A 72,089-nucleotide genomic window follows, 5' to 3' on the forward strand; every position below is an offset into this window, starting at 1 on the left:
TAACAATCGTCATCGCGAATGGCGTAAACGAAAAGAGGGGGAAAAATGCCAGGATTGCCGATTTTTTGTTACATTATATATATATATATATATATATATATATATATATATATATATATATATATAAAAAAAGTGATCAAAACGTCCGAGTAAAAACTAGAGATCATGGCGCAAAAAATGACACCCCATAGAGCCCCATAGGTGAAAAAATAAAACCGTTATAGGCGTCACAATAGGCCCATTTTATAATTAATTAACTGCAAAATAAAAAAAAAAAATAATATATATATATATATATATATATATATATATATATATCTCATAAGAGAATCTGTGTAAACCTGCATATGGTTGTGTTAGGACTGACCTATAGAATAATGGTGTCATGTCACTTTTACCGTATAGTGCATTACGTAGACACAGGAATCCCCAAAAGTTACCATATTGCATTGGCCCTGTAGATAGAAAAATGAAAGTGCTAGAGCTCTTAGAAGGGGAGGAGGGAAAAACGAAAACGCAAAAATGAAAATGTGTGCAGTTCACTGGTTCATTTTGGGCCTGGTCCTCAAAGGTTTAAAACAGCCAAACTATATTAGCTACGGTACTGGGACTATTAGAGAAGGACAAATTTGTTACAGCATGTTGTTGTAAAAGTGTCAAAAATCGGAAAATCACAATTAAATTAAAATGTTAATCAGCCAATCATCCAATTTCCGCTATTCCTCTCCTCTCTGTCCCTATATCGCTCTGTTAGTCTCTCCTCTCTTCTCCTCTCCTTTCCTCTCCTCTCTGGGTTATCTCTTCTTATAACTCTGCAATGTAATGTTACCTGTAATGCCGACAGATGTTGCTGTACAACCAGGAGGGAATGGGAAGACAAGGACAGTGGGTCCTAATGCTCAACCCACCCAGCTGTCCCTACCTATTTGCTGCAAGTAGTGGAAAACCGGGTGACGTGCCTGTCCTCTGCCAAAGGTGTAACTACCGAACACAGACAAGACAAACAAACTAATGCGGATGTTTAACAAGCCAAGGGTCAGAACCGGGCAACAAAGTACAAAATCAGAACCGGGAGAATAGTCAAAAGCAGTAGCAGAAGGTCAGATATACAAGGAAGGAGAAAACGCCAGCACGCCCAAACACTGCAATCTTGGATAACGAACTGTATAGGATGTCAGGAACCTGTCCCAGGTGTGATTGGACCGGTCCCTTACATCCCAGCCACACACAGAAAGGAACAGGAGAAGATAAGTGGCGAGGAATAATGTCAATCACTTATTAACTGCACATGTGTGGCAGCTGGGCTTCGGATGAGTATACAGCTCTATACCCAATGGGTACTAATAGCAGTAAACAAGTGGTGTTCTGCGGATGGTCTGTCAGCCAATCCGCTTCCAGTTGACAAAACCCCTCCCCCTCTGTGATGTTGCTCCATCGATTCTAATGGAGCTGCGTCTCAGATGGGAGGGCAAAACGTCACACTGGGGCCTGCCTCCTGTTCTTCCAGATGGGCCAGTGCCCGGCAACAGACTGGCACCTTGAGTGGGAACCGGGCCGCGGTTAGAAAAAAGAAGACTGAGGCACCGGCAGCATCCCCGCATGGGCGCAGGTCTATTGATGTAAAAATCTTAAAGTGATGCACCTGGTGGTACATCTGCTTGAAGTAATGCCTGCGTTAGTTCGCATCACCTTTTGGGGAACCTCTATCTATTTTTTAGATCAGATTTATTTTGTGAGTGAATGTTTATATTTTCCATTATGCCAAGACCCGTTCCCCTTTCAATATAAAAAGTCACAGACTTCCACTCATGACGTAAATCGTAGCCTAAATCACCCCCAGTGTTACAAAATACTGACACGGGAAAGTCTTTTTTTTAAAGGCATTTATAGGAAGTGTCTAAGAGATTGCTCAATTGGTTATAATATAAGATTACTAAGAACTTTGACCTATGCAATAATATACATGGCACATGAATTCCCCACCAATAAATGGGTCATGTGCTTATATTTTGTCACTTCCTTGGACAACCTAGAACCAAGGGGAGATCCAGGGAATATGGGCACGGTAGAGTACAAAATATTTTGTCTGAAGGGTGTCCATGCCAGAAAATAGGTCTGGAAAATAAAGGACATATCTATATTTGTCTGGAACTCTGGCATGGTTGCCACATAGAATCCTATGGAAACATCTAGAATTCCAGATGCACTATGATCTCATACTTCTACCCAATGTGGTGGATAGGGGGCAAGTACATTTATTTCAGAAAACCCCTTAAAGTGGTAGCTGTATTTTATTTTATTTTTTTAGTACAAGTGATTTTAGGAAACTGAAGTATTTTTTTTTTTTTCTTTAGAAAAAAAAAGGCTCTTTCTTTACTCAAAAAGCTGTTTCCCAGCCTCCTCCTTTCATTTATTATCTGTACATTATCAGACAAAGTCATCTTCAGAAGCAACCTATGGAAGGGGGAGCAGGTGGAGCATGGGAAGCAGAGAAGCAGATGTTGTGCTGTGCAGGGCTGCTTTTCTCCTCTCAGTGCTCACTCATTCCCCTTGACCCCTCCCCTCTCCATACAGCATAATGGACACAGAAATCCTCCTTCTTCTGAAGTGAGGGGGGGTGGGGGGAGGTAGGAAAACAGCTTTTTAAACACGGAATGAAACTCTTTTGCTTAATAAAACCTTTTGCAGAGTTTCTTAAAATTGCTTGTACTATTGATAGTTATTGATTTCCAAAATACGACATTTAAAGGACAGTTACACTTTAAATTCAAGTTCTGTAACATGAATCAAATACTTCTAACAGTACATATGCCTCCCATTGTTAATGTACTCTGGTCAGAAGTGGGCGTTAGAAACAGAAGGGAAGAAGTGGAATTTATTAATTAAGATTGTGAATAATTATATGTTTTGTTTACAATAAGAAACATTCTTTTCCCTTCAGATACTGTGCCCTTTAATTACATGGCTAATTAGTACACGGAGATCCAGGGAAGACAGAAGGCAGAGTTACCATGGATATGCTGCTCTTTCTCTGCCCAAATTGGAGGCATTTATAATCACTGAACACTTGTGCTGAACAGAATTTAGTTTTTTCAAACAATATGGGAATATTCTGTGACTATTCGTCAAGCGTTTCTTCCAAAATTTGAAGGGAGACAACTGAGCTGGCTGGAGTGTTACGCCAGTATGTTCAGAAGTATTTCCTATACAAGTGTGAATAAACATGACTTTAAAAAGAATCTTATAATCAATAAAATATCAATGAGAAGCATATGTTCTTAGCCATGTAGTTACGAAACAACACACATCTACCGGCAACACAAAGGCTCCGCCACTTAAGTGAAGAATTACATTTATTAAATTATTCTACCGCAAGCCTATTCCCTGGTGGATGATCATCTCCCCTCCTATGTATAGTAATGAGGATGTGCAGAGAAGTAGATTTTAATCAGATAAGCGGATTCATATTTGCAAAATAACCATGTAAAATTCATGGCAGAATTTCTAAAGATAATGATATAATAAATGCAGTGGAGGTTTTTTTTTTTTGCCATTCTGATTCTTTTAACAGTAAGAATGAGACTATATTGCAGGGTCATTAAACCATGTCCTAAATGCCTAATAGCCAAACTGAGATGTCATCATGTGATCAGACTGTATACAGAGCCTGGTTATATATAACATTGGCAGTTTTATATACAGAGCCTGGTTATATACAACAATGGCAGTGTTATATACAGCCTGGTTATGTACAACATTGGTAGTGTTATGCTGAGCCTGGTTATAAACAACATTGGTAGTGTTATGCTGAGCCTGGTTATGTGCAACATTGGCAGTGTTATATACAGCATGGTTATATACAACATTAGCAGTGTTATATACAGCCTGGTTATGTACAACATTGGTAGTGTTATGTTGAGCCTGGTTATATACATTGACAGTGTTAGTGGAGGTCCTGTATACCTGTAGTATATAGTTGGTGGAGGTCCTGTATACCTTTAGTGTGTAGTTAGGGGGTCCTTCTCTCCACACGCCCCCCCCCCCCCCCCGCCGACTGCAGACCATAAGTAAGGTGTGTGTGTGCAGAAAACCTGCAGCTTATAATAATATGTGCATACACAATCCTGCATCAACATAATCTGGCCCTCTTAGGCACTACCTTTCATCCTTCACTCTCCCCACTTGCAGGTAGCCCCCATACTCTATAACCCCCTCCCCCTTTGCAGGTAGTCCCTATACTGTATACACTCCACCCCCGCAGATAGTCCCCATACACTGCCCCCCTTCTTGCAGGTTGCCCCCATACTGTATAAACTCCCCCAGCAGGTAGCCCCTATACTGTATACACCCCCAACTACTGCGGGTAGCCCTCATACTCTATACACTCCCCCCACTTGCAGGTAGCCCCCATACTCTATACACCCCCCCTTTGCAGGTAGTCCCTATACTGTATACACTCCACCCCCGCAGGTAGCCCCCATACTGTATACACTCCTCCCCTTCTTGCAGGTTGCCCCCATACTGTATACACTCCCCCCCTGCAGCTAGCCCACATACTGTATACACTCCCCCCTGCAGGTATCCCCTATACTGTATACACTGCCCCCCTTGCAGATAGCCCCCATACTGTATACACTCCCCCCTTCAGGAAGCCCCCATGCTGTATACACTCCCCCCTGCAGGTAGCCCCCATGCTGTATACATTCCCTAACACCCCCTTACTGTATACATTTCCCAACACCACCAACCGGCAGGTAAGCCCCTTACTGTATACACTGTATATACAGTACACTTTACACTGTTAGGGTGCCTTCACACCTACCAGATCCGCAGCGAATTTCACGCTGTGAATTTGCAGTGAAATCCGCTGCGGATCCAGTGTCATTCAACCCTATGATACTACATACTCGCAGCGGGATTGACATCCCACTGCAAGTATGTAAAATAACCCCCTCGGTGGCCAGAGCGTAACTTACACTGACAGAGGCCCCCGTCATCCTGCCCGCACAGACCGCTGTTAGATCGTGCAGGCTCCCCTCCAGTGTGTTCAGCGCTGTGCTGCTGCTGCCGGGCACAGCTGTCTTTGCGGCTCTTGACGTCCCCCCGAAGCAAGCTGGAGCGGTGTGTGCAGCGTTCAGAGCCGTGAGGAGAGATCTGTGCCCGGCAGCAGCAGCACAGCGCTGAACACACTGGAGGGAGCCTGCACCATTTAACAGCGGTCTGTGCAGGCGGTATGATGGCTGCCTCTGTCAGTGTAGGTTACACTCAGGACGCCAAGGGGGTTAATTTACATACTTGCAGCGGGATGTCAATTCCGCTGCGAGTATGTAGTGTCATAGGGTTGAATGACACTGGATCCACAGCGGATTTGGTAGGTGTGAAGGCACCCTCACTGTATTTATTTCTGTGGATCCGTTGTGAGGCAGCTTCCCTAGCAACCAATCAGATTCTAGCTCCCTGTGAAAATGAAAGCAGTAATCCTATTGGTTGCTGAGGCTTCAAACTGCAGTTTCTGCTGGAGACCTGCAGCACTAATTATATCACCTGTGTGTGCAGTGTGGAGATTCCCCCATTCATCTCTATGGGGCGCTCTTTCCCATCCCCCTCCCCTCCTGTACATCTTGCGGGGACGGGACCTTCGCTATAACCTTCCCGGGCACCCAATGTATCTGTGTGCCAAATTTGGGGTCAAACGGTTCAGGCGTTTGGAAGTCTATGCGGGACAGACAGACAGACTTTCATTTTTATGATATACGAGCGCTCATAGCTACAGTACAGAGCGCAGCAGCAGGCAGGGGGCCTGCAGGGGGCGCCATGGATGGGTAACTTACCCATCCCGATGGCGCCCCCTGGCAGGCTGGTGGCCGGAGCCCTGTGCGACCGCAATGGTCGCACAGAGCAAAGGCCGGCCCTGCTCAGGGTGGGCCCCTTTAACCAGTGGGCCCGGTGCACGTGCACCATGGGCCCTCTGGTTAAAGTGGCCCTGTTAGTCAGGTGTGTTATGACAGTGTAATCCCGTCACAGTATGGTGGTATTGGTCAGGTCTGGTGTGGCGGTGTTATCCAGTCACAGTATGGCGGTATTGGTCAGGTCTGGTATGACAGTGTTATCCAGCACAGTATGGCGGTATTGGTCAGGTCTGGTATGACAGTGTTATCCAGTCACAGTATGGCGGTATTGGTCAGGTCTGGTATGGCAGTGTTATCCAGTCATAGTATGGCGGTATTGGTCAGGTCTGGTATGACAGTGTTATCCAGTCACAGTATGATAGTATTGGTCAGGTCTGGTGTGGCAGTGTTATCTAGTCACAGTATGGCGCTATTGGTCAGGTCTGGTATGACAGTGTTATCCAGCACAGTGTGGCGGTATTGGTCAGGTCTGGTGTGTCAGTGTTACCCAGTCACAGTATGGTGGTATTGGTCAGGTCTGGTATGACAGTGTTATCCAGCACAGTATGGCGGTATTGGTCAGGTCTGGTGTGGCAGTGTTACCCAGTCACAGTTTGCTATACCTGTAGTGCCCTGTATATACATCTACTGTATAGATGGAGTAGGGGGTCCTGTATACATGTACTGTATAGATGGAGTAGGGGGCCCTGTATACATGTACTGTATAGATGGAGTAGGGGGTCCTGTATACATGTACTTTATAGATGGAGTAGGGGGTTCTGTATATATGTACTGTATAGATGGAGTAGGGGGTCCTGTATATACATGTACTGTATAGATGGAGTAGGGGGTCCTGTATACATGTACTGTATAGATGGAGTAGGGGGTCCTGTATATACATGTACTGTATAGATGGACTAGGGGCTCCTGTATATACATGTACTGTATAGATGGAGTAGGGGGTCCTGTATACATGTACTGTATAGATGGAGTAGGGGGTCCTGTATACATGTACTGTATAGATGGAGTATGGGGTCCTGTATACATGTACTGTATAGATGGAGTAGGGGGTCCTGTAAACATGTACTGTATAGATGGAGTAGGGGGCCCTGTATATATGTACTGTATAGGTGGAGTAGGGGGTCCTGTATACATGTACTTTATAGATGGAGTAGGGGGTCCTGTATATATGTACTGTATAGATGGAGTAGGGGGTCCTGTATATACATGTACTGTATAGATGGAGTAGGGGGTCCTGTATACATGTACTGTATAGATGGAGTAGGGGGTCCTGTATATACATGTACTGTATAGATGGAGTAGGGGGTCCTGTATATACATGTACTGTATAGATGGAGTAGGGGGTCCTGTATATACATGTACTGTATAGATGGAGTAGGGGGTCCTGTATACATGTACTGTATAGATGGAGTAGGGGGTCCTGTATACATGTACTGTATAGATGGAGTAGGGGGTCCTGTATACATGTACTGTATAGATGGAGTAGGGGGCCCTGTATACATGTACTGTATAGATGGAGTAGGGGGTCTACCAGTTATTACTGTGGATGTTGTGAGGCAGCTTCCCTAGCAACCATTGCTCCCTGTGAAAATGAAAGCAGTAATCCTATTGGTTGCTAAGGCCCCAACTGCCGTGTCTGCTGCAGCTAATTATATCTCCTGTGTGTGCAGTGAGGAGATTTTCCCATTCATCTCTATGGGGCGCCGCTCTTACCCCCCCCCCTCCTCTCCTGTACATCTGGCGGGGACGGGACCTTCGCTAAAACCTTCCCGGGCACCCAATGTATCTGTGTGCCAAATTTGGGGTCAAACGGTTCAGGCGTTTGGAAGTCTATAGAGGACAGACAGACAGACAGACAGACAGAAGGACAGACAGACAGACAGACAGAAGGACAGACAGACAGACAGACTTTGATTTTTATTATATAGACTAGAAAATGAACCCGGCGTTGCCCGGGTATAAAGTGTCAGTGTCCTGTATACCTGCAGGGTCGTATTTACCATTAGACACCCATGGTCTGGTGTGTAGGGTAGCACCTTGCAGAGGGGCAGTACCCTCCTGTTCAGACTTGCCAGAAAATCTGGTGTCTTTTCGAGGGGGGTATGGCGGTATTGGTCTGGTATAGCGGTGTTTTCCAGTCACAGTATGGCGGTATTGGTCAGGTCTGGTATGGCAGTGTTATTCAGTCACAGTGTGTCAGTATTGGTCATGACTGGTATGACAGTGTTATCCAGCACAGTATGGCGGTATTGGTCAGGTTTGGTGTGGCTGTGTTATCCAGTCACAGTATGGCGGTATTGGTCAGGTCTGGTATGGCAGTGTTATTCAGTAAAGTGTGTCGGTATTGGTCATGTCTGGTATGGCGGTGTTATCCAGTCACAGTACGGCGGTATTGGTCAGGTCTGGTGTGGCGGTGTTCTCCAGTCACAGTATGGCGGTATTGGTCAGGTCTGGTATAGTGGTGTTATCCAGTCACAGTATGGCGGTATTGGTCAGGTGTGGTATGGCAGTGTTATCCAGTCACAGTTTGGCGGTATTGGTCAGGTGTGGTATGACAGTGTTATCCAGTGACAGTATGGCGGTATTGGTCAGGTCTGGTGTGGCAGTGTTACCTAGTCACAGTATGGCGGTATTGGTCAGGTCTGGTATGACAGTGTTATCCAGCACAGTATGGCGGTATTGGTCAGGTCTGGTGTGGCAGTGTTATCCAGTCACAGTGTGGCGGTATTGGTCAGGTCTGGTATGGAGGTGTTACCCAGTCACAGTGTGGCAATATTGGTCAGGTGTGTTATGACAATGTTATCCAGCACAGTATGGCGGTATTGGTCAGGTCTGGTATGGCAGTGTTATCCAGTCACAGTATGGTTGTATTGGTCAGGTCTGGTATGGCAGTGTTATCCAGTCACAGTGTGGCGGTATTAGTCAGGTCTGGTATGGAGGTGTTACCCAGTCACAGTGTGGCGGTATTGGTCAGGTCTGGTATGGCAGTGTTATCCAGTCACAGTATGGCGGTATTGGTCAGGTCTGGTGTGGCGGTGTTACCCAGTCACAGTTTGGTATACCTGTCCTGTAGTGCCCTGTATATACATGTACTGTATAGATGGAGTAGGGGTTCCTGTATACATGTACAGTATTTATGGAATAGGAGGTCCTGTATATACATGTACTGTATAGATGGAGTAGGGGGTCCTGTATACATGTACAGTATAGATGGAGTAGGGGGTTCTGTATATATATATGTACTGTATAGATGGAGTAGGGGTTTCTGTATATACATGTACTGTATACATGGAGTAGGGGGTCCTGTATATATATGTACTGTATAGATGGAGTAGGGGGCCCTGTATATACATGTACTGTATAGATGGAGTAGGGGGCCCTGTATATACATGTAGGGGGTCCTGTATATACATGTACTGTATAGATGGAGTAGGGGGCCCTGTATATACATGTAGGGGGTCCTGTATATACATGTACTGTATAGATGGAGTAGGGGGTCCAGTATATACATGTACTGTATAGATGGAGTAGGGGGTCCTGTATATACATGTACTGTATAGATGGAGTAGGGGGTCCTGTATATACATGTACTGTATAGATGGAGTAGGGGGTCCTGTATATACATGTACTGTATGAATGGAGTAGGGGGTCCTGTATATATATATGTACAGTATAGATGGAGTAGGGGCTCCTGTATATACATGTACAGTATAGATGGAGTAGGGGGTCCTGTATATACATGTACTGTATAGATGGAGTAGGGGGCCCTGTATATACATGTACTGTATAGATGGAGTAGGGGGCCCTGTATATACATGTACTGTATAGATGGAGTAGGGGGTCCTGTATATACATGTACTGTATAGATGGAGTAGGGGGTCCTGTATATACATGTACTGTATAGATGGAGTAGGGGGTCCTGTATATACATGTACTGTATAGATGGAGTAGGGGGCCCTGTATATACATGTACTGTATAGATGGAGTAGGGGGCCCTGTATATACATGTACTGTATAGATGGAGTAGGGGGCCCTGTATATACATGTACTGTATAGATGGAGTAGGGGGTCCTGTATATACATGTACTGTATAGATGGAGTAGGGGGTCCTGTATATACATGTACTGTATACAGGGGCGGTCTTGGCATTTCTGGGGCCCCAAGCGAAGTTATGTCTGCCCTCCCCCCCTCGACACGCGTTCCAAAACAATAGATCGCTGTGTGTTGCCCCCAGTAGTATATACCCCTTGTGCGCTACCGCCAGTAATATATACTCCTTGTGTGCTGCCCCCAATAGTATATACCCCTTGAGTCCTGCCCCCAGTAGTATATACCCCTTGTTTGCTTCCCCCAGTAGTATATAGCCCCCCCCGTGTGTTCCCCCAGAAGTATATAGACCTCCTGTGTGCTGCCCCAGTTGTATATAGACCCCCTGTGTGCTGCCCCCAGTTGTATATACCCCCTGTGTGCTCCCCACTGTATATATGCCACCTGTGTGCTCCCTCAGAGGTATTTAGCCCCCCCTGTGTGCTCCCCCACTTGGATATAGACCTCCTGTGTGCTCCTCCAGTAGTATATAAACCCCCTGTGTGGTTCCCCCAGTAGTATATAGACCCCTTGTGTGCCCCACCAGTATTATATAGACCCCTTGTGTGCTGCCCCAGTTGTATACAGACCCCTGTGTGCTCCCCCAGTTATATATAGACCACCTGTGTGCCTCACAAGTAGTATATAGACCCACTGTATGTTCCCCCAGTAGCATATATAGACCCCGTGTGTGCCCCACCTGTAGTATATAGACCCCTGTGTGCTCCCCCAGTAGTATATAGCCCCCCTGTGTGCTCTCCCACTTGGATATAGACCTCCTGTGTGCTCTGCAAATAGTATATAGACCCCATTCTGCTGCCCCAAGTAGTATATAGACCCCCTGTGTGCTGCCCCCAGTAGTATATAGACCCCTCTGTGAAGCCCCAGTAGTCTAAAACAAACACTTATACTCACCTGGGTCCGGGCGTCTCCTCTTCTCTTCACTCTTGTGGCCGCAGGAAGGGTTTTCCCTGCGATCACAAGAGCCTGCACTCCCCTTGTCCTGGCGCCGATTCTCCAGTGATGTCACTGGAGCGCCGGCACCACAAGGACAAAGCTGCCATTTGTGACCACAGGGAAAACCCTTCCTGTGGCCACAAGAGTGACTGACAGGAAGGGGGCCAATGTCTCCCGCCCTGTCAGTGCTGCTGCATGTAACTATGAGCGCTCATTACGAGTGTTCATAGTTACAGTTCAGATGGCAGCAGCGAGCGGGGCAGCGGCCCTGTCCAGTGGTCTTGAGCACAAGAGCGGGGCGTGGGGGCCCCCCTGGATGTTGGGGGCCCCAAGCTTGGGGTGCTTGGTGCCAAAGACCGCCACTGACTGTATAGATGGAGTAGGGGGTCCTGTATATACATGTACTGTATAGATGGAGTAGGGGGTCCTGTATATACATGTACTGTATAGATGGAGTAGGGGGTCCTGTATATACATATACTGTATAGATGGAGTAGGGGCTCCTGTATATACATGTACTGTATAGATGGAGTAGGGGGTCCTGTATACATGTACTGTATAGATGGAGTAGGGGGTCCTGTATATACATGTACTGTATAGATGGAGTAGGGGGTCCGTGTATATACATGTACTGTATAGATAGAGTAGGGGGTCCTGTATATACATGTACTGTATAGATGGAGTAGGGGGCCCTGTATACCTGTACTGTATAGTTGGAGTAGGGGGTCTACCAGTTATTACTGTGGATGTTGTGAGGCAGCTTCCCTAGCAACCATTGCTCCCTGTGAAAATGAAAGCAGTAATCCTATTGGTTGCTAAGGCTCCAACTGCCGTGTCTGCTGCAGCTAATTATATCACCTGTGTTTGCAGTGAGGAGATTTTCCCATTCATCTCTATGGGGCGCCTCTCTTTCCCCTCCCCCTCCCTTCCTGTACATCTGGCGGGGACGGGACCTTCGCAATAACGTTCCCGGGCACCCAATGTATCTGTGTGCCAAATTTGGGGTCAAACGGTTCAGGCGTTTGGAAGTCTATAGAGGACAGACAGACAGACAGACAGACAGACAGACTTTGATTTTTATTATATAGATAGATCAGTGAGGGGTATTGTGAGTTCGTTGAGATTCTTAGGGAATTGAAGGGGTTTCACCCGTCCTATCCTGTAAAACTCTCTGCTTCCCACTGGGCTAGAGGCTCTCTCCCTGTGATAAATCCTGGTCTCTCTCTCTCTCTCCCTGTGATAAATCCTGGTCTCTCTCTCTCCCTGTGATAAATCCTGGTCTCTCTCTCTCTCTCTCTCTCTCTCTCTCCCTGTGATAAATCCTGGTGTCTCTCTCTCTCCCTGTGGTAAATCCTGGTGTCTCTCTCCCTGAGGTAAATCCTGGTGTCTCTCTCTCCCTGTGATAAATCCTGGTCTCTCTCTCTCTCTCTCTCCCTGTGATAAATCCTGGTCTCTCTCTCTCCCTGTGATAAATCCTGGTCTCTCTCTCTCTCTCTCTCCCTGTGATAAATCCTGGTCTCTCTCTCTCCCTGTGGTAAATCCTGGTCTCTCTCTCTCTCTCTCTCCCTGTGATAAATCCTGGTCTCTCTCTCTCCCTGTGATAAATCCTGGTCTCTCTCTCTCTCTCTCTCTCTCTCCCTGTGATAAATCCTGGTCTCTCTCTCTCCCTGTGATAAATCCTGGTCTCTCTCTCTCTCTCTCTCTCTCTCCCTGTGATAAATCCTGGTCTCTCTCTCTCCCTGTGATAAATCCTGGTCTCTCTCTCTCTCTCTCTCCCTGTGATAAATCCTGGTCTCTCTCTCTCTCCCTGTGGTAAATCCTGGTCTCTCTCTCTCCCTGTGGTAAATCCTGGTGTCTCTCTCCCTGAGGTAAATCCTGGTGTCTCTCTCTCCCTGTGGTAAATCCTGGTCTGTACGGTTATTTATGGCTTTTCATATAAATCTGACTTTATCTGTGTGTTTTTACCTCACAACACAACAGGACATTGTTCCTTTCTGCCTTTCTAACAAAACAGAATCCTGCTTCCTGTTACCTCACAGCACACACTGACTAGGCTCTCCACACTAGATCCTTCTGTGCCCCTCCTCTCTTTCCCAGCATACATCTGCCTGTTAACTCCTTCACTGCTGGACAACCACCAATGTTGTGTGCTGGCACCACTTGCACTCTCCAACTGCCAGACAGAGGTAATTAATCAACCCTTCACGGTAACAGTCACACTTAGGGCCCTATTCCACCGGACGATTATCGTTTGCATAATCGTTAACGATTAACGATCTCAAACGACCGCTATTGCGAAAGACCTGAAAACGTTCACTCATTTCCATGGAACGATAATCGTTACTTATGATCGTAATTGCGATCGTTTTTCTTCGCTATTTATTCGCTATTGCATTCGTATCTATTGCGAACGACCGAACGATGTCTTATTCAATGCGAACGATTTGCGAACGAGCAGCGATAAAAATAGGTCCAGGTCTTATAAAGCGATCAACGATTTCTCGTTCGGTCGTTAATCGTTAACTGCATTTCAACTGAACGATTATCGTTTAGATTTGAACGATTTAACGATAATCTGAACGATAATCATCCGGTGGAATAGGGCCCTTACCCTGGACCATAATAAAATAATCTGGGAAATACCCAAGCAAAGTTTCCAGCCTTTGCTCTCGTTAGCCAGAATCATCCTCCACACTGATGAGGGGCAAATACCCTGAAACAGTCTGTAAATGGAATCCTTGCTTAGGTATTTCCCAGGTCATGTGATGTTTGACTATGACTAGTTGATGGTTTACTTGACTGGAGACCCCGCCCCTTGGCTTGGTTGTTCCTTCCCGGTAGAAAGTCTGGCTAGCTCAATGACGTTGTGAAACGTGATGGTGTCTCCACAGTATTTTTGCATTTTTCTGTTCCTAGATTCAGTGAAACGTGTGATGGTGTCTCCGCTGTGTGTTGGTTGATCTCCATAAGGTCAACCATCATTCCATTGAATACATTTACTTCAATGGCCTGAATGTTGTTAGCTAGTGGTATGTATATGTTTAAGTGGTTTGATGTGCTTTTTTGTTGAAATAAAAATATAGTATGTGTATGTACGGGAATAGACCCTATAAGCCATATTAGATACCCTGAACCACGCTGCAAGGGAGCACTGATCTGCTGGATTGGCGCTCGCTTACCTAGACTATCACATGGCTGGATATAGCACAGCCAGGGCAGCATGAACATCGCTAGTGATATTTGTGCTGCCCTTCGCTTTCATCAGCCATTGGCCGCACATCATTTATCACATGAAGAGATGTGCGGCCGGCAGAAGAAAACCTTAATGCAAAATAAAACTTTCTGTACAGCTCTCGTCCCTTGATGTAGGTGCTCAGTCATAAGGGATTTCTTACGCCTGTAGAAGTGTATTCCAAGAGTCAATAGGACATATTCCAAACAGACATATAGTAATATCAAACGCAATGGAGAATACAGTGATTAGCTACTTACGGTGAATGAAGGAGCCACTTAGGGCTGTATATACGCACCCCCAGATACGGCACTGTACCCGGTTGGTCCGATCAAAACGTTGGAATATTGGAATATGACTCATTGACTCTTGGAATAAAAATCTTCAGATTATTCTTTCAACATGTTGAAAGACAATGATCAGCTAACGTGTGATGATCGCTGGCTCACTGGAGAGATATCTGATTCGGCAGGTAATCTGGGCCCTTAGTCACTAGCTGACTACATTCAAGCCATTGAAGTAAATGGGGCATATCTATGGCAGCTCTAAGGTGTTTTTTATTTCAGTGCTAGTGCTCCAGTATACAGCTATTGCTCCAGTATACAGCTAGTGTTCTAGTATACAGCTAGTGTTCCAGTATACAGCTAGTGTTCTAGTATACAGCTAGTGTTCCAGGATACAGCTAGCGCTCCAGTATACAGCTAGTGCTCCAGCATACAGCTAATGGTCTTGTATACAGCTAATGGTCCAGTATACAGCTATTGATCCAGTATACAGCTAATGGTCTAGTATACAGCTAGTGTTCCAGTATACAGCTATTGCTCCAGTATACAGCTAGTGCTCCAGTGTACAGCTAGTGGTCCAGTATACAGATATTGCTCCAGCATACAGCTAGTGCTCCAGTATACAGCTAGTGCTCCAGTATACAGCTAATGGTCCAGTATACAGCTACTATAGCTAATACAGCAGCCTGGGAGTCTTAGATGCAGCCATGCTCGCCCTGCGGTGCCTGCTCCATTCCTGTGCGGTTTCCATCACTTTGTGAGGTTTTCAGCCGGACCAGACACCCTCCCCTCTGCCACGTAGGGGGTCCTGAAAAAATAATCCAAACCACAATTGACTTTTATGAGGATCATTACTTAATGGAGCATTTGAGTATTTTAGTGACTATATTTTCTCTATTTCTAATATTGCCATACAGCTCTGTATATTTCTATAGTATAGAGTATAGTGTATGGCTATAGTATGGAGTATAGTGTATGGCTATAGTATGGAGTATAGTGTACGGCTATAGTATGGAGTATACTGTATGGCTGTAGTATGGAGTATAGTGTATGGCTGTAGTATGGAGTATAGTGTATGGCTATAGTATGGAGTATAGTGTATGGCTATAGTATGGAGTATAGTGTATGGCTATAGTATGGAGTATAGTGTACAGCTGTAGTATGGAGTATAGTGTATGGCTATAGTATGGAGTATAGTGTATGGCTATAGTATGGAGTATAGTGTACGGCTATAGTATGGAGTACACTGTACAGCTGTAGTATGGAGTATAGTGTATGGCTATAGTATGGAGTATAGTGTATGGCTATAGTATGGAGTATAGTGTACAGCTGTAGTATGGAGTATAGTGTATGGCTATAGTATGGAGTATAGTGTACAGCTGTAGTATGGAGTATAGTGTATGGCTATAGTATGGAGTATAGTGTGCGGCTATAGTATGGAGTATAGTGTACAGCTGTAGTATGGAGTATAGTGTACAGCTGTAGTATGGAGTATAGTGTACGGCTGTAGTATAGAGTATAGTGTACGGCTATAGTAAGGAGTATAGTGTATGGCTATAGTATGGAGTATAGTGTATGGCTATAGTATGGAGTATAGTGTATGGCTGTAGTATGGAGTATAGTGTACGGCTGTAGTATAGAGTATACTGTACGGCTATAGTATGGAGTATACTGTACGGCTATAGTATGGAGTATAGTGTATGGCTATAGTATAGAGTATACTGTACGGCTATAGTAAGGAGTATACTGTACAGCTATAGTATGGAGTATAGTGTATGGCTATAGTATGGAGTATAGTGTGCGGCTATAGTATGGAGTATAGTGTATGGCTATAGTATGGAGTATAGTGTACGGCTGTAGTATGGAGTATAGTGTATGGCTATAGTATGGAGTATAGTGTACGGCTGTAGTATGGAGTATAGTGTATGGCTATAGTATGGAATATAGTGTACAGCTATAGTATGGAATATAGTGTATGGCTATAGTATGGAGTATAGTGTACGGCTATAGTATGGAGTATAGTGTATGGCTGTAGTATGGAGTATAGTGTACGGCTGTAGTATGGAGTATAGTGTACGGCTATAGTATGGAGTACACAGTACAGCTATAGTATGGAGTATAGTGTATGGCTATAGTATGGTGTATAGTGTATGGCTATAGTATGGAGTATAGTGTACGGCTATAGTATAGAGTATAGTGTATGGCTGTAGTATGGAGTATAGTGTATGGCTGTAGTATGGAGTATAGTGTATGGCTATAGTATGGAGTATAGTGTATGGCTATAGTATGGAGTATAGTGTATGGCTATAGTATGGAGTATAGTGTATGGCTATAGTATGGAGTATAGTGTATGGCTATAGTATGGAGTATATTGTACAGCTGTAGTATGGAGTATAGTGTATGGCTGTAGTATGGAGTACACTGTACGGCTATAGTATGGAGTATAGTGTGCGGCTATAGTATGGAGTATAGTGTACGGCTATAGTATGGAGTACACTGTACAGCTGTAGTATGGAGTATAGTGTACGGCTATAGTATGGAGTATAGTGTGCGGCTATAGTATGGAGTATAGTGTATGGCTATAGTATGGAGTATAGTGTGCGGCTATAGTATGGAGTATAGTGTATGGCTATAGTATAGAGTATAGTGTATGGCTGTAGTAAGGAGTATAGTGTATGGCTATAGTATGGAGTATAGTGTATGGCTATAGTATGGAGTATAGTGTACGGCTATAGTATGGAGTATAGTGTATGGCTGTAGTATGGAGTATAGTGTATGGCTATAGTATGGAGTATAGTGTGCGGCTGTAGTATGGAGTATACTGTATGGCTATAGTATGGAGTACACTGTACAGCTGTAGTATGGAGTATACTGTACGGCTGTAGTATGGAGTACACTGTACGGCTGTAGTATGGAGTATAGTGTACAGCTGTAGTATGGAGTATAGTGTATGGCTGTAGTATGGAGTATAGTGTATGGCTATAGTATGGAGTATAGTGTACGGCTGTAGTATGGAGTATAGTGTATGGCTGTAGTATGGAGTATAGTGTATGGCTGTAGTATGGAGTATAGTGTATGGCTGTAGTATGGAGTATAGTGTACGGCTATGGTATGGAGTATAGTGTATGGCTATAGTATGGAGTATAGTGTACGGCTATAGTATGGAGTATAGTGTACGGCTATAGTATGGAGTATAGTGTACGGCTGTAGTATGGAGTATAGTGTACGGCTGTAGTATGGAGTATAGTGTACGGCTATAGTATGGAGTACACTGTACAGCTGTAGTATGGAGTATACTGTACGGCTATAGTATGGAGTATAGTGTATGGCTATAGTATGGAGTATAGTGTATGGCTATAGTATGGAGTATAGTGTACGGCTATAGTATAGAGTATAGTGTATGGCTGTAGTATGGAGTATAGTGTATGGCTATAGTATGGAGTATAGTGTATGGCTATAGTATGGAGTATAGTGTATGGCTATAGTATGGAGTATAGTGTATGGCTGTAGTATGGAGTATAGTGTACGGCTATAGTATGGAGTACACTGTACAGCTGTAGTATGGAGTATAGTGTATGGCTATAGTATGGAGTATAGTGTGCGGCTATAGTATGGAGTATAGTGTATGGCTATAGTATGGAGTATAGTGTATGGCTGTAGTATGGAGTACACTGTACAGCTGTAGTATGGAGTATATTGTACAGCTGTAGTATGGAGTATAGTGTATGGCTGTAGTATGGAGTACACTGTACGGCTATAGTATGGAGTATAGTGTGCGGCTATAGTATGGAGTACACTGTACAGCTGTAGTATGGAGTATAGTGTACGGCTGTAGTATGGAGTATAGTGTACGGCTATAGTATGGAGTATAGTGTACGGCTATAGTATGGAGTATAGTGTGCGGCTATAGTATGGAGTATAGTGTATGGCTATAGTATGGAGTATAGTGTGTGGCTATAGTATGGAGTATAGTGTATGGCTGTAGTATGGAGTACACTGTACGGCTGTAGTATGGAGTATAGTGTATGGCTATAGTATAGAGTATAGTGTATGGCTGTAGTAAGGAGTATAGTGTATGGCTGTAGTATGGAGTATAGTGTGCGGCTGTAGTATGGAGTATACTGTATGGCTATAGTATGGAGTATAGTGTACAGCTGTAGTATGGAGTATACTGTACGGCTGTAGTATGGAGTACACTGTACGGCTGTAGTATGGAGTATAGTGTACAGCTGTAGTATGGAGTATAGTGTATGGCTGTAGTATGGAGTATAGTGTATGGCTATAGTATGGAGTACACTGTACAGCTATAGTATGGAGTACACAGTACAGCTGTAGTATGGAGTATAGTGTATGGCTATAGTATGGAGTATACTGTACGGCTGTAGTATGGAGTATAGTGTATGGCTGTAGTATGGAGTATAGTGTATGGCTGTAGTATGGAGTATAGTGTATGGCTGTAGTATGGAGTATAGTGTATGGCTGTAGTATGGAGTATAGTGTATGGCTGTAGTATGGAGTACACTGTACGGCTGTAGTATGGAGTATGGAGTATAGTGTATGGCTGTAGTATGGAGTATAGTGTACGGCTGTAGTATGGAGTATAGTGTGCGGCTATAGTATGGAGTATAGTGTACAGCTGTAGTATGGAGTATACTGTACAGCTGTAGTATGGAGTATAGTGTACAGCTATAGTATGGAGTATATTGTACAGCTGTAGTATGGAGTATAGTGTGCGGCTATAGTATGGAGTACACTGTATGGCTATAGTATGGAGTATAGTGTATGGCTATAGTATGGAGTATACTGTATGGCTATAGTATGGAGTATAGTGTATGGCTATAGTATGGAGTATAGTGTATGGCTATAGTATGGAGTATACTGTACAGCTGTAGTATGGAGTATAGTGTACGGCTATAGTATGGAGTATACTGTACAGCTGTAGTATGGAGTATAGTGTGCGGCTATAGTATGGAGTATACTGTACAGCTGTAGTATGGAGTATACTGTACGGCTATAGTATGGAGTATACTGTACAGCTGTAGTATGGAGTATAGTGTACGGCTATAGTATGGAGTATAGTGTATAGCATGACATGTTCTTTTACACCTCATTACATGACTCATATGAAGTTGTCTGTTACACAGGAAAATGACCTGTACTTATATAGTAAAACCTATGTGAGTTGCGCGGCAGCTTCCTCCTCAGTAATACTATATAGAAGACACTTATGTATCTTGTTTTTTGGCTCCTCGCAGCTGATCCTGGGAGCTTCTGAGTTTATTCGGTGAATCCCTTACACTCTCACAGAGGACAGTGTGTGGCTCGTCTGGACACCTGGGGAATCGGGCGCTGTACACACACATCTGTCAGGGTGTGTAACAGCTGGATGCAGCCCGGCTAAGGGTGTATCACTCCGCTCCGTCACATGGTAGAACTCCGCTGCTTATTAGACTGAAAATACTGACTAACAATATTCTTCTCTGAGGAAACACCTAGCGATGCATTCAAGGGCTTCACGAGGACACTTCTAAAAGGTAGGAAGACAAGAAAGGGAGACAAATAGAATAAGCTATGGCACAGTGCTCTCTGCTGCCACCTCTGTCCATGTCAGGAACTGTCTAGAACAGAAGAGGTTTTCTATGGGGATGCGCTGCTGCTCTGGACAGTTCCTGACATGGACAGAGGTGGCAGCAGAGAGCTCTGTGTCACACCGGAGGGAATACACCAATTCCTGCAGAACATGCAGCAGTTGATAAGTACTGGAAGACTGGGGATTTTTTTCTTAGAAGTAAATTACAAAAATTTCTGGCACTTTCTGGCACCGGTCGATTTGAAAGAAAAAAAAATGGGTGAACAATCCCTTTAATGAAAAAAAAAAGTTGTGACTCTTGAAATGCACCTACTGTATGATGGCCCCAAAAAGGCCCGGATGACGCTAGTCCTTTAGGGGTTAACTATTTAATCTCAGAAAGTAATAGGATTTCCAGCAATGCTTGATATTGGTTAGTTTGATTTAATTTCATCACACTCATATAGATTTTGGAGACGTACAGAAACATTTTAATAATTTTAATACTCCCCCCCCCCTTTTACAGGATATGCTCCCCGCCTGCTTTATCTTCCCTCTGGGTCCTATTCTCGACTTTAGAAAAATTGAAACATCTAAGCGGTTTCACTTTAATCTTCTTGATGTCTTTCAACACAAAGTTTTGAAAAACTTTGATAGATGTTAATATCTGACTTAAAAGGTTTAAAGGGGTTATCCAGCGCTACAAAAACATGGCCACTTTCCCCCTACTGTTGTCTCCAGATTGGGTGGGGTTTTGTAACTCAGTTCCATTGAAGTAAATGGAGCTTAATTGCAAACCGCACCTGAACTGGAGACAACAGTAGGGGGAAAAGTGGCCATGTTTTTGTAGCACTAGATAACCCCTTTAAGGATTTTTTAAATTTGTGTGACTACAACCGTTTCCTGCAATATCCTTATTTGCCTCCTGTTTAGTATTTGAATCTAGAAAAGTTCCAGAGAAGTAATGTATTTTATGTATTTATTTATTATGGCATGGGTTGAGACGGGTATCGTAGTCATCCAGGCAAAGGATAAGGGCAGGCGGCTTCAGTGGTAGCAATAGGAGAGGCGAGCAGTACGGACTAGGGTCAGGCAGGAAGTGTAATCTATGAACAGGCACGGGTCAGGATACATAGGAATACAGCAGAAACAGCAGACACATACCGTCACTTGGGTGATGGGTGGAACAAGTGTATATAGGTGCAGGTGGCTCTGGATAGGTAGAAGGCACCATCAGGCAGAGATAAGCCACCTCTATAAATCCAGAGCATGTGGCTACATTCACACCCTAGTGGCCAGTGGTGTCATTGCAGCAGGAAGAAGAAGATACTGGAAGATACAAGAGCGAGTAGGCCCAGAATCAGCACAGAGCACAGCAGAGGAACCGACAGGAGCAAGACTCGGATGGTACCACCAAGGGTAAGGAACAGATCACTGCTGGGTGGTGCCCATCGTTATTACAGGCCATTAAAATATATTGCTATTGGCCGCACATCCCCTGTTTACATAGTGAGAAGCTGCCGATGGCTATAGACTAGATGGCTATAGATGTGATCAGCTGACGATTAGCCTACACCGAGTCTTTCTAGCCAATCTCCTTGCTGATAATCTGCCCATGTCAAAGGGGCTTTTGGGGTTTCAAGGACCCTCCAAGGTGTAGGGCATTAATAGACAAGGGCTTGGAGCACCCCCTTTAGACCCATAACATATAGACAGACACATATATATCTTTACTGGGACATTTAGGGATAGTGGGGTGCAGTGGTATCACTGCAACCTCAGGGAAATGGAATGTTCTGCAACAGCTTTGGGTAGGAGTGCTGGGGGAGGGGAGTAGATAGGATGGGGGGACTGTGATGAACACCAATGCATTCTGGGACTTTTAGTACAGAGCAACTGCTCAACCAGGTAATACAACCACGAAATACAGAAATAAAACAAATAACAAAACCAATTTTGGACGGTGTCAGGACTGCGGTGTACAGGTAAGCAATACTATATTCTTCTGCACTATGTTTTTTTAACCTGATGTCGGAGTACTGCTTTAAAGTATTGGATCTTGTGTATCAGTATGCAATATACTTTATGAATTAATTGCAGTCTTTTCAGGCTATGCTTTATTTTATTGTCTACGACTATAGCTCCCACCTCCAACATGTTTCTGTGTTTGTAGGTGCTGTTAATTCGTTGTTGCATCAGGTGTCTAAAAAGTTTGCTATGAGGCTGTCTCTGTCATTAGAGTTTGCCATGACATATAGCGCTGTAAGAGAGATCTTGTCATTGAAATAACTAACGCTGACAATAACGTTCGCCCACCTTCTCTGGGAAATCATCCAGGTTTTTAAATATTAAATTAACCCTGTTCACTGCTGGAACGAACTAACACAGATACAAATGTACTCGATCTACAGCGACTCATGGATAATAAGGTTTAATTGATTGCTAAGTGATGTTAATGCTCACGTATCTGTACTGCTGATTTGTCGAGCTCCGTTATAGAAATGAACATACTCCACTATTTATTTCACACTCCTTAGTCAATGTAGAAGAAAAATTATTATACTGAAAAACTGTTACACTGGAATCTGGATAATAAAATTAAAGGGGAACATGAATATGCAAAAGAAGAGCCATGGAGCCTCATTTAAGAGTCTCAAAACACAGGACTAGCCAGATAGCCCTCCGGGAAGGACCCAGCCAAGGGGCGGCTCCTGTAAGGAAAAAAACAAATTAAGTGGCCCTATAAGTCAATGTAATGACAAGGGAAAAATCAAGGCCAGGTATCCATCCACAGACAGCTGTTTCGGGGTGTTGCCCCTCATCAATGTGGAGCAGGATTCTGGCTAGGTGGGAGCAATGCCTAGTAAATCCATAAGAGAAACAGATCACTGATTTCAGGGAGACCAGCTGAACGATAACACTGCCGGCTGCCAGTTAAAGCGCTCAATGCAGTGAAATCCTAGGTGCATTGCTCCCTTTTTTATTCCTTGTCATTACATTGACTTATACGGCCATAAAGGGGTAGTGCACCCCAAATTTTTTTCTTTTAAATCAACTGCTGCCATGAAGTGCCAGAGATTTGTAATTTACTTCTATTAAAAAATCTCAAGCCTTCCAGTACTTATCAGCTACTGTATGCCCAGCAGGAAGTGGTATTATTTCCAGTCTGGAGAGCAGGAGAGGTTTTCTATGGGGATTTGCTCCTTCTCCGGACAGTTCCTGACATGGACAGAGGAGGCAACAGAGAGCACTGTGTCAGACAGGAAAGAAAACACCACTTCCTGCTGGACACACAGCAGCTGATAAGTACTGGAAGGCTTGAGATTTTTTAATAAAAGTAAATTACAAATCTCTGGCACTTCATGGCAGCAGTTGATTTGAAATAAATTTTTTTTTGGTGCACTACCCCTTTAATATGGTGGTTTTGGTGGTTTCCCTACAGGAGCCACCCCTTGGCTGGGTCCTTCCCGGAGGAATATCTGGCTAGTCCTGTATTTTGAGGCTCTTAAATGAGGCTCCTCAGGCTCTTCTTTTGCATCATGTTTCTCAGGGGACAATGCACCTTGGATTTCACAGCATTGAGCGCTTTAACCGGCAGCTGGCAGTGTTACCGTTCGGCTGGTCTCCCTGAGATCAGCGATCTGACAGCTACTGGTCTCCTGCAGCTCCTGCTACCTCATTGTCCCGGGGGAAGTAGCAGCAGTAACCTGCTCTGGTTACTGATTGGCTGAGCAGACTTGTCTGAGGCGGGACGTAATGTAGCAGGAGCTGCAGGAGACCAGAGGCTGTCCATGAGCTGGTGACGCTGCCCTGTGGGGGCATGGGGGCAGGTAAGTATAGTTTCTTTATTATGTTCCCCTCACCTCCTGCTGGCACTGGAATTTTAGATTTGGCCCGAGTTCTCCTTTAAATGATATTCTGTATACTGTTATAGTTATATGGTACATTAGAATTTCTTACTTATTGTAATTTTTATAGCACAGATCTGCAAATCAGCTGAACCTCACAACCCCTCTACACTTTATACCATGGGTCTCCAAACTGCGGCCCTCCAGCTGTTGCAATACTACATTTGCCATCATGCCTGGACAGCCACATCCAAAGGTTTAGCTGTCTGGGCATGATGGGAATTGTGGTTTTGCAACAGCTTGAGGGCTGCAGTTTGGAGACCTATGCTTTATACCATATATAGTAGTTAAAGGGATATTCCAGGAAACCAACTTTTCCCCTATAAACAGGTACAGGTCCGACCTCTGACCCCCCCCCCCCCTCCCCGCAGATCTGTATCAGGTCCCGGCTTCTGTATTATGAATAGAGCCACGGGTATGGCATGTGACCCACGGCTTTATTCATTTCTATGGAGCGAGGGGAAGATAATAGCACTATACTCGTCTTCATAGGAATGAATAGAGCCGTGGGTCACGTGCCATAACCGTGCTCTATTCATAAAACTGGGGGCCCTATATGGAGATCAGTGGGGGTACAGAGGTTGGATCCCCGATATCTCCTACTTTCCCCTCATCCTGTGAATGGGGGAAAAGTTATTTTTTTCTGGAATACCCCTTTAAGTAATTACTTTATTTTCGATATGCAGTGATATCTATCACTCACTATGTGCTCCTGTGTTCTCCTGTGTGCACCTGTGTCTCTCTGTTCTTACTCCCCCTACCTAGTCTTTCTCTCCCTTTTCCATAGACTTTGATGGGCACTTATTACTTCATCCTGCTACTTCAGTGAACTGATGGATCTTGAGTCAGATTTGAGAAGTTCTTGGGAGTGAATGCAGGAGAGTAATCTCATCAGGGAAGAAAATGCAATGTTTCTTGCTGGTTGAACCAACAGTAACCATAGGCTTATGGTACATGCATATAAATCAGTATTATATAAATAGTATAAATAATTAAATAATTTATATTTAAAGCAGCTGCCTATATGAATACACTATATGGATAAAAGTTTTGGTCTTAATCATTGAATGCAGTGTTTTATTCAGTCCAATTGCTACTGATACATAAGGCTACAATGTCATTCAAGAAATGTTCCCTTCCCGATCATCCATGATCAGCTGTGAGTGATATCATTTGTTCGCTGATTATATGTGCCCTACCAGGATATCGCCCCATTACGGACATTTTACAGCAGGAAGGACATTTTTATAAACAATATTCTGTTTCACCATCCCGATCTATGCGATTAGTTGTTATTATTATTGTTGTCTCGTTGTTTGTTTGTATCTTTTGATTTATTTCTCTTTGGTAAATATTAGCCGAGTATATCCTAGTGAGCTGCGAGCTAAACCCTCTCGTCTCATCTGACCTCTGACCTCTTTTGCATTAGTGGGTAAAATTTCCCAGGATAAGTTCACACTATGTGAACAGCCGACAGCTGACAAAAAGACGTCCGATATTTGCTAATGACTAGAGATGACTGAAGCAAATGTGGCAAATCGTTCAGTAAGGTGAATTCACAGCGATTCGTTCAACAAATTCACTAAACATGATGGCGGCACATGTAAGTTTACCATTATTTCCATTATTCCACTATTCTAGGTCAGGTGGGCTGATCGCCCTTAGTCCATTGAATTTAATAGTAAATACGGTGAAAGGACGGGGAAAAAAAGAAAAACTGTGTGTGACCAACTAAAAAATAACGTCCGTTGTTTGCAATAGACGTCCAAAAATAATTGTAATCATCTCCTATCTATCTATCTATCTATTTATCTATCTATTTCCTATCTATCTATCTATCTATCTATCTATCTATCTATCTATCTATTTCCTATCTATCTATCTATCTATCTATCTATCTATCTATTTATCTATCTATTTCCTATCTATCTATCTATCTATCTCCTATCTATCTATCTATCTATCTATCTATCTATCTATCTATCTATCTCCTATCTATCTATCTATCTATCTATCTCCTATCTATCTATCTATCTATCTATCTCCTATCTATTATCTATCTATCTATCTTCTATCTATCTATCTATCTCCTATCTATCTATCTATCTATCTATCTATCTATCTATCTATCTCCTATCTATCTATCTATCTATCTATCTCCTATCTATCTATCTATCTATCTATCTATCTCCTATCTATCTATCTATCTATCTATCTATCTATCTATCTATCTATCTCCTATCTATCTATCTATCTATCTATCTCTCCTATCTATCTATCTCTCTCTCTATCTATCTATCTATCTATCTATCTATCTATCTATCTTCTATCTATCTATCTATCTCCTATCTATCTATCTATCTATCTATCTATCTATCTATCTATCTATCTACTATCTATCTATCTATCTATCTATCTATCTTCTATCTATCTATCTCCTATCTATCTATCTATCTATCTATCTATCTCCTATCTATCTATCTCCTATCTATCTATCTATCTATCTATCTCCAATCTATCTATCTATCTATCTATCTATCTATCTATCTATCTCCAATCTATCTATCTATCTATCTATCTGCTATCTATCTATCTATCTATCTATCTATCTCCTATCTATCTATCTATCTATCTATCTCCTATCTATCTATCTATCTATCTATCTATCTATCTATCTATCTCCTATCTATTTATCTATCTATCTATCTCCTATCTATCTATCTATCTATCTACCTATCTCCTATCTATCTATCTATCTATCTATCTATCTATCTATCTCCTATCTATCTATCTATCTATCTATCTCCAATCTATCTATCTATCTATCTATCTATCTATCTATCTATCTATCTCCTATCTATCTATCTATCTATCTATCTATCTATCTATCTCTTATCTATCTCCTATCTATCTATCTATCTCCTATCTATCTATCTATCTATCTATCTATCTATCTATCTATCTCCTATCTATCTATCTATCTCCTATCTATCTATCTATCTATCTATCTATCTATCTATCTATCTATTTATCTATCTCCTATCTATCTATCTATCTATCTATCTATCTCCTATCTATCTATCTATCTATCTATCTATCTATCTATCTCCTATCTATCTATCTATCTATCTATCTATCTATCTATCTCCTATCTCCTATCTATCTATCTATCTATCTATCTATCTATCTATCTCCTATCTATCTATCTATCTATCTATCTATCTATCTATCTATCTATCATCTATCTATCTCCTATCTATCTATCTATCTATCTATCTATCTATCTCCTATCTATCTATCTATCTATCTATCTATCTATCTATCTCTCTCTCTCTCTCTATCTATCTGATAATCCATCTACTAGTCTATATTGGCAGGTGTAATTTTACTTTAGCTATAATGTAGAATTAATGTCACCTATGTAGTAATCTTTATATTAAATATGTAAAACAGTGTAATTGAGTGGAAAATTTTATACTATATACTAAAAACCATACAATTTAAAATCTCTTCAAGCATAATCTGTTTTGAAGGATGGAACTAAAAGATACATATAATTTTCCAGACATTAAAACTTGTTCATCTGTAAATTTACTGTAACTATATATCAGGATATTTAAAGCCAAGATCTGGTTGTGGCGGCAGAATGAGAGCGCCCATAACCTGAATCCGTGCAGCACTTGGTCAGCAATGTTTTGGGCCCAATGTCACAGAATATTGGATACTTCTGTGACAAACGGCCAACTTAATCAATGTAATGATCTATTTGCAATTGTTTCCATTGGGCTTCCATTGTCTTAGCCACTAAGGAAATAAAAAGAACCCTGAATACCAGTAACTGAGTGAGAATCATACGTGCAACAGTGTCATATGTATAGTTGTTTGGCATTTTGAGCTAAAAATCTCCAGTCTTCTTTCATTACTTATCAGCTGCTGTATGTCCTGCAGGAAGTGGTGCATTCTCTCCAGTCTGACACACTGCTCTCTGCTGCCACCTCTGTCCATGTCAGGAACTGTCCAGAGCAGTAGAGGTTTTCTATGGGGATTTGCTGCTGCTATGGACAGTTCCTGACATGGACAGAGGTGGCAGCAGAGTGCTGTGTCAGACTGGAGAGAATTCATCACTTCCTGCAGGACATATAGCAACTGATAAGTACAGGATATTTTGTAAATAGAAGTACATTACAAATCTATATAACTTTCTGAAACTGATTTTGAAGAAAAAGATTTTTGCCGGAGTGCCCCTTAAACCTTTTTAAATTTTAGCTCCCGTACATGTACTTACATATGTTAATGTTCCCAACTCCTTATGAGTTGTTTGAATTTATAGGATTTGAAAGAACAATTCAGGATTAAAGGCGACTTTTGTCCAAATACAGCAGCGCTCCTGGTCTCAGGTTGTACGTATTATTGCAATTTGGTTCCATTGTCTTCATATAAAATGATCTACACATCCTTATACAAACCGAGGACACGAGTGGTGGCGTTTCTTAAAGAAAACAGCTACTGTACATGTACTGAACATAATCGTTCCTTAGTCTTCTGGTTTAAAGAAATGTATAGTTGCAAGAGGAAGTTGGTTTTGGCAAAACATTTGTGTCTGTCTCCAAAACAACCAAGAAGCGCAGGGCTATTACAGGTTATGAAGAAAAGACATTTGTTTGCATAATCCCTATTGTTCCCAAAGGCTAAATGTGTGGGGATATCTACTTTCTTGTTATTTATTTGAAATACTTTAACATTGTGATTAAATCAGACAAAGCAATTTTTTTCTTCCTATTTTATGCTATTAAGTCCTCCGTCAGATTTTTTTATTGTCTTTTATTCAAATTTTTTAAACAGAACCAAACAGAAATTTTATCTCCTATGCTAAACAGCTTTGACGTGTATCTGTCATTAAAGGAGAACTCCGGAAAATGTAAAAAATCCTGGAAGGCAGGGGGTGGTGCCAACATAACAATCAAGTAGTACTTACCCATCCCGGCACCTCTGCTCACTAACAGCCTTCGGTGTCCATTTGTTTCTGACTTCCCTTGTTATCATAAGCCGGCAGAAACTACCATCTCAGTCAGTCAGTGACTACAGAGGTGTTCCCCCCCCTGCAGGTCATGACGTCTCTGGACCTGGAGATCCAGGAGACTGATTATGTTCCCACCAGTGAGAACAAAAGTTTTATTCAGTCAAGATCTGAGTGTTCAGATCACAACCAATCAGTAGCAAAAGCCCGGAGAAGTGCACAGTTAGTGTGGACAGACTCCCAGTGGAAGTCTAAGAGGGCGAGAGGTGGGGTGCCCGCTCAGCCAATCACTGGCTGCACTGCTGTCCTGTCTCATTCAGTGATTGGCTGAGTGGGATTTTTGTGGCTGCGGTGAACACCAGAGACTAGAGATGGAGGGTAAGTCAATCATTTAGTAAGGGTTAGTAAGGCTCGGTTTGGATGAACCTAAACATAACGTCAAAGTTTTGTGAACCTGCTCAACCTGCTGGAGTGAAGGGCAGCCATAATTGTGGGTCCCACAGTGAGGGAGTGTGTGCAGTAATGTGCAAGGCAAGTATAGAGACTTGGGGTGGTAGAGACATAGGTCTAAGCCTGCAACCATAGAACAAGCTGATGGACTATTGGGGTGTGCGTATGAGAGAAGCTGTGAGCACTTGAGGTTCAGAAATGCAGCCATGGTAAAGTCTCGGGAATCCAAGCCTTGGACTGGTAAATCCACGTGAATTCTGAGAGAGCTCTGTTGTCTTCTTGTTCAGTGTAAGACTGGCCCACCAGAGGACCAGGGGATTGTCCGGTGGGCCAGCAGCTTTAGAACATGTACAAACACTTACTGTATAGGTAAGAGATAAAAATAAAAATAAAAACGCAGGGGTATATATTACCAGCGCTGCCAAAATTATCCAAAGGTAGCCGGATGTAGTAAGACAATAGGTTTATTCTTAAAAGCACAACTATGACGCGTTTCGGAGACTATTAGGTCTCCTTTCTCAAAAATAAAGTGCACTTTATTTTTGAGAAAGGAGACCTAATAGTCTCCGAAACGCGTCATAGTTGTGCTTTTAAGAATAAACCTATTGTCTTACTACATCCGGCTACCTTTGGATAATTTTGGCAGCGCTGGTAATATATACCCCTGCGTTTTTATTTTTATCTCTTACCTATACTTGTCCTCACGGGCCCCTCCACCTGGGAGTAACCCGTTTTTGGGTATCATCAGCTTCAGCAGCCATTATCCTAGCCACCACATACCTCGGACCTTTCACAGGACCCCCAGTACCCCCACGGACAGTGAGGGGTGATACGCACAAAGCCCAAGGGGCAACAAGGTGAGCAACCTTCTACCTCTCAATCATCCTATATATTTGTCAGTATTACACGAGGCGCCGGGCCTTTTTTCCTTTTCTTTTATTCCACAAACACTTACTGACATGCTGTTTCTCACTGGTTCTTCATTGGTGGGCCCCCAGGAACATCTCCTCTAGTGGGCCCCAGATACCCCAGTCCAAAACTGTTCTTGTTGACACTTTTTAAAGAAACTGGAGCCTATGAATAGGCCTATGCTGTGAAGAGGACTGTAAATCTGTGTCACGCTCAATTTATCTGCAGTTATTGTGCTATTGCTTCTTTTCCAAGCTAAGATGAGTCTTTTACAAGGATTTGGCCCAAACTCTGCTTGCCACATATTGGTCAAAACTGCCCCCTAGTAAGAAGTTTAGGCAGTATTCACGTTCGTTCATCCACAGCTACAGTCATGAGGACCCACAGTCATTGTTAAACAATATTGTAAAAATCAAAACTCTACTGCAGACTAAATGCACCTATACATGGTAAGCTGTTATAGTGGGCAGCCCTACAGAGGCCCATTACAGCACTTTTTGCTAGGACAAGAGCTGTCAATAGAGATGAGCAAACCTCAAGCATACTTAAGTTCATTGTTCACTATCCTTACCTACCAACCCTTCTCCTATATCACTATCCTTACCTACCAACCCTTCTCCTAAGTCACTATCCTTACCTACCAACCCTTCTCCTATGTCACTATCCTTACCTACCAACCCTTCCCCTATGTCACTATCCTTACCTACCAACCCTTCTCCTATGTCACTATCCTTACCTACCAACCCTTCTCCTATATCACCATCATTACCTACCAACCCTTCTCCTATATCACTATCCTTACCTACCAACCCTTCTCCTATGTCACTATCCTTACCTACTAACCCTTCTCCTATGTCACTATCCTTACCTACCAACCCTTCTCCTAAGTCACTATCCTTACCTACCAACCCTTCTCCTATGTCACTATCCTTACCTACCAACCCTTCCCCTATGTCACTATCCTTACCTACCAACCCTTCCCCTATGTCACTATCCTTACCTACCAACCCTTCTCCTATGTCACTATCCTTACCTACCAACCCTTCTCCTAAGTCACTATCCTTACCTACCAACCCTTCTCCTATGTCACTATCCTTACCTACCAACCCTTCCCCTATGTCACTATCCTTACCTACCAACCCTTCTCCTATGTCACTATCCTTACCTACCAAACCTTCTCCTAAGTCACTATCCTTACCCACCAAACCTTCTCCTATGTCACTATCCTTACCTACCAAACCTTCTCCTATGTCACTATCCTTACCTACCAACCCTTCTCCTATGTCACTATCCTTACCTACCAACCCTTCTCCTATGGCATTATCCTTACCTACCAAACCTTCTCCTATGTCACTATCCTCACCTACCAACCCTTCTCTTATGTCACTATCCTTACCCACCAACCCTTCTCCTATATCACTATCCTTACCTACCAACCCTTCTCCTATATCACTATTCTTACCCACCAACCCTTCCCCTATATCACTATCCTTACCTACCAAACCTTCTCCTATATCACCATCCTTACCTACCAACCCTTCTCCTATGTCACTATCCTTACCTACCAATCCTTCTCCTATATCACTATCCTTACCTACCAAACCTTCTCCTATGTCACTATACTTACCTACCAACCCTTCTCCTATATCACTATCCTTACCTACCAAACCTTCTCCTATATCACTATCCTTACACACCAACCCTTCCCCAATGTCACTATCCTTACCTACCAAGCCTTCTTCTATATCACTATCCTCACCTACCAACCCTTCCCCTATATCACTATCCTTACCCACCAAACCTTCTCCTATGTCACTATCCTTACCTACCAACCCTTCTCCTATGTCACTATCCTTACCTACCAATCCTTCTCCTATATCACTATTCTTACCTACCAACCCTTCTCCTATGTCACTATCCTTACCTACCAAACCTTCTCCTATGTTACCATCCTTACCTACCAACCCTTCTCCTATATCACTATCCTTACCTACCAAACCTTCTCCTATGTCACTATACTTACCTACCAACCCTTCTCCTATATCACTATCCTTACCTACCAAACCTTCTCCTATATCACTATCCTTACACACCAACCCTTCCCCAATGTCACTATCCTTACCTACCAAACCTTCTTCTATATCACTATCCTTACCCACCAACCCTTCCCCTATGTCACTATCCTTACCTACCAGAATTTCTCCTATATCACTATCCTTACCTACCAACCCTTCTCCTATGTCACTATTCTTACCCACCAACCCTTCCCCTATGTCACTGTCCTTACCTACCAAACCTTCTTCTATATCACTATCCTTACCCACCAACCCTTCTCCTATATCACTATCCTTACCTACCAACCCTTCTCCTATATCACCATCCTTACCTACCAACCCTTCTCCTATGTCACTATCCTTACCTACCAATCCTTCTCCTATATCACTATCCTTACCTACCAAACCTTCTCCTATGTCACTATCCTTACCTACCAACCCTTCTCCTATGTCACTATCCTTACCTACCAACCCTCCTCCTATGTCACTATCCTTACCTACCAAACCTTCTCCTATGTCACTATCCTTACCTACCAACCCTTCTCCTATGTCACTATCCTTACCTACCAATCCTTCTCCTATCTCACTATCCTTACCTACCAAACCTTCTCCTATGTCACTATCCTTACCTACCAAACCTTCTTCTATATCACTATCCTTACCTACCAATCCTTCTCCTATCTCACTATCCTTACCTACCAAACCTTCTCTAATGTCACTATCCTTACCCACCAACCCTTCTCCTATGTCACTATCCTTACCTACCAACCCTTCTCCTATGTCACTTACCTACCAACCCTTCTCCTATGTCACTATCCTTACCTACCAAACCTTCTCCTATGTCACTTACCTACCAACCCTTCTCCTATGTCACTATCCTTACCTACCAAACCTTCTCCTATGTCACTTTCCTTACCTACCAACCCTTCTCCTATGTCACTATCCTTACCTACCAATCCTTCTCCTATCTCACTATCCTTACCTACCAAACCTTCTCCTATGTCACTATCCTTACCTACCAACCCTTCTCCTATATCACTATTCTTACCCACCAACCCTTCCCCTATATCACTATCCTTACCTACCAAACCTTCTCCTATATCACCATCCTTACCTACCAACCCTTCTCCTATGTCACTATCCTTACCTACCAACCCTTCTCCTATATCACTATCCTTACCTACCAAACCTTCTCCTATGTCACTATACTTACCTACCAACCCTTCTCCTATATCACTATCCTTACCTACCAAACCTTCTCCTATATCACTATCCTTACACACCAACCCTTCCCCAATGTCACTATCCTTACCTACCAAGCCTTCTTCTATATCACTATCCTCACCTACCAACCCTTCCCCTATATCACTATCCTTACCCACCAAACCTTCTCCTATGTCACTATCCTTACCTACCAACCCTTCTCCTATGTCACTATCCTTACCTACCAATCCTTCTCCTATATCACTATTCTTACCTACCAACCCTTCTCCTATGTCACTATCCTTACCTACCAAACCTTCTCCTATGTTACCATCCTTACCTACCAACCCTTCTCCTATATCACTATCCTTACCTACCAAACCTTCTCCTATGTCACTATACTTACCTACCAACCCTTCTCCTATATCACTATCCTTACCTACCAAACCTTCTCCTATATCACTATCCTTACACACCAACCCTTCCCCAATGTCACTATCCTTACCTACCAAACCTTCTTCTATATCACTATCCTTACCCACCAACCCTTCCCCTATGTCACTATCCTTACCTACCAGAATTTCTCCTATATCACTATCCTTACCTACCAACCCTTCTCCTATGTCACTATTCTTACCCACCAACCCTTCCCCTATGTCACTGTCCTTACCTACCAAACCTTCTTCTATATCACTATCCTTACCCACCAACCCTTCTCCTATATCACTATCCTTACCTACCAACCCTTCTCCTATATCACCATCCTTACCTACCAACCCTTCTCCTATGTCACTATCCTTACCTACCAATCCTTCTCCTATATCACTATCCTTACCTACCAAACCTTCTCCTATGTCACTATCCTTACCTACCAACCCTTCTCCTATGTCACTATCCTTACCTACCAACCCTCCTCCTATGTCACTATCCTTACCTACCAAACCTTCTCCTATGTCACTATCCTTACCTACCAACCCTTCTCCTATGTCACTATCCTTACCTACCAATCCTTCTCCTATCTCACTATCCTTACCTACCAAACCTTCTCCTATGTCACTATCCTTACCTACCAAACCTTCTTCTATATCACTATCCTTACCTACCAATCCTTCTCCTATCTCACTATCCTTACCTACCAAACCTTCTCTAATGTCACTATCCTTACCCACCAACCCTTCTCCTATGTCACTATCCTTACCTACCAACCCTTCTCCTATGTCACTTACCTACCAACCCTTCTCCTATGTCACTATCCTTACCTACCAAACCTTCTCCTATGTCACTTACCTACCAACCCTTCTCCTATGTCACTATCCTTACCTACCAAACCTTCTCCTATGTCACTTTCCTTACCTACCAACCCTTCTCCTATGTCACTATCCTTACCTACCAATCCTTCTCCTATCTCACTATCCTTACCTACCAAACCTTCTCCTATGTCACTATCCTTACCTACCAAACCTTCTCTAATGTCACTATCCTTACCCACCAACCCTTCTCCTATGTCACTATCCTTACCTACCAAACCTTCTTCTATGTCACTATCCTTACCCACCAATCCTTCTCCTATGTCACTATCCTTACCCACCAACCCTTCCCCTATCCTTACCTACCAAACCTTCTCTTATGTCACCCACTTCATATTGTACCACTTAAACTTGCTGTATCCATAAAGCTGTTAACCTTACAGTGTCTGTGACTTTCTAGTAGCGCGGGATCCTACATTATGAACATGTGTATTCTAACATTAGACATTACCGCAGAGTAGTGAACCCTATTAGCTCTATCACAGGAATTAAAAGGCACCAGTAAGAAATGAATTTTGGGCAGAATTATACAGCACATGACTTGCACTTGTTGTGACCACCGAGGCGTGATAAGAGTTTATTAACAGGAGATGCATGAAGAGAATACATTGATTTTTTATACCTGAAAATAAAATATGCCCGTACAAAATATATATTTAAAATTATTTTATTAGAGCTATTAGTTTTTTTCTGCTATACTCAGTGTACCAGCAATATCACATTAACTTTCGTTCTTTTTTTTATAAAAAAAAAAAATATGTTTTTATAGATCAGTAATGGAAAACACTTTTGCTAGCTCACCTTGAACTTTGTTCGGTCTTCAATTCTCGATATCTTTGTTCCATAATCTCCATGTTAATTGTGTGATTGGTTTGCTTATCTTACGTGAACCACACTGCCTCGATAATATGTTTTACACCAGGCCAATGACACGTGTTGATTGAGGGCACCTCATTGCGATGCTTAATAACTGGAATGTAATTGTAAGATAAAGTTCCAATGCATAATTTATCGTAAATTCTGCCGAAACATTACCGGGGAAGATCTGCTGTGAAATGTATAAATCAGTGGAAGTAATCAAACGATAGGAAGAGGTATGGTCGAGGCTTTTAAAGAAGTAATTATCATTCTACATGGAGACACAATACTCAGTCACTATGCAGTACGTGAAACGGATGGGATTCTTATCAATGCATAGAGACATGGCTGTCTATACAATAACATAGACACAATAGTGTTGTCTAATGCATGGATATCCCATCATCTTATCAAAAAGTTTTGTTAACCAGCCTCTATAGGGAAGTTTAAAGCTACAATTGTAAAAAAAAATAAAAATAAATCATATTTCGTTGGCAAAATTTTAAACAATTTGCGAGAGATTTTTAATGATGGAAAAGGCGAGAATTTACACGGAGTAACCATTAGAGGTTGGCTTCACACTGCCTTAACATCCTGGAGAAATGCCAATAAAAACTCCAGTGGCCTGATGTTAGTTGGAGGTCAATGGAAGTTTAGAATCGGCCTTAGGCACATGAAGTTTTTGGGGTGCTGTTTTTCTCTCCTTTGTAGCCTTTTTGAGGTTCTGTGGCAGTTTTTCCATGCTGCCACAGAAAAAATACCAGAAAAACAACAGAAAAAAACACACATGCACGGAATAAACGCCATGTGCTGCATTGGCAGTTTTTTAATGGCTTCTTTGGTTTTGTTTTTTGGCCTAAAAAACGCCAAACAAAAAGTGAAGGTCCCATTAAGGTCTCATTTTTTGCTCCAAAAGGCCTCTAAAAATAAGAGATTAAAGGGAATCTTCTATGAATCTTCTTATATTGGGCAATTGGGATAATCATGCTGAATAAATCATTGCTTCTTTTAGCCAGATCCAATACACCATTGTGAGCAGCCCCCGTGCTGCTCACCTTCCGTCATTCCTAGTGTGAACATGGCTAGATTCTGTCCTGGCCTAATTGATTGCATTCTGGTTAACTCCCTTGCATTTTCTGGAGTGAATTCTACCAGCACCTTACTGGTTAACTTCTTGCCTTGCCAGTGATTGACAGCCCTATGCTCCTGTCTTGTCTGTCTGCCTCAATCACCGATTAGACTGGGACATTCTCTATGCCTGATGCCTGCTATAGTGTATACTTAATGTGGCTATACAAGCTTCCTACCCTGTGATTTGCTCTCCTGATTAGTTTTTTGGCTTGTGTCCCTGACTATGTGTTTGTCTCCAGACTTGGTCTGTATTTTTGTCCTCTGTTTTTTTGTACTCTGTTTTCCCTCATTGACTCTGTTTCTTGCCCAGTGACTTTATACTAGTATTTGCCTCTCCTAGTTTTACCCTCCCTAGCTTGGAGACCACCTGCCATATTGTCTATTTGTCCTTGTCTCGTATTTCTCTCAAGTTTGTCTCGTATTTATCTTGTTGCCTGTTCCATCTATATTAGAGCAGGGAATGTCTCTAAGTTATCCCATGTCGCCTAGGACACGTTGAAGCAAGTAGGCAGGGACAGTGGGTGTGGGGCAATGTCAGGGCTGTACTTGTCTCTGCGTCACCTGTGTGTACCCTGACCAGTCCTGACAACCATTTTAAAGTTGAGGTATCTCCCCGGCCTCCAAGTGTACTAATGTAGCTACCAAGGTAGGTGTGGGGGGGCAGGTCACTTGGTGGCCAGGAAACACCCCCAGTGCATCAAACCAGCTAATTTGAATATCAGTTTATATAACTATATATGCAAAATGGTGCAAAAGATTCGGCTAAAAGAGATACTATTTTTAATTGGTGTGATTGGTCCTATAGCCCAATACCAGCAGAATTCTATGTGCAAACCAGCTGCTAGTTACACTTTGAGGCCATGTTCACATGGGATAACATACCGGTCATTTCATGACCCGGACGGGTCACGCAACGGCCAGTATCAGAGAAGATCATCCCGGCCAGGACTGCAGTGCCATCCGGATTATCTTCACTGCTGCTAAATCCGAATACAGGCGCGTCAATGTGCGCCCGCATGTGAATTACCCGCTGCTCACAATGGAGTATGCGGTCGGAGCCGCCACGGACATCTCAGTTTTCTATGGCGCCGCTAGAGATCCCGGACGGACTGTATACTATTAGGGAGATTTATCAAACATGGTGTAAAGTGAAACTGACTAGCAACCAATCAGATTCCACTTCTCATTTCTCACAGACACTTTGGAAAATGAAAGGTGGAATCTGATTGGTTGCCAAGGGCGACTGAGCCAGTTTCACTTTACACCATGTTTGATAAATCTCCCCCTATGTGTATACACTCCGGCCAGGATCCCATAGATGCCAGCCCTACGTGAGTACCGTTTCGAGTACCGAGTCTGTATGGTCGGGTGACTACTTTTTCTTTGCACCAGTTTTGATACTTTTTTATGCATCTCTCCAGTTTTGATTGGCTGGGGTGGAGTGCTCAGATTCCCATTAATCATGGAGCCAGGACAGGCGCTCAGCTAAGTTCTTCTCTCCCCGACTCAAGTTAAAGCTTTGACATGTCCCATAGATAATAAATAAGGAGATCCAACAGCGTCCATCAAATCAAAAGTTTTATAAACATGATCTGGTACAGAGCTGCAACATTTCGACCCAAAACGTCTTTGTCTTTTCTTTTGTTATATCTAAAACTTGTCATTTTTCTTTTCTTTTAAATGCCAAAGCCCATTGAAGAACTTAACCATTGACAGGATTTTAGGCACCAGACATCCACGTGTCACAGAATTCAGTGAATGTAAAAAGGGAAATGAAAGTTACAGACTAAACTTTAAATTTTGACACTTTTTTTTCCTTTAAGGAAACTGCTGCCATTAATAAAACTTCCAGCATTACTTAAGAACCATCGTAGAGAAGTGAACGTGACCGTGTTCAATGGAGCTAAGCGGATTTAACTGATACTGGAAGCCACAGATTGAAGGCAGCTCAAGCAACTTTACCATAAGAAAGGTAAAACATTATAATGTCCTTTCAGCAACCTTTGTATTCATATATATATATATATATATATATATATATATATATATATATATATATAATCATTATTGTATGCTATTATTTTTATATATATAATACAAAAAAACAAAATTACAAAAATATTAGGACTAGAGATGAGCAAATCAGGGCATGCAACACTTGTTTATTGTGCCTATGGCTGTATCCATGTTTTTCTAAATTCCGTTGGGCTGCATCCAACTTCTTCAGCTACTGGTATTCAAATGGCGGATATTCAGGTTCTGACGGACCCGAGTGCACTCAAGATTTATCAATCAAAATTTGCCAGGACTCTGATATAAGACACAGGAGACACTTTTTTGGTTTACATGCAAAACACTTGGCATAAATTCCAGCCCAAAATTCTAGTTCAAATTAAGTCAACCAAGAATTGGAGGAAGAGAAAAGTACCCAACTTCTGAACCCAGACGTGGAGAATTATTACACAGGATGTGCCACCATGATACTTCCCTTCAGAAATGTCTTATCTAAGTTATCTAGGTGGGCAAGTAAATTTTACCCCATTGATTCTCACTCAACTGTTATTATTGTGTGTAGAAAATCTGAAGCACTATGTTATGTCATCTAAATTCACTTGTTATGCTGTTGCTTAAGAATGGCCTTAAAGGGAACTTGTCACCCTTGGATGGCCCCCGAACCTACCCTACCCCTGGATACGGCCCCCCCAGCCCATCCTACCCCTGGATACGGCCCCCCCCAGCCCACCCTACCCCTGGATACGGCCCCCCCAGCCCACCCTACCCCTGGATACGGCCCCCCCCAGCCCACCCTACCCCTGGATACGGCCCCCCCAGCCCACCCTACCCCTGGATATGGCCCCCCCAGCCCACCCTACCCCTGGATATGGCCCCCCCAGCCCACCCTACCCCTGGATACGGCCCCCCCAGCCCACCCTACCCCTGGATACGGCCCCCCCCCAGCCCACCCTACCCCTGGATACGCCCCCCCCCCAGCCCACCCGACCCCTGGATACGGCCCCCCCCAGCCCACCCTACCCCTGTATACGGCCCCCCCAGCCCACCCTACCCATGGATACCACCCACCCACCCTACCCCTGGATACGGCCGCCCCCAACTAACTAACTATCCAGGGCTAGGGTGGGTTTAGGGGGGCTGTCCAAGGGTGACAGGTTCCCTTTGAGTCAGGTTTATCCTGTGCCAGCATAGCTTATATAGTACTAGCTGCACCCCCTGTATATCTGTAGAACCAGGGTTATGATTTAAATGAATTGCTTTATTCTAGTAAACTTTCCTTGTTACTCATTGTAATTATTCTGTGAATGTTATTATGTATCACAATCTAATATGTATTATGTGCGCTCTAGATTTTACTGCCACCAGTCATAATAATGATCCAGTTAGTATTTTATACAAGAAATAATAAACCAGCGCATGTGCCGTACTGCCGGAGAAGCTTAATGCACAGTTCATTCAAATGGCAAGACATAATATATATATATATATTTATTTTTACTCAGGGATTGACTTTTTGAGTTATTTAATTATTTTTTGCCTTTCGCATTTCCATCTATTATGACAGAAAACTTTATGCAGGAATTTGCTAACTTTTGTTTGTTTAACAGTATTAATCAAAAATATTTGATTACAAAATAGTTAATAATATCTAAACAAAAGTATGCTCTAACATATACCCCAAGATCATCAGGACAAATAGGTAGATGATTGCGACCATGAGCCACAAATGTGTTTTGCTGCTAACCGGCTTAAAGGTTATTTCAATCTTATAAAGTTATCCCCAGACCGCTAAACCCCTCCCCCTTCTGAGACGTGGAAGGGGGAGGGCGCATATTTCGATTATTACATGCTGGTGACATCATGCAACTATTTTACATCACATATTGGTGTGCCCTATCCCAACCCCACCCCCTCCATGTCTAAGAATTGAAGACTAAGGGGTTATTCACATGTCCATAGACACAGCCATGCGTGGCTTGTCACTGAACTAGCGTGAGCTTTTAGCCCATGTTCACGCTATGTATAACACCGGCCGTTCTGTTACTCGGCCAGGTCACATTATGGCCGATGTTACTGAAGATCATCCCGGCCGGAGCTGCACGCTGGAAACTGACAGGTTCTCTGCGGCCACTATTCATTGCATAGCGGCCGCAGAAAACTGACATGTCAGTTTTTTGCGTGGGCGCTAGGGATCCCGACCGAAGTGTATACTATGTGTATGTATATATGTACTATGTGTATACAATCCGGTTGTGATTCTATAGACTGTAAGTTGCAACTTATTCACAGCCGGTGTTGCAAATCGGAAACAACAGCTGTGATTATTATGAAACGTGCGTAGTGTGAACATAGCCCTAAACTGTTCAGGAACTTCCGACATCATAATCAATCATGAAGCTGGAAGCTCCCAGGAACGGTCCGCAGAACATCGTCGGTGTACGGACAGAAGTCTAAGGAGGTGTGAATGAGCCCTTACTTCAGAGACAGGGTATATTTACATCTTGACTGTCTTTGACTTGTTGGTTTATTGGACATCAGGTTTAGTAGTTTCCTTTGTAAATACTTTGTAAATACGCTGTAATTTATACCTTTTCAGTATCTGTTTGCACAGTAGTGATTTGTCGGCACTATGATTTTTTTTCGCTCAGATGTCTTATTATGATTTATATGGGTCTTGTCTTAGAGTATGTGTACACTGAGCAAATCTTACGGAAACTCTCCGTTGTGGAATCCTGTCTGGCTCAGCGTGACACTGTTTCTCTATGGGAGGGCTCGCGCGCCTCTGCATGTGTCACTCTCCGCTCAAAGAATTTACATGTCAATTCTTTGCGTAAAGAGTGTCGGGAGTGGAGACATGCAAGACCTCCCATAGAGAAACAGTGTCACACTGAGTCAGACAGTGCACATACCCTTACTGTATATTTTATGTTTGTTTTGATATTATGATGTAACCAACTAGGATTTATATGTGTTTATTACATAGTTTTACATTGCTGTTAGTGATACTGGTATTCCATCACAGGACATTAGATTATGGGCATATTATATTTCAACCTAAAACATTATATATATATATATATGTTTTATATATATATATATATATATATATATATATATATATATATATATAAAATGTTTTAGATTTTTTTCCTTTGTACTAGAATATAGCGATGATTTGTGAAACTAAGTAAAAATTGTTTTTTAATGACCGTTCAATAGGCCTATAGCCAATTCCTTTATAATTGATTATTGTTACAGCTTTTTATTTATCACATTTATGGTGATTTAAGCAAATTAAGCAATTATTTTAAATTCAATCAGAGCATTGCCACCAGCTGTTCCCATGAAAGCAGCATGTGTCCTCCCCGCACTTGTGTAGAGGAGAAGTAACAGAAGTGCAGGACACATGGTCTCGTGGATAATTTAGATAAGGAAATCAACTTCATGAATAAGAATGAGTGTGATACTTAATAAAAGAGTGTAATAAAAAGAGAGGGTAAATGGCTGACGTAAGGAGGGATCTAGGGAAGGCCTCGTGCAGCTACGTTTTCCATGTCTTGCAATAGATGGTATTTAAAGCGGCAACACTTTCTGCCTCGTAAAACATACATTATAGAACCTGATAGGGTTTTCTCCATCATGAAGCAATAATATATCACTAAGCTATGCCATCACTTCCTGTATAAGGCCGGGTTCACACGCTGTACGACGCCGGCCGTTCTGTGACCCCTTCTTTTATCTGTCTTCACTATCGACACTCAACTGCTGAGGCGGGACACCACTGCGGCCGCTGATTGGCTGAGTGGGCATAGCGAAGACTGATAGAATACTGGAGACGCAAGTATACTTTTCCCACTCCCTGCTCCTCTGTTTGGCCTAAAATACCTGTGACAATCAACGCATCAAGATCAGCGGCAATATCCTCTGCTAATCCGGAAGGTTGGGTCTACATGAAGACACAGTTACACAATGAGACTATGTTCACACTACGTCATGGAACGGGTCATGGAACGGCCGGTCTCTTACCAAATGCGAACATAGCCTAACGCAGTATTGCCTGATTGCGTCTTCGTATCCATGGAGACCTGACCTACCGTATTAGCAGAAGATCTTGCCACTGATCCAGAATGTCCAATTGTGACTGGTGCATTTTAAGGCTGTGTTCACACAAGTAAGTTTCCTATTAATCACAGCTGTTGTTGCCGATTTGCAACAATGGCCGTGATTAATAGCAATTTTACGTTGTACTGCAGTCTATGGGGTCCCTGACAGAGTATATACACCTAGGGAGAGATTTATCAAACATGGTGTAAAGTGAAACTGGCTCAGTTGCCCCCGGCAACCAATCAGATTCCACTTTTCATTCCTCACAGACTCTCTGAAGAATGAAAGGTGGAATCTGATTGGTTTCTAGGGGCAACTGAGCCAGTTTCACTTTACACCATGTTTGATAAATCTCCCCCATAGTATACACTCCACCCGCGATCGCGAGCGGCCATACGAAAAACTGACATGTCGGTTTTCTGCGGCCGCTATTCATTAGTGGCCGCACAAGCCTGACAGGTCCCACAATGGAGAGTGCGGCTCTGGCCATACTCTTCATTGTGTTCAACACTGATGCGCCCACATCCCAACTCAGCACAAATGAAGATCATCCAGTATCATGAAGATCATCCATTGTCGGCCGAGATGATCTTCACTAACATCAGCAGGGTCACAAAATGGCCGGTGTTTCACGTTGTGTGAACATGGATGCATTAGAGATTTATTGCATATTTTCCTCATTAACCTCAATGCAGAAGTAAATAAACACACAATAAATCTTCAGTGTTACAAATGGAAACACATTCACTTTTCTATTGTCTAGGGTACCAACCACCACTCTGCTCTAAAAGCATTGATCTACTGTAGCTGGTGAATAATATAAGTATAATGTAGGTGCATAGAAATATATATATATATATATATATATATATTTCAGCTGCTGTATGTCCTGCAGGAAGTGGTGTATTCTCTCCAGTCTGACACAGTGTTCTCTGCTGCCACCTCTGTTCGTGTCAGGAACTGTCTAGAGTAGCAGCAAATCCCCATAGAAAACCTCTCCTGCTCTGGACAGTTCCTGACACGGACAGAGGTGGCAGCAGAGAGCACTGTGTCAGACTGGAGAGAATACACCATTTCCTGCAGGACATACAGCAGCTGATAAGTACTGGAAGATTTGAGATTTTTAATAGAAGTAAATTACAAATCTCTGGCACTTTCTGGCACCAGTTGATTTAAAAAATAAATAAATAAATAAATAAAAATTAAGTGAACAACGGCTTCAATGAAGTTAATTTACTGCTGCAAAAAAAAAAAAAATTCACAGCATTTCATTCCTATGAAAGTTTCATTATACAAAAAGTAACAATTATTTGCTCACAACGCTTTGTCTCTTATTCAGCATCAGTAAATCTGCAAATATTCTGCTCCGATGGTATGACACTACAATGAGAGGAAGTCTTGTGGCTGGAAATGGCTTTATGATATGAAAAACCACAAAAAAAGCGAGACTCAAAAGGCAACCCATCACTATATACGAGACTAGATGACGGCGGATACAGCAGTTATACACTGAATTATATCTCACTATACACATTTTATTGGTCTGCGGCATCAGTGGGATGAAACTGATTTTATAGATAGATTTTTTTTATTACGTTTTATATTTTTTATATTTGACTTTTTTACTTTAGCTTTTACATTTTATGTAGATTTAGTGTTGATGTTCAGGATGACCTCAATGAGTGATGTGGTGTGAGCGCCAAAGCTTCAGAGCTACCGCCCATTCAAGGATTTCTACTTTGAGTCCCTTTTTAAGTCTTTTTTTTTTTTTATACGACAATATGTAGAGTGTGGCATCACTTTGTTAAACAGACGTGTCGGCATCTATTTTTTTAGCATTTTTTAGTGTTAACATTTACAGTATTCACCCGGGAAACCTGATGTAAGCATTTCTATTATTCTCCATTCTGAAATTCTTCTTGCTCCCGATTTTTGAGGAAAAATAACACTTATAAAGTTAATGTGTCCGGCAGGGGAGAAGCTGCTAAAGTTACTTTACTCAGTATAAACGGCTTTCACCACATCACAGTATATCCTGTACACTCAGGGCTCTACATTGTGGTAGTTTTTGGTAACATAAAAAAAAAAAACCATTTGAAAACTTTTTGATTGGTCGGGGTCTTAGCGTTCTCTAAGAGTCAGAGAGAAGAGACCTTAAAGGGACACAATTTCCAGGCGGCACAGTCAGGTACTAGCAGTCCTTCTCTCCTTTATAGTTCACGTCTCTTTAATGCTGACTATCTGTATCTCTTCTCACCCTCTTTCTCTGGATCCGACCTATGTACGATGCTTCCATAAGCTTAGCCTTGGTTCTGCATTGCTTCCAGCTGTTTATTGGTTCAGAATTTTTCATTCTTTTAATTCTGCTTCTTTTTGAAAAAGGTTCCAAAATTTTTGCTTCTTTTTGAAAATTGAAATAGTCTGTAGAGTGTATGCGGATACTGACCCACAGCAATTGGCTAATTTCTAGGCAGGATTCAGTGTAATAAAGGTTATTATGATGGGACAACCATTGCTTCCAGTTCAAATCAACTCATCTGTATTGCGAGGGTTGTGTGATGCAGCATATAGACATCAGTAAGGGGGGCACCGAGGTGCAGCAAATCCCTCTCACTCTGGTGGATCCGGCCTCGCCATACTGTATATTAGATCATTACTCATCTCATACTACTGTACTGTACACACCACTGGATTCTATTATTTTACAATGTGTGCCCAGATGGGTATTTATCAATAGACTTTAATGTAGAACTTAATAGATTCAAAATACGCCTGGGATTTATACCTATTTTACTGCTGTATTTTGCATATTTTGTGTGAACATAGCTTTAAAGTGCAGTGGAGACACGTTCCCATTTTTTTTTTTTTTTTTTACATTTTCTACATCAAATCTTCATCAAAGCTATACAGTTTGGTAAAAATCCAAATAATTTTATTCCTGTGTAAAAGAACCTTTATACTCTGTAAGACTTTATACTCTCTCATCCACACATCTGTTTTTTTTTTGCTCTGTAAGGCCATGTTCACATGGTGTAAGAGACCGGCCGTTCTGTGACCTGGCATGCACCTATATGGAACAGGGGATTCAACAGAAGTCATAAGGTTTGTTCTAAATGAACGACATACGGCGGCACCATCTGCGTGCCGTCCATTTTTACTGAAGCATAGTCTGACAATGTCTATGCTGGCTCCAGCCTGGGGTTTATGACCCAAAGTGGATGATTTCCCCAGGACATCGCTCATCCGGATTTCTGAACTCCCAGGAGAAAAACTGATGTGTGGACGAGGCCTGAGGAAATAGCAATGTTTTAAGAACTGTAAAGAATTGATATAGGAAAATTACATAATGCTTCATTTTACAAAAATTATTTGCAGACTTCCCTCTGTCTTTGGTTCAGTATCAGTAAAACTGCAGATATTTTGCTCTGATGGTATGACAGTACAACGAGAGGAAGTCTTGTGGCTAAAAATGGCAGAAACCACAAAAAAGTGAGAATCAAAAGACAACCCATCACTATATACGAGACTAGATGACGGCAGATACAGCAATATATGGTGAAAACGGTCGATGTTTGTTAATAACGGCCATAAATTTATAAATAGTAATCATTATTTTATTATTTTATTTAAAAAAAGACATTGTGAGAACATATAGTACACTGCATTATATCTCAGTATACACAGTTTATTGGTCCGCGGCATAAGTGGGCTCAAACCAATTTTATAGATTTTTTAAATTCAGTTTTATATTCTTTATTTTACTTTCACTTTTTTACTTTAGCTTTTAAATTTCATGTAGATTTAGTGTTAATGTGTAAGACGACCTCAGTGAGCGATGTGGTTTAGGTTTCAAAGCTCAAGAAAATCCGGTTTAAAAATCACCGCTTCCTTCTATTCTGAAAGGAATGCATTTTTAGTTTTTTTTAGGTTCCTTTTTTTTCTACATACGTCAATATGTATAATGTGGCGTCATTCTATTTAATTAGGTCTGCAGCTTTTATTTATTTTTTCTTATTAAGTGTCGACATTTACGGTATTCACGCATGGACCGCCGTAACCGATGCCCGCCCTCCGTGCACCAATCTCACTGCCCTGCTGCCCCACCCCCTTCATAAAAACTGAGGTGCCGTTCTATAACGTAGTAATCCCACCCCCAGTGCACCATAACACCTAATTTACATGTTAATTAAAGATTTTAAATTTGCTTTAATCTCAGAGTTCTGTGTGCTATGGAAGAGATTCCAACAATTAGTCTCCTGCTGTTAGTTTTTGCCGTTAGTTCTGACAGAAGGGAAACTGTTAAATTTGCTTAGCCCTTTCCTGTCCCACATTCTGGGCCTTATTGCCCAAGTCGTTGTCCTGCCCCCCCCCCCCATTTCTCCATGGTCGCCTCCCATGTGATATAGCCTTTTTATTTTTCCATTGACATTTTAATTTAATTTTTTGCTGGAAAAGTTAACTTTTTATTGGTACCATGTTTGACTTTTTATTTTTATATTTTACTGTTTTCCTGGTTAGCGGAATAACAAGATACAGGAAGTCAAACTTTTTTTTTTGCCTTTTTTTTTTCAGCGTTCAAAATGCGGGATAAATTAAAAAGAAAGAATTTTATTGTTCAGATTTTTATAGATAAAGGGAAGGGAAATGTATTGAATATTTTATGAGGGGGGTTGTTTTTATTAGATGTTATTCTAAGTACTTCCTTGAAAATAGTGTAAGGCTCTGCGGACAGGCCGATACGGACAGTACAAGACCACTTACTAAAAGTTGTAAATCAGGTAAAAAACATAAAGAAAAAACATTTTTCTGTGGCCAAGGCAACAACTGATGGGAGCGAGATATTAAGTCTGATGATGCATTAGAAGTAACCATATCAGCAGGTCTGCGTCGCTACAACAGCTGATGTGTAATGTTCCTGCTTAATGAGGCTGTATAAGTGGTTCTAGCAATGCAACAGCGATTTCATAGTCCTGACTCACACAGGGTTTTATTGCCAACAATATAAACATCCCCCAACCTGTCCTCTCTGACTATAACATCTGACATACTGTCTGGACAAGTGGTTATACTATGAATAATTTCTTTGTAAAGTTATTTTATGGTTATATTGCCCCTTGTATGTTTTGTTGCTTTATTTTAGCTACAGTCAAGTCAATAAAGCTACAAATATAATATATATAATTGTAATTATTATTATTTGTTTCCAGCATTTTGTAGAACCACCATCACATCATTAATAGAGATGAGCGAACGTCGAGCACACTTGGGTTCATCCAAGCCCGAATGCTCAGCATCTGATTTGGCTTCATAAGTTGGATGCAGCCCTAGGGAGTCCGGGAAAACATGGATACAAATTATGGTCTATGGCTATGTTCACACTTTGTATGAGACCGGCTGTTCCGTGACCCAGCCAGGTCACATCATGAAAACATCATGCAGTACTGGGCGGATAATCTTTACAGCTGCTGAATTCGGATTCGGGTGCATCCGTGCACGCCCACATCTGAATTCTCTGCGGCACACAAAGGAGCATGCAGCCTGAGCCGCATGCTCCATTGTGTGAACTGACAGGGTTCAATGAATAGCGGCCGCAGAAAACTGACTTGTCAGTTTCTCGTGGCGCAGTTAGGGATCCCTGCCAGAGTGTATTCACTCCAGCTGGTATTCTCTCAGCCTTCAGCACAACGTAAGTTCCGCACTAATCACGGCCGTTGCAACAACGGCCATGATTAGTACGGAACTTACGTTGTGTGAACATAGCCTATATCTGTATCCATGTTTTCAGGCAGTCTTAGGGCTGCATCCAACTTCTTCAGCAACTGATAATCAAACGCTGAGTGTTCAGGCTCAGATGAACCCAAACATGCTCCAGGTTCACTCATCTCTAATCAATAATCAGCAATGTATATTTATAGAAGAACTGGCTACATTTATAAGTTACGTTGTGGAGCTATAAAATAAGGGGAGAGGTACCTGACCATTCATGTATATGATGTGATGTTTAAGGCTATGTTCACAATTTTTTTATGAAAACAAATTGTCATAGAGAAATGTGTCGCATTAAAGTCAATGCAAACATCGGCCGTTTTTCAGAACTGTGACTTATTAATTGTTTTTTTGGTAGGTGAGGAGAAACGTTGCCATTTTTTTTCCTTTGACAGCGTTCACCATGCAGAATAAATAACATTATAATGTAAAAACTGGAGCATTCTGGACAAAGTGATACCAATTCTTTTTATAGTTTTTTTTATATGATACATGACAAAAGTTTTTTATTATTATTATTATTATTATTTATTTATTTTTTTATTTAAAAGTATCTTAAGTGCTTGGCAGCGGGAATGATAGGCTGACAGAGCTCACCACCCCCCCTCTACCACACCTTTTCAAACTCCTTAGGTGGTGGGGTCACTGTGGACTGCAGAGGCATCTAGGGAGCCAAGATACACTGCTAAGTCCCCTAGGTGATCAGTATACAGGATGTGTATTTTTTTGCTAAATCAGTTATTATTTATTTATTTTTAAAGTGCCATTGATTCCAGAACACTATACAAGTGACGGGGGGTGACAAACAGGAATACTATAGGCAGGCATAACATGGCAGACTGGTACATAGGATTGGGGTAGATGTCGGGGAGAGAAGGATTGGGGCAGATGTCGGGGAGAGAAGGATTGGGGCAGATGTCGGGGAGAGAAGGATTGGGGCAGATGTCAGGGAGAAGGATTGGGACAGATGTCGGGAAGAAGGATTGGGGCAGATGTCAGGGAGAAGGATTGGGGCAGATGTCGGGGAGAGAAGGATTGGGGCAGATGTCAGGGAGAAGGATTGGGGCAGATGTCGGGGAGAGAAGGATTGGGGCAGATGTCAGGGAGAAGGATTGGGGCAGATGTCGGGGGAGAAGGATTGGGGCAGATGTCGGGGGAGAAGGATTAGGGCAGATGTCGGGGGAGAAGGATTGGGGCAGTTGTCAGGGAGAAGGATTGGGGCAGATGTCGGGGAGAAGGATTAGGGCAGATGTCGGGGGGAGAAGGATTGGGGCAGATGTCGGGGAGAAGGATTGGGGCAGATGTCGGGGGAGAAGGATTGGGGCAGTTGTCAGGGAGAAGGATTGGGGCAGTTGTCAGGGAGAAGGATTGGGGCAGATGTCGAGGGGAGAAGGATTGGGGCAGATGTCGGGGAGAAGGATTGGGGCAGATGTCGGGGAGAAAAGGATTGGGGCAGATGTCGGGGAGAAGGATTGGGGCAGATGTCGGGGAGAAAAGGATTGGGGCAGATGTCGGGGAGTGAAGGATTGGGGCAGATGTCGGGGAGAAGGATTGGGGTAGATGTCGGGGAGTGAAGGATTGGGGCAGATGTCGGGGAGAAAAGGATTGGGGCAGATGTCGGGGGAGAAGGATTGGGGCAGATGTCGGGGGAGAAGGATTGGGGCAGATGTCGGGGAGAAGGATTGGGGCAGATGTCGGGGAGAAAAGGATTGGGGCAGGTGTCAGGGAGAAGGATTGGGACAGATGTCGGGAAGAAGGATTGGGGCAGATGTCGGGGAGTGAAGGATTGGGGCAGATGTCGGGGAGTGAAGGATTGGGGCAGATGTCGGGGGGAGAAGGATTGAGGCAGATGTCAGGGAGAAGGATTGGGGCAGATGTCTGGGGGAGAAGGATTAGGGCAGATGTCGGGGAGAGAAGGATTGGGGCAGATGTCGGGGAGTGAAGGATTGGGGCAGATGTCGGGGAGAGAAGGATTGGGGCAGATGTCGGGGAGTGAAGGATTGGGGCAGATGTCGGGAAGAAGGATTGGGGCAGATGTCAGGGAGAAAAGGATTGGGGCAGATGTCGGGGAGAAGGATTGGGACAGATGTCGGGGGGAGAAGGATTGGGGCAGATGTCGGGGAGAAGGATTGGGGCAGATGTCGGGGGAGAAGGATTGGGGCAGATGTCGGGGGGAGAAGGATCGGGAACTTGAATTTTAACATGTCTAACTCTTTTTTTATGAACAGAGATGAGAGATCGTGAATTTGATCCATTTAACATAGAATTAATACAAGGCTTCTACCACATCCTCAGATGTATATACATCAAATTAATTGATTTTGAGATATTGTTGGTTTCTGGTGCTAGAAATGATACCGACTTTAGCGAATGTAATGATAAAACTTGTTTCCATCACTAAATGATTGTGGTATTATAAAGATGTGATGTGAATTACAAAAAAAAACCCCTGGCTTTTACCCCATCTCATGTTTTATATTAATGGCGGCGAGCAAAGTCAACGTTTTTCCCGTATAGTCTGCCAAAGATCGTGCTATGAAAATCAACACAGTGAGTCTGTGTGTAATACAGGTCATCTGTCTTCTAAGAGAGGTCAAGCAAAACATTGAAGCACAGATACCGGTTATTTTTGCCATATATCACAATTACTCCTGGTCCATCAGTGTCTCTGGATTATTTATCTAAATAATTCTCCTCTATCTGAACCTTGAGCAAAATGTATTTATTTCTGCTTATTGGAATGGATGAGTACTATCATGACGAATGACCACCATGATGCCATGTGAAATAGGAACTTTGTGTGAAGGGTACGTCAAGTATTTATGTCTGTCTAGCCGAAACGATGTCACCTGGCATGAACTATCACAGATGAAGCTTGATGACAAGCACCACCTCTCCTTGATAACCTTGTCTCTTTGTTTTTTGTAATTAATACAGGTAAAAACAACAACACAAAACTGTATTCAGCTTTCATATATCCTTGTCCTTTGGGGCCTTTCCTTGTCCAAGCCTTGTCCAGTATTTGTTTACTCGGTGACAGCTAATCACTGACAGCAGCGGTGGAGTCAGTAGGGTCGGCACCTCTCCACTGGGGACAGTGATTGGCTGTCAGGGTCACATTTCGGGACAATAGACCATTACTGAAGTGAAGTCTATAAAATTACTTCTTAATCTTCTATTTTTACCTATATCTACTTTTTATTTTTTTATGGGGCTAAAAAACACCCTTAACCCCTTGAGGACTGGTCTGGAAAGTGTCATATGGACCAGAGCCCAATCTGACCTGTCTTACTTTATTTGGTTATAACTCCATAATGCGATAAAAAAAAAAACTAAATTAGGATTTTTCTAACTTAGAATTTTCTGCCGTCACCGTGTGGATTTAATTATCTGATAATTAGTAATTAATTATTGACACTGTGATCCTGAATATGTATTTTTTATTTTATGCACTTTATTAAACACACACACACACACACACACTAAAAATATTTAATAAAGTGCAAAAAATAAAAGTATAAAAGTAAACTTTTATGTGAAAAATGTCCACATTTCATGAAAATTAACAAAATTAGGATTTTTCTAACTTAGAATTTTCTGCCGTCACCGTTTGGGTTTTATCATGTGATAATTAATAATTAATTACTGACACTGTGATACTGAATCTGTACTTTTATACTTTTATTTTATTATTTTATGCATTTTATTAAATATTTTTATTGTGTGTTTTTACTTTATTTTACTGTTCCACCTTGGTGACTTCGCTATTTAATTACCTGATAACAGGAATAATACATTGCATTGCTGATCTGCATTGCAGTCTATTGAGCTTGTCATAGTCATTCCTGATCAGTCTCTGCCACATCACCCTCTATATAAAGTGATTCGCTTCCTGGAGGCGGCCAGTTTGTATGTGTAGCCAGAGGCCAAGATTAAGCAAGGTTTTTGATCACATTATTTCTGTCATATTTTCATTTTTCCCAGTACAGTGGGAAAATCTTCTCTAACTTAAGGTTGATGGGAAATTTGCCACTCTTTTATTTAATACAATCAGGGTAAAGCCTTAAATCTGGGCTTTTCTCTATTCCATTCTCCATCTCATGGTTTATACGTTTGCGGGTTGGGTTTTCCAGTCTATTTAGGTGTATCCTAATTGATAAGGTTTTCATTTCCATTTTTTGGCCGTTGGATAGCCCATTCAGCTCAACTGTCTGATTACAGATACTTTACTGACACGGTAGAAAATAAAGGTTCTATGTGTGTCTATTTATTGGGAACTTTCTTTCTTTTCTCGTCTTTTTTAAATAAAAAAAAGGAAAATCCCGTAAAAGTTAACATCCTTAACTGTCTGTGCTAGGCCCCACAGGGTTGAAGAGAGTCAGAGTGCTGCCGCTGCCACCTCCCGGTGTCTGTGCTAGGCCCCTCAGGGTCAAAGAAAGTCAGAGTGCTGCCGCTGCCACCTCCCAGTGTTTGTTCTTGAGCCTTCTAGGACCATTGCCTCTGATGGGGCTTCAGCGTTCTACCTATGTCCTGGGAGAAAGTAAGATTTTATGCTGCTCATTTACCAATATCTACTGCTGTCCTGGGAGAAAACGGATGTTATGTCACTGATCCACCAATGTCCACTGCTGTCCTTGGAGAAATTGTCATTTTACACCGCTCATTAACCAATGCAGTGGATGTTCAAAATAAACTTTAAAAATTTTTTAAATAAATTTAAATGAAATTAAAACTATAATTCAATTAAAACCAATTAATTAAATTGAAATAATTAAAATTAAATTTACACTTAAATTGATGGCACTTAAAATAACTTGGGAGACAAAGATTGCCACACAGGGGGAGCTGAAAGGGTACTTGAAGGGGGATTGCAAAGTGTAAAATTTTATTAGAAAGATTTCCACTTTTCTTCCGCTGATCTATCAACGTCCACTCCTGCCCATGGCGGAAATTGAGTGATTGACAGGCTGATTGACATTTTTTTTTTAAATAGTCATTTTCCACTTTTTGACACTGTACAACAACCTCTGTAATAATCCCTCTATTGTAGATACTACAGTTTGGTTGTTTTATTGAAATTCCTTTGCATTTGATTTGCAATTCTTAACAAGTTTGACCCATAATTCGATAACGTTGCGAAACAAGTTTTCGGCTACTTTTCTCATCTATAATTTTTACTTTACTATGTCTATGCCAACTTTGCTTTTGGCCAAGATCAGGGATATTGCTAAACTAAATATTGTTAATTTAAGAATCGCACTTAATCTGAAGGCCAGAAAATAATAGAATGCTAAGTATTCCTTCATCACACTACATTAGAAGAAATTGTTTTATTACTACGTGGAGATAAATAGCGGCCCGTTTCCTGCCCGTTTTGGCTCATCTATCAATATCTGCTCCTTTTTTTTTCTCTCAAGGACACAATTTTCCCAATCTGTGTTATTCGAGGATTCATAAAATGTGAGCAGCGTTTCTCAATAGAGAAAAATATGAGATGTGAAGCAAAATGACAAGCAGAAGGCCAAAATATAATACATGTACTATGAGCAGTTCTCAAAGGTTACCTCTGACTACTCGAGCATCTTAATTAACTTAGGTCTATGGATTTTTTTTTTAGAATGTCACTTGCTTCAGGCTAAATATTTAACCCTCACAAATCCAATGTCTTCTATCCTGAGCAGACAGAATTGTCTCCCGGCGGTTTAATATTCAGGAACGCAGGTGGTATCTATAAAACCCTGTGCAAATAGCGGACGCCGCATTGTCGAGAAAAGGATCTGAAATCAGATTTTATTTTATAAATATAGTTGCAAAACGTGCGGTCGCTGGGGAAAGCTTCCCAGTAATAATGTGACACGTGATTGATAATTCTTGTTTAGCAAATAGATTGTGAAACAAGAAGTTTGATTGTGTGTGATGTTTGGTTACCGGAATGTGCTCAGAAATATACAATATATCATAAAGAACAGTGAAATGAAAGTGAATAGGGGTCTGCAAAAGCAAGTTCACATATAGTATTGCTAATAGGAACAGTGCAGATTTTAGGGCACATTGCAGGTCAGTGCGGATTTTAGGGCATCTTACGCGTTGGGGATTTATTATAGACTTTGACTGTCGTTTTTAATTTCTGCCCTGTATTATTATTTGCATAAAAATGGACATTATTCTCCTTTGGAGTGATACTGTCAGCCTTTTTAGGGCCCTATTACTTGGCCCAATCTGGAGGAGCAAGTGAGCCTCGACTTGTCAGATCAGCGCTTGCTTGCTACTCGTTTCCTGCTCGCTGTCGGTGCTATTACATTCACCAACAGCAGGGGGGGGGGGGGGGCAGGGAGCTGCAGGAAGGGCTGCCCGCATGATCTTTAGATCATCCATAAAAGGTAAATCAAGGCTTCCTTATCATCTTTGCGACAGAGTTAGGTCAGTGCATAGTGTGGCATGCTGCTGCTGTTTCATTATTTTGTGTTCACATATCACCAGGGCTTTGGTAACCCCCCATCCCCCTTTACGTGCCATCTATAGTAATCTATTTTATAAATGGTCCCCACCTAGCCTGTTTAGTTCAGGGCACTTTTACCAGCACTATGTCATGGCTTTAACTGACCAGAGAAGTAAGGGAGGAAGCTCAGCTGTGGTCTTTCCCAATAAAATAAGTGGTCCCCCTTCCCTCCCAAGGGATTATTCACAGTAATGAGATAAAATTTATTAACACCATGCTGTTTTTTACTTGTATTATTACATTACATTTTAAAATGACAAGTTTGCTTTAATTTTAGTACTTTAATGTATACATTTTGTATTGCAGAGGAGATAGGTGGCCTGATCCATTCATCTGCTGCACAGAATTAGTGAGTACATTTTCTCCTTTTGTTTTACTATTATTGTTGTTTTTGTGTTGGCCACAGCAACCAAGTAGACTCTAACTCCATTTAGGACACATTGAAAATTAAAGAAGTACATTTAATTTGTTGCTAGAATAAAACTTAGATTTTTTTCTTGGAACAATTAAGTTATGTTTCCACACTCCCACCAAGCACCATTAGCTTGTACCCACAATCTGACCCCCCCAAACCACTTGTACCTTCGGATAGCTGCTTTTAATCCAAGATCTGTCCTGGGGGCCATTTGGCAGGTGATGCAGTTATTGTCCTAAAAAACTTCTTTTAAACTTGCAGCCCTGTGTCAAACTGCCGTGGCCTAGAGTATCTGTGCCCTAATTTTACACCACCCCTCAGTCCCTCCTCCCCACCCTCCACATCATTAGGAATGTCACTGTCAGGATTTTTCCTATTCCTCTGCAGTGGAAACTGCACAGGTGCCGTGTTCTCACAGCTGATGAATAGCAAAATACCTGTCTGGAGCATTCCTAATAATCAGGAGGGCGGGGAGGAGGGACAGAGGTTATGACAGTCTAATGCATAGTCATTCTAGGCCACGTCAGTTTGGCACGGGGCTGCAAGTTAAAAAGTTGTTTTTTAGGACAATAACTGCTTCACCTGCCGAATGGACCCCAGGACAGATCTTGGATTAAAAGCAGCTATCCGAAGGTACAAGCGGTTTTTGGGGGTCAGATTGTGGGTACAGAGTCACTTTAAAGCATACCTGTCACAAAAAATATCTTTTGACGTGTCATCATGTATAAAAGGTTATTGATTTTAGCTGGTCTCACAACTGAGATTCACTCTGATCAAAATATATAGCTGGGGAGAGATTGAGTCAGCGTGATCTACTCCCCAGCTGGCTGTGCAGTCCGTCAATATTCTCAATGTAAGTCTATGAGAAAATATTGATGGACTGCACGGGGAGATGACCGCGCTGACTGACTTTATTAATTCTGAAGAGTGTAAATTTCTCTCTTTAGATAATGTGCTAAAGAATCTGGCATAAGCATTCGCTTAAAGCGCAGAAAATGTATATTCTGAAGGCGCACTTAAAGGGAACGTGTCATCAGAAAATGACTTCCTATTTATATAATGTTTTTACGTTAAACATTTTTTTGTGACATTTTTTCTAATTTCCCATTTTCTATTTAGATTTTAAAATAATCCTTATATCTTGCAGTTCTCATACTCACCACTGGGGCTAAAAGTAAGCTGAGACTTCCTGTTGTGTCTATGCTGATAAGAGGAGGCTGCTGTAAAGTGATCTGTACAGTATTGCAGCGTCATGTGACACCAGTAGATAGAGTAGACAATAGCGGCTCCCAATGACCTCTTCACAGGTCACAGAGCCGCTCAGTAATGTCTCACACTCATCTCAATGGGACAGAGTCTGTCTATTGCCCTCTATGTCCAGGAGTCTTGCTGTAAAGCATGTCACTAAATGCTGTTAAGAACAGCCCAGGCAATATGCCCCCCCATAACAATGTACAAAAAGTGAAATAAAAAAATTAAAGTCAGAAAATAGAAAAGATTAGAGTAAAATAACAACTTTTAGTATCCAACTCTAATCAGTAGAAGAAAATTTAAGTGACACATTCCCTTCAAGTTTTCAACACATTTCTTTTTTTAATAATTGTGGGGACAAATATATTTTATAGAAGCAACTGTTCCTTTTAAGTAAATATATAGTGAAAGTAATCTTGTTTATCTCCAATAAATTAGCAAATACTTATAATATTAGAAATAATATCTAATTTTCTTTTGTCAGACAATGAATATCGATTCTAAAATCTATGATGACTACTACGCGTATGATGATAGCGACAACGCGTATGATGACCTTGACGCGTATGATGACCTTGACAATGACTCCTTACATGTCTATCATACGGAGAGTGTGAATGAAACGAGCGCAGCTTCACTACATATCCTATCGTCCTTGATATATACAGCAGTGTGTGTATTAGGAGTCATTGGGAACGGCCTTGTGATTGCAATTATTGCATTCAAGATGAAGAAATCCGTCAACACCATCTGGTTGTTTAATCTTGCATTGGCAGATTTCCTGTTCTCTCTATTCTTACCTCTGACTATCGTCTATACGGCAATGGATCATCACTGGATCTTTGGCCGAGCCATGTGCAAGCTGAACTCATTTGTTCTGTTCTTGAATATGTACACCAGCATCCTGATTCTAACCACCATTAGTTTGGATCGTTGTATAAGTGTCATCTTACCTGTTTGGTCTCAGAACCATCGTTCCACCAGACTGGCCAGTCTTCTGGCTCTGGTAGCATGGATTGTTGGATTGCTCCTTAGCACCCCTTCTTTTATTTTTCGGGAAACTGGATTAAACAACAACAGCAACACCAACACCACTGTATGTTTTAACAACTATAACATGTTTGGCTACCATAATGGAAAAAAAATTCATGCCGCCATGACCATTGTCCGATTTGTGTTTGCATTTTTCATCCCTTTAGTACTTATTACTATCAGTTATTCTATTATCGTCTTCAAGCTTAAGAAAAATCGGATGGCAAAATCTGGAAAGCCCTTTAAGATCATATTCACTATTATCATGGCGTTCTTCATCTGCTGGTCACCATACCATGTGTTGCACATTTTAGAATTTTATGACGAGATTTTCCCACATTCCTTGTATAAGACTGGCATACCGATTGTCACTGCGCTCGCTTGTGCCAATAGCTGTATAAATCCCATACTGTATGTCATTATGGGCCAAGATTTTAAGAGGTTCAGGATGACAATATTATCAAGACTTGACAATGCATTAAGTGAGGATACTTTACACACACGAAGCAGCTTTCGAAGCATAACGCATCGTTCATCGATGACGGAAAGGGAGTCGGTGATATAGTGTGGGGATATAGTATGTTTGGAGTTCAACCAGAAATAGTATTATTAAAGGAGAAGCCTGACCAACTTGGAAATCTGTAGGCAAGCGGGGGTGGGTGTGAAAATAACTAACAGTCAAAGTCACCCGTCCCTGGGCCTTGTAGCATCACAGCTGGGGTTGTGCAGCTCTGCTACCAGCAACATCACGACCCTGGCTGACTGGTTGCCTGCTCGGCCAATCAGTGACTGAGATGGGACAGCGCTCAGCTTCGCTATGATATTTCTGGTGCAGGAGCCAGGTACATCACGGTTCCCTGCAGAAGATGACATCTGGCAGTGGCAAACGGGACCCCGGCCGCGCCACAAGACACGGGGGGCGGGTGAGTTAACCTCCCTTGCCTGCCCTAAGATTTCCAAGTTGGTGGGACTTCTCTTTTAATTATGTTGAACATGATGCAAGTAAAGCCAGTGCGTAAAATGGGTTTTTATATTTGTATGAAGAGTTTTTACTATTTTGCCTTGTTTCACATAACTAAAAGTGACTGAAATAGTTTCTTATAGGGGATATCCAGCATTAGAAACACATGGCCACTTTCTTCCGGAAACAGCACCACTCTTGTCTCCAGTTTGGGTGCGTGTTTTAAATCTCAGTTCTGTTAAAGTGAATGAAGCCTAATTGCACACCAATGCAGTTATTGTTCTAAAAAACAACTTTTAAACTTGCAGCCCTGTGTCAAATTGGCGTGGCCCAGAGTGTCTGAGCCCTAGGCCTGCAACGCCTCTCCGTCCCTCCTCTCCAACCTCTTTACCATTATTCATCACTTGTCTGCACATAGGCCTTAACGATCCAGCACATGTGCAGTGTTCAGACAGGTGATGAATAGGAGAAATCCTGCCTGGGGGCATTCCTAATTATGAGGAGGGCGGGGAGGAGGGACAGGCCTGGGGCACAGACACTTTAGGCCACGCCAATTTGACACAGGGCTGCAAGTATAAAAGTAGTTTTTTAGGACAATAACTGCACCACCTGCCGAACAGACCCGAGGACAGATCTTGGATTAAGAGCAGCTATCCAAAGATACAAGTGGTATTGTGGGTACAGAGTAATTTTTTATGTTTTTGTCACAACAAAACAACAACAAAAGTCACAACATATTTATAATTATTAAAAAAAATTGTGCACATTGTGGCCCAAATCTCAATTTTATTTTGTGTCCAAAATCTGCCTTTCATTGTAAAAACTTAAAGGGGATTTCTGATGATGAAACCTGGTTTTAGCTGTCTAATAAATAAACATATCTTGATAATTATTGTACTACCTTTCTGCGGTCTTTCTGCTTTCCTCCTGCTCCTGATGTCAGTCGGATCTGTGTTCTCCATTGTTCTACTTCCTGTAAGATGTACAGTCTGCAATCAAATTTCTGTTCCTGCTGTACACTCTAGCTGGGATGTCACACAACTACATCTTCCTCCCGCTACACCTTCTTAACTATAACCCCTGCCACATGGGAGGAGGGGGGAGGAGTTGGATAAAATCCCAGTTAGATCATACAGCAGGAACATCACAGAATTTACACCAGACAGGAGGTCGGGCAGTGGCGAGAAAAGAGCAGAGAGTTTGCATAGTGGAAAGCATGAGAGGCCACACAATGGCCGTAAAATAACTTTACTTATTAATGGAGTTGCACTAGAAACAACTTTTAACCTAAACATTATCAGTGTTCTTCTGCATGTAAGTATGTCGGGGTTCCTCTTCAGTATGACATTCTCCAATCAGTGATGCCGATATATTCATAGACATTTACATTCTTACTCATCAAGGAATAAAAAACTGATCTTTAGCACTTTACACCACTTTTTGTTATTGTTTTCTATGATTTTAATGTGTTTATGATTACAATTACCGTTTTCTATATGTTTTAAATATTACTATTAATAAAATGTACCAACTGCTACTCTGGAAGTATTCATATACTGGACATTATTTTATTATTTACTAATTGTATTTCATTTGTGTTTAAGAAGAAAAAACGATTTCCATTACTTATTTAGAAGATAGTTGTCCTGTAGCTTGCCCAGGCCTCTTTTCTATAGAGCATTTTACAATTCTGGGGGGGGGGGACGGGACATACATAGACAAAAGTCAGACATTACAGAGATCTACATATAATTATCCATACATGAGGAGTGAGGGTCCTGCTCACATGCATGAGCTTACACACTATTACAATGCTATACACTTAGCCACTAGGTGTCTCTCAAGGTAATTTGGTCTTTAGTAATAGCAAAAAAGAGACCAAATGCAGGAAGTGATGTCAGTTATCCCTCTGCTCTGTACAGACTAGTCCAATAAAAATGACTACTGATTGTCCGGCGGCCGAGCGCGCTCCTCTGTACTGTACACTAAGAAAGTAACTGATCTTAGGCAAATGTTACTGCATGAGCAGTGCAATGGGGCACTAAACGGGCGATAATAAAATTTAAATGGCTAACATACAGAAGGCAAGCATCATATATTTGCTTTATTTTCTGCGGCATGACAGGTACACTTTTGGGAAGCTTAAGTGGTAGTATTTGAAGTGGTATAAGTTACGTAATTCATCAGTATATAGTAATTCATCATTTATAGTCTGCATAGTCTTAATAGTCTGGACAATGTATGGAGGTAATAGACAATGTATGGGGGTAATAGACAATGTATGGGGGAAATAGACAATGTATGGAGGTAATAGACAATGTATGGGGGTAATAGACAATGTATGGGGGTAATAGACAATGTATGGGGGTAATAGACAATGTATGGGGGTAATAGACAATGTATGGAGGTAATAGACAATGTATGGGGGTAATAGACAATGTATAGAGGTAATAGACAATGTATGGAGGTAATAGACAATGTATGGGGGTAATAGACAATCTATAGAGGTAATAGACAATGTATGGGGTAATAGACAATGTAAGGTGGTAATAGACAATGTATGGGGGTAATAGACAATGTATGGGGGTAATAGACAATGTATGGAGGTAATAGACAATGTATGGGGGTAATAGACAATGTATGGGGGTAATAGACAATGTATGGAGGTAATAGACAATGTATGGTGGTAATAGACAATGTATGGTGGTAATAGACAATGTATGGGGGTAATAGACAATGTATGGAGGTAATAGACAATGTATGGGGGTAATAGACAATGTATGGAGGTAATAGACAATGTATGGTGGTAATAGACAATGTATGGTGGTAATAGACAATGTATGGTGGTAATAGACAATGTATGGGGTAATAGAAAATGTATTGGGGGTAATAGACAATGTATGGAGGTAATAGACAATGTATGGGGGTAATAGACAATGTATGGAGGTAATAGACAATGTATGGGGTAATAGACAATGTATGGAGGCAGGGGCTGGCTGGCAAATTTTAGCTTGGGGGGCAAGCACACAGCAGTGGCCCATGAGTAGCCGGCTAGTGGCCCATCCTTCAAGGACCACTCTAGGCCCTCACTTATTACGCTCCCCACATGAGTGCAGGGAAGGTAGATGCCACCCACTCCAATACTTTCTCCAGTAGCACTGTTCTCACACTTCGGATAACACATTCAGCCCTTCCAGTCATTTGTAAACAGGGAATTCCTACTGTTCGCTGTGACGGGGTCAGGGATCTCTTTACTGTATAAGTATAAGGGACGGCTCAGCGCTGACACGGAACCATCCCATAGACTTACATAGACAAGGTGACTTCTGGCCCCTCACACAGAGCAGTAGGAATTCCCTGTCACAAATGACCAGAAGGGAAGGAGACGTTACCCGAACTGTTGGAACATCGCCGCTGGAGGAAGTACAGACCCGGGGTGCCATCTACCGTCCCTGCACTGATGTGGGGAGGGTAATAATAGGTATAAGCTGGAGTGCTCCTTAAAGGGAACCAATTAGCACAATTGTGGTGATATACTATGCAGCTCCCCGAGGCTACCAGCCACTGAGTATAAGATGGTGGGAAAGCTGGGTGACCATAATATACTGAGTGAAAGATTTTGGGGAAGCTGGGTGACCTCCAACATACTGACTACTATATAATATGCTCCAAAATACCCTACAAAATGTGTATATTGTTCTGTATGGGTGTATATTGTTCTGAATGGGTGTATATTGTTCTGTATGGTTCTGTATGGGTGTATATTGTTCTGTATGGGTGTATATTGTTCTGTATGGGTGTATATTGTTCTGTATGGGTGTATATTGTTCGCTATGGGTGCGTATTGTTCTATATGGTTCTGTATGGGTGTATATTGTAGTGTATGGTTCTGTATGGGTGTATATTGTACTGTATGGTTCTGTATGAGTGTAAATTGTTCTGTCTGGGTGTATATTGTTCTGTATGGTTCTGTATAGGTGTATATTGTTCTGTATGAGTGTATATTGTTCTGTATGGTTCTGTATGGGTGTATATTCTGTCTGGGTGTATATTGTTCTGTATGGTTCTGTATAGGTGTATATTGTACTGTATTGGTGTATATTGTTCTGTATGGTTCTGTATGGGTGAGTATTGTTCTGTATGTGTGTATATTGTACTGTATGGGTGTATATTGCACTGTATGGTTCTGTATGGGTGTATATTGCTCTGTATGGGTGTATATTGTACTGTATGGCTCTGTATGGGTGTATATTGTACTGTATGGTTCTGTATGAGTGCGTATTGTTCTGTATGGATGCATATTGTTCTGTATGGTTCTGTATGGGTGTATATTGTACTGTATGGTTCTGTATGGGTGTATATTGTACTGTATGGTTCTGTATGAGTGCGTATTGTTCTGTATGGGTGTATATTGCACTGTATGGTTCTGTATGGGTGTATATTGCACTGTATGGTTCTGTATGGGTGTATATTGTACTGTATGGTTCTGTATGGGTGTATATTGTTCTGTATGGGTGTAAATTGTTCTGCATGGTTCTTTATGGGTTTATATTCTGTATGGGTGTATATTGTTCTGTATGGGTGTATATTGTTCTGTATGGGTGTATATTGTTCTGTATGGTTCTGTACAGGTGTATATTGTTCTGTACAGGTGTATATTGTTCTGTATAGGTGTATATTGTTCTGTATGGTTCTGTACAGGTGTATATTGTTCTGTATAGGTGTATATTGTCCTGTATGGGTGTATATTGTTCTGTATAGGTGTATATTGTTCTGTATGGTTCTGTACAGGTGTATATTGTTCTGTATAGGTGTATATTGTTCTGTATGGGTGTATATTGCACTGTATGGTTCTGTATGAGTGCGTATTGTTCTGTATGGTTGTATATTGTTCTGTATGGGTGTATATTGTTCTGTATAGGTGTATATTGTTCTGTATGGGTGTATATTGTTCTGTATGGTTCTGTACAGGTGTATATTGATCTGTATAGGTGTATATTGTTCTGTATGGGTGTATATTGTTCTGTATGGTTCTGTATGAGTGCGTATTGTTCTGTATGGGTGTATATTGTTCTGTATGGTTCTGTATGAGTGCGTATTGTTCTGTATGGGTGTATATTGTTCTGTATGAGTGCGTATTGTTCTGTATGGGTGTATATTGTTCTGTATGGGTGTATATTGTTCTGTATGGGTGTATATTGTTCTGTATGGTTCTGTACAGGTGTATATTGTTCTGTATAGGTGTATATTGTTCTGTATGGGTGTATATTGTTCTGTATGGTTCTGTATGAGTGCGTATTGTTCTGTATGGGTGTATATTGTTCTGTATGGGTGGGTGTTGTTCTGTATGGGTGTATATTGTTCTGTATGACCGTATATTGTTCTCTAGGAGTGTGTATCATTCTGTGTGTGGGAGCACAGCAGTCTGAAGTGTGTGTGTGTGTGGGGGGGGGGGGGGGAGGGACGGGCAAAGCAGCCTGAAGGGGGGGGGGGGGGCAAAGCAGCCTGAAGGGGGGGGGGGCAAAGCAGCCTGAAGGGGGGGGGGGCAAAGCAGCCTGAAGGGGGGGGGGCAAAGCAGCCTGAAGGGGGGGGGGGCAAAGCAGCCTGAAGGGGGGCAAAGCAGCCTGAAGGGGGGCACAGGAGCCTGAAAGGGGGGGGGGGGAGGGGCACAGCAGCCTGAAAAAAGGGGGGGGGAGAGGCACAGCAGCCTGAAGGGGGGGGGGGAGGGGCAAAGCAGCCTGAAGGGGGGGCACAGCAGCCTGAAAAGGGGGGGGGGGGGGGGGAGAGGCACAGCAGCCTGAAAAGGGGGGGGGGGGGGGAGAGGCACAGCAGCCTGAAAGGGGGGGGGAGGGGCACAGCAGCCTGAAGGGGGGGCACAGCAGCCTGAAAAGGGGGGGGAGGGGCACAGCAGCCTGAAGGGGGGGCACAGCAGCCTGAAAAGGGGGGGGGGGGGAGAGGCACAGCAGCCTGAAAGGGGGGGGGAGAGGCACAGCAGCCTGAAAGGGGGGGGGGAGGGGCATAGCAGCCTGAAGGGGGGGCACAGCAGCCTGAAAAGGGGGGGGGAGAGGCACAGCAGCCTGAAAGGGGGGGGAGGGGCACAGCAGCCTGAAGGGGGGGCACAGCAGCCTGAAAAGGGGGGGGGAGAGGCACAGCAGCCTGAAAGGGGGGGGGGGAGGGGCACAGCAGCCTGAAAGGGGGGGGAAGGGCACAGCAGCCTGAAGGGGGGGCACAGCAGCCTGAAAAGGGGGGGGGGGGGAGAGGCACAGCAGCCTGAAAGGGGGGGGGGAGGGGCCACAGCAGCCTGAAGGGGGGGGGGGAGAGGCACAGCAGCCTGAAAGGGGGGGGGAGGGGCACAGCAGCCTGAAAGGGGGGGGGAGGGGAACAGCAGCCTGAAGGGGGGGGGGCACAGCAGCCTGAAAAGGGGGGGGGGAGAGGCACAACAGCCTGAAAGGGGGGGGGAGGGGCACAGCAACCTGAAGGGGAGAACACAGCAGTCTGGGGGAAGGCTCACACAGCAGCCTTAGGAGGTACATATCAACTACAGGTGCAGAGGGGCAATGCAGCCTGTGGAAGAGGGTGCAGCTATAGGGGGTTGGGGGACCAGATGCTAGTGTGTGTGTTTGCCTCTGTCAGCCCAGCTCAGCAGACAGCCCTCTCCTCTCTGTCCCGACCTCCCTCCTATCTACAACCCGAAGTACCTGCATTTACAGCTGCTGAGCAGAGAGCAGGACAGGAGGGGGATGGTCAGGGAGCAGGAGCCTGGAGCTGGAGGTTAGCAGCCAGCCTCCTCCTCTCCACACTGTGTAATACAGGAAGTCCTGGGTCAGGAGGAACATGGGATGGTACGCAGGGGGGCGGGGCTTAACGGGGCGGGGAGCAGCTTCAGCTGCCACTAGCATCACAGAGCGGCCCTGCAGCACAAGCAGAGAGGAGAGCGCTGGGGCGGTAAGCAGCCTCAGCGCGGCCCTGTAATGTACTGGGGAAGGCCGGCCCGGGGGGCAGATGCCACCCTGCCCCCCGGCCCAGCCCGCCCCTGTATGGAGGTAATAGACAATGTATGGGGGTAATAGACAATGTATGGTGGTAATAGACAATGTATGGGGGTAATAGACAATGTATGGTGGTAATAGACAATGTATGGGGGTAATAGACAATGTATGGGGGTAATAGACAATGTATGGTGGTAATAGACAATGTATGGAGGTAATAGACAATGTATGGGGGTAATAGACAATGTATGGAGGTAATAGACAATGTATTGGGGGTAATAGACAATGTATGGTGGTAATAGACAATGTATGGGGGTAATAGACAATGTATGGGGGTAATAGACAATGTATGGAGGTAATAGACAATGTATGGAGGTAATAGACAATGTATGGAGGTAATAGACAATGTATGGGGTAATAGACAATGTATGGGGGTAATAGACAATGTATGGGGGTAATAGACAATGTATGGGGTAATAGACAATGTATGGAGGTAATAAAAAGTGAAAGTTGTGCTGCAAAACACAAGACCCCATATGGCTATGTGGGCACTACTAAAACAAACACTATTGGGGAGATTTATCAAACATGGTGTAAAGTGAACCTGCCAACGTTGTCCCTAGCAACCAATCCGATTCCACCTTTCATTTTCCAAAGACTCTGTGAGGAATGAAAGGTGGAATCTGATTGGTTGTCGGGGGCAATTGAGCCAGTCTCACTTTACACCATGTTTGATAAATCTCCCCAATGACTCTTGGAGGGCATAAGAAAAGTGGTTTGTCATTAAGAACCAAATTATGCCGGTCAACCGGCTACCACTGCTAGAGGGAACTTGTGATTGGTTCTACAAACTCACTAGCGTTATTATTTGCCTCATTTTCTGCCTTCTCCTTTGGATATGACAAGGTATCCTGGTTTGATCTGTAGATCATCTGGTTAGTCCATAGGAGAGCGGTGGTCTGCTGCTGCCACTACTATGACACGGAGCCATCATGCATGTCAGCTGATCATCCCCCTTTAATATTATCTATTACACCAAGCTATTATGGGCCGTAATAGACAATAAATGACCAAAAACGGACGATGATCGCTCCTATGTCTTTATACCCTGTCTCTCCTGCATGCATTTTATCGCAGGGACTGTTGCCCAGTTAGGGTTCGCCGTTAGGGCAGGTAGGTAGGGACAGGGGCTACACCATCCTCCCCCACTCATGACAATGTTTCTCTCTTCATCATTACAGTGTATGTCTATAAATAAATAACAGTCTTGCACATTGTATAAGCCCCTCTTATGAAAGTAAAGTGACTTTGGCAGAGCAGAGAACACCTTTAGGCAAACATTTGACAAATAATCCTGAATCCAATGAGTCAACAGAAATGTCCAAAGCAGTGAGTGGTGCTATAGTCAAACATTTGCATAAAACAAATAGATTCAGGATATGTAAACCAGACTTATAATCTTGCTCTTCACTTTTCAGCATTAATCAAATTGTCAGCCCGGTAGTTTAGAGCCCTGGGCGATGCTAGGACAAGCTCAATAAGCAGATGGATTCCCAGGAGAACGTGTTAACCACAGTTGTTGCAGAAGATAGGGCGTCTATGAGGAAATGTTGCTATGAATTGATCACCATAATATTACTAATATATAGAGAAGCGTATACGGACATGGAGAGAGAGGAGCCGCTGCACATCACACCTATGGCTGACACTAATGCCTCTCGGCTATATTTAAAAACCAATGGCAGGATGTTGGTATAGAATTTGATCAAACCATATTGTCTCATGTACCACATGCAGGTCTCCTAGTTCACATGAGTCCCTAACTAACTAATGTTACCGGACCAATCCCCAAGGGCCCCCCCAAACCCAGCAGCCGCCGCCGGCGGAGAAAGCTGCCACCAAGCACCACAAGTGTGAACAAGGTCTTCTAATGACATGAGTTACTTACGTGCTATGAAGGTTTGGTTATTTTTATGTAGTCATATTTTTATGAAGTTCTTTTTTACATGAGACAGTTCTATTGATAACAGTAAAAAAGAGAACTGTGTCCTATTGAGCAAGTATCAGCAGGTTAGATGAATTGAACCTGCTGATAGCCCCGTATAGCATCTGGGATGCTGAGGAGGAAGGTATGGGTGCCAGTCCCACTCTTAGTTGGCGTAATCTACAACCGGGAGCAATCTTAGGAGCACTGCCCCACCCCCATAGCACCACTCGCACCATTGATTATCAACAGTGAGACAGATATTGTGAGCTAAGCCTTCTCATCCAACATCAGTGTCTGACCTTACCTCACCTCCTTCTGGTTGAATGGGAAAAAAAAAAACTCTAAAAGTCTTCCCAGAACAGTGGAAGCTATTATAATTGCAAAGGGGGGCACATCCCATATTATGATGCCTATGGATCTTTAATAATAATAATAATAATAACAATAACAATAATAATAATAATAATAATAATAATAATAATAATAATAATTATTATTATTATTATTATTATTATATTATTTATTTTTATTATTATTATTATTATTATTATTTTATTTTAATTTTTTTATGCGTCCTTAATTTCAGACCACTATACAAGTGATAGGGGGTGAAAAACAGGAACATTACAAAATCAAAACACATTACATGAATAAGGTAAATGGCAGACTGATACATGGGGATAGAGAGCGCTGCCTGCGTGGACTTACAGTCTACAAGGTAAGGGGCAGCCAGTCACTCTGAGATGCAGAATTATTACAGGTTGTAGAATGAATTCTGGCTTTAAAGGGGTATTCCCCCCCAAATTATTTTTGCATTAATACGTTGCCCACCCGTAGCTTTCCATCTTTCCAATATCAATTCATTATGGATTCTGCACAGTTTCGCTGTTATCTAGGTACATCCACCCCCACGGATTGCTTAGAATCATCAGCTCTCAGTCCAACCCCACACGCTCCCTGCTCCTGGCCCGCACCCTCTGAGACGGCATCACGTGTCCTCCTTCTCTTCAATGGGCCGGGTTAGCGCTTCTATGCCAGCTCATTGAAGTGAGGGAGGACAGTGAGACGCTGACAGCTGCAGCTGATCACTGTCTCCCTAGCTGAGCGTAACCCCATCCCCCCCCATCCGGAGTGCCTGTGAGTGCAGCATATAACCCCCCCCCCCCCCCCGCGCGCGATCTCCCGGGGGCCGCCCCCCTTAGTAGAGCCTGCAGCCACCGATGTCTCCCAGTGGCTGGCCGCCCGCGCCTCCCCCCCCTAAAGTGCAGCCCGCCGCTCACCGTGAAGCTCCCCCCTGTGAGTAATCTCCCACCGCCCGTCCCCCGTCCGGGGCTCACCCCACCACCTCCCGGACGCACAATCTCCCAGCCCTGCAGCTGCCGCATCCCCAACCCCCCCCCCCCCGCTCACTGCTCACCTGGTAAGTGCAGTCCCCCCTCCCACAGCGCGATCTCCTGGTGTCCGCCAGCGGTCCCCTGGCAGCGCCCACCGCTCACCCATACGCCTGCAGGTGCAGTGCAGCCCCCCAGTCTGTGATCTCCCTGCGGCCCGACCACCATGTATCCGCCTCCCCGGGCAGCTCACCGGGTGACTGCAGCACCACCGGCCCACGATCTCCCGATACCCCCCCCCCCCCCCCCGTACAGCGCCCGGCCACCCGACATCCTCACCCAGTACATCATCTCAGCTCTGCTACATTGCCACATTGCCATCTCAGCTCTGCTACATTGTCATCTCAGCTCTGCTACATTGTCATCTCAGCTCTGCTACATTGCCACATTGCCATCTCAGCTCTGCTACATTGTCATCTCAGCTCTGCTACATTGTCATCTCAGCTCTGCTACATTGCTACATTGCCATCTCAGCTCTGCTACATTGCCATTTCAGCTCTGCTACATTGCTACATTGCCATCACAGCTCTGCTACATTGCCATCTCAGCTCTGCTACATTGCTACATTGCCATCACAGCTCTGCTACATTGCCATCTCAGCTCTGCTACATTGCCATCTCAGCTCTGCTACATTGCCATCTCAGCTCTGCTACATTGCTATCTCAGCTCTGCTACATTGCCATCTCAGCTCTGCTACATTGCCATCTCAGCTCTACTACATTGCCATCTCGCCATCCCAGCTCTGCTACATTGCCATCTCAGCTCTGCTACATTGCCATCTCAGCTCTGCTACATTGTCATCTCAGCTCTGCTACATTGCCACATTGCCATCTCAGCTCTGCTACATTGCCACATTGCCATCTCAGCTCTGCTACATTGCCACATTGCCATCTCAGCTCTGCTACATTGCCACATTGCCATCTCAGCTCTGCTACATTGCTACATTGCCATCTCAGCTCTGCTACATTGTCATCTCAGCTCTGCTACATTGCCACATTGCCATCTCAGCTCTGCTACATTGCCATCATCAGGCAGAAGCATTGCATGATGGGAAATGTAGTTTCCTATCTTGAATATAGAACATCTTTTTGAAAAACTTGTAACTCAGGAACGGCAGCAGCTAGAAAGATGGGAGACGGCTCAAAATACTCAGGGGGACTTGGTGAGTAAGAATAACTAGGTTTGGGGGAATACCCCTTTAATTCTGCTATGTCACTTTGACTGAGGAGCCCACATGACCAGGGTCACAAATCTAGAATGAGATGTCTTAAACACACCTGTATGTGTCCAAATATATTTGTCTATGTAGTGTACAGTATTCCATTTATTCACGTTAGTTGAACACATGCTAATGTCAATATTTACAGAAATGGGCGGTAATTAAAGGGTTACTCCAGAGAAAATATTTTTCTTTCAAATCAACAGAAAGTTATATAGATGTGTAATTTACTTCTATTTAAAAGCTTCATGTCCAGTGCTTATCAGCTGCTGTATGTCCTGCAGGAAGTTGTGCATTCTTTTCAGTCTGACACAGTGCTCTCTGCTGCCACCTCTGTCCATGTCAGGAACTGTCCAAAGCAGCAGCAAATCCCCATAGAAAACCTCTCCTGCTCTGGACAGTTCCTGACATGGACCGAGGTGGCAGCAGAGAGCACTGTGTCAGACTGGAGAGAATACACCACTTTCTGCAGGACTTACAGCAGCTGGTAAGTACTGGAATACATTAAATTTTTTAAATAGAAATAATTTACAAATGTATATTATTTTGTGACACCAGTTGATTTGAAAGAAAAAACAATGCTGGAGTTCCCCTTTAAGTATATGTTCCTGCTAGGTATTAGTAATTATAGGAAGCTAACCTCAAGGTAAACAGTAGCTCAAAGGGTTTTGTTTTTAATTCCCCAGTAACGTTTCTTTTCTATTCCTTACCATTGTCTCAGTAGAATCCAGATTACGTATGATTGATTACTCAAGTCCCAATTATTGGATTTAAGGTGTAAAGAGACATTGATCACATATTCTATTTGTACGGGTATTGAGCTTTGTTGCCTTTACTTATCTATGCCCTTAGATATCGACTATTCAATTTTCTATTGGAATCATCACAGGCCGCCTCATTTTTTATCCAGACAAAATACCTATAGGACTTCTTTTTACTGTTATCAGGGAAAACATCGATACTGTGAATTATTTAGTCATGTTTTGTTAACAATGCCATTTATTAGACTTAGCAGACCCATATATATACACCAGAGACTGAAAAGCTTCACTTAAAGGGGGCAGAACTGCCAAATAAAGCACAAAGTATATAAAAAAATTTAGTCTACGTTCACACACTGTATAAAAAATGGGAGATATGCGTGAACAACCATTTTTTAAGGCTGGAATTAAAGGGGTACTCTGGCGAAAATCTTTTCCTTTAAAATCAACGGGTTTCAGAAAGTTATGTTATGGCTATGTTCATGCACTGAATAAACAGCCGTTCGACGTGAACGACTTGTTTAGCGCTACCTATGGTCGGAGGGGGTATTCCATGAAAGGGGTATTCTCTCTCAGAAAGTTGTATAGAGTTATAATTCACTTCAATTAAAAAATCTCCAGTCTTCCAGTACTTATCAGCTGCTGTATGTCCTGCAGGAAGTGGTGTACTCTCTCCAGTCTGACACAGTGCTCTCTGCTGCCACCTCTGTCCATGTCACGAACTATCCAGAGCAGGAGATGGGGATTTGGTGCTGCTCTGGACAGAGAGCACTGTGTCAGACTGGAGAGAATACACCACTTCCTGCAGGACATAAAGCAGCTGATAA

At 42.7% G+C, this 72,089-nt stretch overlaps 1 protein-coding gene across 2 annotated transcripts; it reads left to right on the top strand.

Moving 5' to 3' along the window:
- Window positions 1-19,931: 19,931 nt before the first annotated feature.
- Window positions 19,932-60,460, top strand: CMKLR1 (chemerin chemokine-like receptor 1). Of its 2 annotated transcripts, none has more exons than XM_069963969.1 (4): window positions 19,932-20,002; window positions 38,698-38,846; window positions 55,563-55,605; window positions 57,407-60,460. In XM_069963969.1, exon 4 carries the CDS (start codon window positions 57,410-57,412, stop codon window positions 58,517-58,519), a length of 1,110 nt encoding a protein of 369 aa, XP_069820070.1. In that variant the 5' UTR covers window positions 19,932-20,002; window positions 38,698-38,846; window positions 55,563-55,605; window positions 57,407-57,409; the 3' UTR covers window positions 58,520-60,460. The 2 variants fall into 2 exon arrangements, with proteins under 2 accessions (XP_069820070.1, XP_069820071.1); XM_069963970.1 differs by lacking the exon at window positions 19,932-20,002 and adding an exon at window positions 38,155-38,205.
- The last annotated feature ends 11,629 nt before the right edge of the window (window positions 60,461-72,089 follow it).

This window comes from Dendropsophus ebraccatus, chromosome 3, assembly GCF_027789765.1.
Source record: "Dendropsophus ebraccatus isolate aDenEbr1 chromosome 3, aDenEbr1.pat, whole genome shotgun sequence".
In the NCBI taxonomy this organism is placed as follows: domain Eukaryota; kingdom Metazoa; phylum Chordata; class Amphibia; order Anura; family Hylidae; genus Dendropsophus; species Dendropsophus ebraccatus.

Excerpts from the sequence above, each read along its gene's own strand:
- CMKLR1 (XM_069963969.1), top strand. The coding sequence starts at position 57,410 with ATGAATATCGATTCTAAAATCTATGATGACTACTACGCGTATGATGAT.